Below are 60,948 nucleotides of genomic sequence, written 5' to 3'. Positions count from 1 at the left end.
AAGCAATAATATTCACAATTTTATTTTATTACCATCATTTGTGTTGAGTTTCATTTATTCATATATATATATATATGTATTGACCCCCTTCTTCAAATTAGATGTTTCGGAAGCGGGATGAACTCCTAGCACCAGATCGTATGCGAGGAATTCAAGACGAATTGGCGGCATTCTTCCTTGACCACGTGATCGATGAAAACGGAGAATACTATGTGGACCCTGTGTTCCTACAATTTAATTAGGAGATTGTATTGTAAGAGATAATTATTGTATATATGTAGCCGGTAGTGTCGGATAGATATACGAGAACTTGTTGTTCGACCAATCTCTTGGAGAAGGAGAGGTGGTCGATATCACTTCTCTCTGTATGCATATGTTCATGACGATCTTCTGTTTCCTTCATTTGATTACTAGCTAGCGTGTCTAGTCCTCTCCATACGTATATAGTACGTAGCGTCGACCAAGCACGAAGATAAGAAAAGACACTTCTCTCTATTAATTAGCTAGCTAACACAATATATGAAACACCTAAATTAACCCCCCAAAACCCCTAAACCACCCCCTTTAAAAAAACAAAAACCTCAGCTCCTGCCAGCTGCTGACGCGTGGATGCCTATTGGTCCCGGTTGGTGACACCAACCAGGACAAAAGGCCCTGCCTAGTGATCCCGGTTGGTGACACCAACCGGGACAAAAGGCCCTGCCTATTGATCCCGGTTGTTGGCACCAACCGGGACCAAAGGCCCCCCTGCCTGGGCTGGCAGCAGCGGCCACGTGGAGGACCTTCTGTCCCGGTTCGTGTAAGAACCGGGACTAAAGGGTTAGGGCTTTAGTAACGACCCTTTAGTCCCGGTTCGAAAACCGGGACAAAAGGCCCTTACAAACCGGGGTAAAAGCCCCTTTTCCTACTAGTGGTTCTTCGATTGAGCTGATCCAAAACTGTGGCTAACCACCTTGGCCCACGCTACCAAATCAGAGCAGTGGTACTACTAATGCCGAAGATAGCATAGTTGAAAGACAATTATTGGGACATAAATATATTTATCAATGTGATGCAGACTAATTATCATATTGTTCAATGGACACAAATAAGTTAATTCTCGAGTATATCTATCAAAATAATTATCATGTTGCTGAATGGACCAAACAAGTTTGAACCAACCACTGCAGATTGCAGAAACCTTGCTGATAATCAAACACTTTTTTTCTTTTTATGGGGAATCAAACACTAGTGAATTGTTAAACAGGTTGCTTGTGTCGATGGAATCAGAAGAAGGAAGATTCTGGCAGCACTTAATTTTGACATTGCCGGAGTTAAGAGAATTGGATATATTTTTATGGATGGGATGGAAGGAACCAGAATCAGAATCAGGGGCCGGTTCCGTCAGGCTTACCATCTTCAAGGCAAGTATCCCGTCATATGGCTGGTACGTGGCGAGCCCGCTGATGGTGAGGTCCCTCTCCTCGTGCACCTCCATCCATTCCCTCACCAAATTCAGGGATAGCTGCACAATCATCAGCACCAGCTACGTCAAGCTATTGATACTGATTTCCAGAACAAAACAGGAAAGGTTTCGAGAACAGAACAGAACAGGAATGGAGGGGGAGAGGCACTTACGTGTTCTCGGCGAGGCCTAGCTGGATGACGCCGGCGGGGTTGGGGGCAGGGTGGTAGGGGTCATCGGCGCAGCGGCGCAGGCCGGCGTAGTAGAGGGAGTCCTCGTCGCCGGCGCGGACGACGGCGTCGCGGGCGGAGAGGGCCGGGAGTGCGCGTGGGAAGAGGAGGCCCCGCGAGAGGGAGCAGTGGATCGGCGAGAGCGGGCGCCGCGGAGGAGGCGGCGGCAGCCATGGGGGACCCTTGGGGCGGGCGGTTGCGCTTGATGTAGAGCTGGAGGAAGTAGAGGAGGCGTGCAGGGGATGAGGGAGCCGAGGACGAGGCCGCCCCAGCCCTGCACCACCTCCTGCAGCGGCACATCCCCCTGTCTGCCCTCCGCTGCCGCCCCTCTCTGTTGCCAGGCACATCCGGTCGCCCTTCACGGCGGCAAAGGGCTAGCATGAGGGGAGGGCCGGTACGACCACGCGTGGAGGAGGGAGGCGCAGATGAGCGGTGGCGGCTCGGGCCGGAGAGAAGGAGAGGAGCGGCGGCGGCTCGGACCGGAGAGAAGGAGAGGAGCGAGAGCGACGGCTCCGCGCGCGAGAGACGCGAGAGGGGAAGACTGAACCCTAGCCGATTGAGGATGACACTACAGGAATCAACTACTTTGCCGTCTGCCACAGCAAACTTTGCCGTCTGCCGCGGACGGTAAAAAGCTCCGGCAAAGTAGGCATTGGTAAAGAGCTTCTTTGCTGTCTGCTTTTTGAAGCGGATGGCAAAGGGGCCTTTGCTATCTGCAGCTGACGGCAAAGAAAGCCGACGGCAAAGAAAGCCGACGGCAATAAATGCCCTGTTAGTCCGTTAGGCGGCTAACGGCAGCCTTTGCCGTCCGCCGTTGTAGGCAAACTGACCAAATGGGTCAGCTCCCAGGGAGCACAGGTGGCAGCCGCGTGGCTTCTTTGCCATCCACGGCAGACGGCAAAGGAGCCTTTGCCATCAGCGGCTGACAGCAAAGGTGCCTCTTCTTTTCTTTTTTTTAAATCCAGCAATTTTCACAGCAAATATATGACATATATATATATATATATATATATTTCACAGGGCTATTTAACAGCAAACATATGACATATCCAGCACATAAGTTTCATCGTGCATACATATATAGTTCCATCCATTCATACATAGCAAGTTGCACATACACATTGTTCCATCCATACATATTACAATGCAAAGTTTCATCAAGATAGCAAGTTCCATCATAGCAAGCTAGAAGAATACTAGAGGAGAATGAAAGAAAAAACAAGCACTCCATCATAGCAAGCTAGCTTCCGTGAAGTGAATGAAATCTACAAAATGGCAAATAAGAAAGTTAGAAAAAGGTGACTAGAAGAACAAGTATATGCCATTTATGAGCTAACTTAGGTGAAATGGATCATTTATGAGCTAACTTAGTTGAAATGGATGGTTTATGAGCTAACCTAGGTGAAATAGATCGTTTATGAGCAAACTTAGGTATAATGCATCATTTTAGAGCTAGCCTAGGTAAGATGGGTCATTTCGGAGCTAACCTATGTGAAATTGAACGTTTTTGAGCTAAGTTAGGTGAAATGGATCGTTTATGAGCTAACCTAGGTGAAATAGATAGTTTATGAGCTAACTTAGGTAGAATGCATCATTTTAGAGCTAACCTAGGTGTGATGGGTCATTTTGGAGCTAAACTAGGTAAAATGGATCGTTTGTGAGCTAGCCTAGGTGAAATGGATTGTTTATGAGCTAATCTAGGTAAAATGGGTCATTTTAGAGCTAACTTGGGTAAAATGCATCATTTTGGAGCTAACCTAGGTAAGATGGGTCATTTTGGAGCTAACCTAGGTAAAATGGGTCATTTTGGAGCTAGTCTAGGTAAATGGGTCATTTTAGAGCTAACTTGGGTAAAATGGATCATTTATGAGCTAACTAAGGTAGAATGGGTCATTTTAGAGCTAACTTAGGTAAAATGGATTATTTATGAGCTAATTATGCCAGTTTTGACATAAGAAAGCTAAGTGCATGTCATTATTGAGCAAACCTAGTTAACTAAGCATATTAGAGCTAACTTAGGTCATTTTGGAGGAAACAAAGCTAAGTATAGATCGTTTTAGAGCTAACTTAGGTAAAATGGATGGTTTTGGAGGTCAGTAAGCTTATTAAGTCATTTTGGAGAAAAAGAAGCTAACTCTAGGTCATTGTGGTAAGCATATTGGAGGAAATAAGGCTAAGTTTAGGTCTTTATGCATTTGTTAAGCAAAACACTAGAGAAACTTACCATGATCATGGAGGTGTAGGAGCGGGCTGGCTCGTGCCGGTAGCTCGAGAAGGATCGTGCGATGCTTGTCTGGAGTTACGCTGCACCAAAGATCATTTCCAGTGTCTCGTTAGCATGATGACACTCAAATGTTAAGACTAGCAAGTAATGTCCATTCAAATTAAACTCACCGTGGTCCCAGGAGCAATCACTGGCATCGGCGGAGCGGTCTGACCGGTCTTCTCGCACACAGACTGCACATTTGGTTTTGACGACTCAGTCATACTAGTTAGTAATGAGACAAACACTACATGAATGTTTTGGCTAATCTGCAGAAGAAACTTACCACAAGGAGCTCGTACATGGCCCTTGCCTACATGTCATTTCGTGCCCTCTCCTCCTCCAACATCGTTGTCGTCCTCTCCTCCAACTCCCGCTGCCTCTCCGCCGCCTCCGCCAGAAGTTTCTCCGTTCTATATCTCTCTCACTCTGTATAGCAGCCTGCAACACCACTCCTCGTTACCATTTGTAATCATTGATGGAAGCACAGACAATGTAATGGAGAAAGATAGCTGAGTACGTATAACTAACCTTGATGGCGAGTTGGACTGGCCGTTCACGAGGCCTTATCTCAGGAACGGAGCTCGACTGGCGCGCCTTGATCTCCGGGAGAGTGCTAGGACAACGGATAAGTCCATATCCAATGGCTATGGAGCCATGGGACCTCCGCCACCAGATATCATCACCAGCTCTGGATTAATGGGACCTTGGCTCGGGTTAAAGTCCTCCCCTTCCTCGCCTTCCCCTCATCTCTATATTTCACGAGCTTGTCGTGGGAGGAGATGTTGGTGAAGTTGTTTGCATCATCGAGGTCAGACGGAGAGAATGCCTTGACTTTCTTGAAAGAGGCAGTGTGGGCCATGGCATACAGGTCGTACACCTCTGGCACCTTATCCGCCTTATTGTAGCGTGCCTGAAAGAGAGAAACAAAGTAAATTAGTAATTAAAGGGCTCAAGCTAGCATGATGAATGAATTGCATGAATCATGAAGCAAACGACATACCCAGTTCCGCCCGAACTGATATAAGTTGGAGCTGCCTTGATGGTGTGGCACACCTTCCATTTGGGCACGTTTGTCCTTGGCCGCGTTGTGGACGGCTCACTACTGGAATTTGCTTATTTGCCGTCTGCCTATTCTTTGCCGTCTGCTGGCGGACGGCAAAGAAGGTCTTTGCCGTCAGTTTGAAAAAAACGGACGGCAAAGAACTGGCTGATGGCAAAGAATGTCTTTGCCATCAGCCAATTCTTTGCCGTCTGCTGGCGGACGGCAAAGAATCTTTGCCGTCAGCTGGCGGACGGCAAAGAGAGAGGTGGGCCCCACTAACGAGCTGCTTAGAAAAAAACCTAACGGCCCCCCTCTTTGCCGTCTGCTAGCGGACGGCAAAGAAAGTGGCCAACCTAACGTCCGTTACCTAGGCTCTTTGCCGTCTGCCGTGACCTAAATTAAAAGCGGCCAGCGCCCGCGCCCCACCCCTCTCTCTGTCCGCTCTCTCTCTCTCTCTCTCTCTCTCTCTCTCTCTCTCTCTCTCTCTCTCTCTCTCTCTCTCTCTCGTGCCCGAGCCGCCAGCAGACGGCAAAGGCCTTTGCCGTCCGCCATCTTTGCCTTTGCCGTCTGCCGTGGCAGACGGCAAAGTAGCTGATTCCTGTAGTGCCTAGCCATTATTTTGAGCACCACTCATTGACCAACACCTCCCAACAATCCATCCGATCTGCACACCATCTCGGAGGCGCCTAAGTTAGCAAATAGAAACTTGAGCGCTACGGCTATAAATTACTAAATGAAGGAAGTAAGTACAAGGCCTTAAGAATTACCTTCATGTACTGCTCCTTACTCAGGAATTTATCGCTGCACGCCGGCTTGGGCTTCTTGATACCACGCAAGGCGTAGTAGTCTCGAACAGCCTGCACCCGAGCCTCGTGCCGTAAGTTCTGTAGTAGGCGCTTGCAGACGTCTCGGTAACATTTGCCGCCTCCTCCGTGTAGGTGGCCCCACGAGCACCTTTAGTACCGGTTCATGCCATGAACCGGTACTAGAGTTTCTTACTAAGCTGTTTTTTAGTCCCACCTCACAAAGGGAGAGGCACTAGGAGCGGTTTATAAGCCCTGAGTGCAGAGACGATGAAGAAGAGGCGCAATGCTCACCTTCACGTTGCTTAGCTTCAAGCCTTGAGGAATAGGGTAGACAGCATGGAGCTATGTGCAGTGCAGTCTACACTATTCCGAAAGGCTTGAAGCTAATTAACGAGCATTGCGCCTCTTTTTTATTTTTAATAACTTATTACAACTCCGGACTTCTTGTGTTACGGCAAAAACTGGATGCACTTCGTGTACAAACTGGACAATACGGCAAAAACTGGATGCACTTCGTGTACAAACTGGACAATCTCTTTCGAAGTATCAGGGCCGGTTTCGGACGAAAACTCATCTGTTACACCGGCACTTCATTTTTTAAACTTATTACACCTCCAGACTATTTTTGCGTTCAGTACGCAGCATTCAAAGCGACGTCATCAATTTCCAACATGTTCTGACATCATTTGCTGTTTTTCAGTCATTTACCGATTTGTTTTGAGAGCTAAATGACCGTGAAATTGAAAATCGCTACAAAATGAACTCTGGAAATGTTGGAACTTGGCATGGTATCATCATTTCACCCGCATAGCATGTGCAAAAGAGTAGAGAGGGTCACGGCAAAAACTGGATGCACCTCGTGTACAAACTGGACAATCTCTTTCGGAGTATCAGGGTTTTCGGACGAGAACTCATCTGTTACACGGGCACTTCAATGTTTTTTAAACTTATTTGAACTCCAGCCTATTTTTGCGTTCAGTATGCATCATTCAAAGTGACGTCATCAATATCCAACACGTTCTGACATCATTTGCTATTTTTCAGTCATTTACCGATTTGTTTAGAGAGCTAAATAACGGTGAAATTGAAAACCACTACAAAATGAACTCTGAAAATGTTGGAACTTGGCATGATATCATCATTTCACCCGCATAGCATGTGCAAAAGAGTAGAGAGGGTCACGGCGAAAAATGGACGCACCTCGTGTACAAACTGGACAATCTCTTTCGGAGTATCAGGGTTTTCGGAAGAGAACTCATCTGTTACACGGGCACTTCAATGTTTTTTAAACTTATTTGAACTCCAGCCTATTTTTGCGTTCAGTATGCATCATTCAAAGCGACGTCATCAATTTCCAACACGTTTTGACATCATTTGCTGTTTTTCAGTCATTTACCGATTTGTTTAGAGAGTTAAATGACGGTGAAATTGAAAATCACTACAAAATGAACTCTGAAAATGTTGGAACTTGGCATGGTATCATCATTTCACCCGCATAGCATGTGCAAAAGAGTAGAGAGGGTCACAGCGAAAACTGGACGCACCTTGTGTACAAACTGGACAATCTCTTTCGGAGTATCAGGATTTCGGACGAGAACTCATCTGTTACACGGGCACTTCAATGTTTTTTAAATTTATTTGAACTCCAGCCTATTTTTGCGTTCAGTATGCATCATTCAAAGCGACGTCATCAATTTCCAACACGTTCTGACATCATTTGCTGTTTTTCAGTCATTTACCGATTTGTTTAGAGAGCTAAATGACGGTGAAATTGAAAATCACTACAAAATGAACTCTGAAAATGTTGGAACTTGGCATGGTATCATCAGGGTTTCGGACGAGAACTCATCTGTTACACGGGCACTTCAATGTTTTTTAAACTTATTTGAACTCCAGCCTATTTTTGCGTTCAGTATGCATCATAATAAAACAGAAAAGATAAATACTATATAAAAAAATTACTCAAAAATAAATAGCAGAAAAGAAATAATGAAGAAAAGAAAAAAACTATATAATTTTTTTAATATTCACAAACAAACTAAATACAGCAAAAAAACTACTCAGAAATAAATAGAAGAAAATTATATAAAAATTTGTTGGGGCGCTGTCCAGTGGGCCTGCCAGACCTAGGGTTTGCAAATACAGGCCCAGAAGGGCCAGCAGGCTCACAGGGCAGCGCGCCGAAGTTAGGCACAGAAGCCTGCTATATAGAGAAGTTCGAAGGAGCAGCCGCGGCTGAGTTTATAAACCAGGGCGGCTGCCCTTCGCTCGGCGAGGTGGGACTAAACATTGTGCACCGCCGGTGGCAGCGCACAACCATTAGTACCGGTTGTTGGCTCCAACCGGTACTAATAAGTGGGCCTTTAGTACCGGTTGGAGCCACGAACCGGTACTAAAGGGGCAGTTTCCCGCCCCTTGGCCTGGCGAAAATTGGCCTTTAGTACCGGTTGGAGCCACCAACCGGTACTGAAGGCCCCTCCTATATATATGGCACTTACAAAAAATTCAGTTTCATCGACCACCACTTCTTCTCCAACTACTTCGCACGACATCGCCGCCGCCGCCGCGCCGTCGCCCATCGCGCGCCGCCCTCGCAGGCCCCGCCGCCCTCGCCGACCCCGCCGCGCGCCGTCGCCCCCGCCGCCCGTCACCGCCGTCGCCCCCGCCAGCCGTCATCGCCGTCACCGCCGTCGCCCCCGCCGCCCGTCGCAGCCGCCCCGTACTACATCGCCGTCTGGATCGCGCCGTCGCCCCCGGCCCGCCGCTCATCGTCGCGTCGTCCCCGTCGCATGGCCGTCTCGCGCCGCCGCCCGTACGCCGCCGCCCCCCGCTCGTACACACACACACACATATTGTTTTTACTTATTTTATGTTTTCTGTTGTTTAGATTAATGTTATATAAATTACGTAGATAAGAATGTTAGAATGTTAATGTTAGATGAATTATATGGAAAAGATGTTAAATATTAATGTCAATTTTAGATGAATTAGCTAGATATTAATTAGGTATATATTTTTGAATTAATATAACTAGTTTATTTTTTGTAAATGCTTAGTTGAACTAGTTGAATTAATATAACTAGTTTATTTTTAGTATGAAAATTAATAGAACAAGTTTATTTTTAGTAAGAAAATTTAGGTATATGAGATTATTTGAACTAGTTGAATTAATATAACTAGTTTATTTTTAGTAAATGCTTAGTTGAACTAGTTGAATTAGTAGAACTAGTTTATTTTCAGTAAGAAAATTTAGGTATATGAGATTTGATGATCTAATTAAAATATTACTATATATAGCTACTTTATATATATTTTTTAGTAAGAAAATTAATAGAACTAGTTTATTTTTAGTAAATTTTTAGTTGAATTAGTTGAATTAATAGAACTAGTTTATTTTTAGTAAGAAAATTTAGATATCTGAGATTTGATGATCTAATTAAAATATTACTATATAGAACTAGCTACTTTATTTTAGTAAGAAAATTAATAGAACAAGTTTATTTTTATTAAATGCTTAATTGAATTAATAGAACTAGTTGAACTAATAGAAGTAATTAAATTAGTTGAATTAATAGAACTAGTAAGTGTTTAATGTTTCACCTATATGAACATAGGAAATGTCGTCTGACGACGAAAAAGATTTCATTAAGTGCGAATACTGTGAAAGACCAGCGCGGCCTGTGCGACAGTAATTTCCTTGTTGATGATAGGCGCTTCAGCATCAAGCTGGATGAGACCTTCGAAGTGGATACAGTAAGTCACAACGACAAGTCTTTTTTCGTAATTAAGCATGACTTATATATGCTTCATTTGCTTCAACTTATAATTTTAAATTTTCACTATATAATAGCGCATCCCCTGCCATGCAAGAATTTTTGTCTTGGATAAGATAGGTTTCAGTGCTATGGAAACTATGGAGGTAAAGAGAGTTTACCTGAAGACCGAGCATGGTTATACTTTCAATGTCAAATTATACAATGCAGACACGTACACCTATTTTGAATGCAAAACTTGGCAAGCACTATGCAAGGCTTATGCATTTGAGCCTGATATGGTTATCTCCTTTGATATTCGTCCAGAAGATGATATTGAAGGTAATAGAAACATCTGGGTCGATGTGCAGATGCCTCCAGTTCTACCATTATGTGAGTTTCTCAATCATATTTATGTCTTTGATATTGTTTATTCAAAAATAGTTGACAACTAATTTCTATTGACAGCTTATTTCCATTCAAGCAAACATGTCCGGCGCTTGGTAGACAGGACGTACTACTGTCCCGGAGCTGAACTAAACTGCGAGGAGATAAGCCATTATGTTTCATGGCTTGAGGATCTTCATACTGTTAAGACAAATTTTCTTCCTGCACTTAGAAATGTTAGTACTCAAAACGTGCGACCAATAGTGATCGTATTGAACTACGGTCACATCTATTTACGAAAGACGGTAAGATTTCTACTATTTGTCCTCAGTGGATCTTTTGCATACATTATTTTTTTGCTAAACTTTCATTGCTAAGTATATTAATTACTATACGATGTTCTTCAACAGGGACTCCCGATGACAGTTGTGCCTCATGGAAGGTCACATGTCAATGGTTAGCTTACGGCCAAGATATCCTACATTGCACATGAGTGCATTCAGGATTTCTAAAAGCGATGAATGCTTAATAGTGAAAGATTGGAGCAAAATTGTTAACGATCCCAGCAGAGAAGTACTAGGGGGCATCAATGAGAAGCGCAGCCCACGATTAGGAGACAGGTTCATCTGCATGCTCTAGTATGATGAATCAGGAGAGCTATACATGTTCTATGCTATTTTACCTAAGAGAGAGAGCAGCAGGAGTGATTTAGCTACTTCATGCTCTTAGTACTTTTGTCCTCTCATGTCCGTGTTCTTCGTCCTGAACTTAATCTCAAAGGGTGATTTGCTTTTGTGGTGTTATGAACGCTTATAATATGATGACCATGTTGAACTCGATGATATCTTTGCTTCTGGTACAAGTGAATGTTTTTTCTTTAAGCTAGTGTTGGTGCTGATTAGATAGCGGTAATGACTATGATGATTAAACAGTGGTAATGACGACTATGATGATTTTTAGCTAGCTAATTTACTGTTGTTCATGATATGATGCAAGAGTTTTTATATTAATATGATGATGATGATGATGAGTTATTATATCATTTATAAAAAATATCGCAGATTAGTTTCAGCTGGATGGATCCTACCTAAGTGATCAAGTATATGCCATATCCATATTATACTTGATCACTTAATTATAGGTGATCAAGTATAATATGGATATGGCATATACTTGATCACTTAGCTAGGATCCACATGCATCCAGTCGAAACTAATCTGCGGTACTTTCATCTAATGATTTAACAACTAAAATAATCACTAAATTAAATTCAAAGCACAAAATTAAAGGAAAAATAAAAAATAATACCAAAACACACCCAAACATTTAGTACTGGTTGGTGTTACCAACCGGTACTAATGTCCTGCACGCACCCGGGACTGGCTCGTGCCACGTGGTGGCACTTTAGCGCCGGTTCGTGATGAACCGGTACTAAAGGGGGGCGTTTAGTCTCCACTCTTTAGTGCCGGTTGCAGAACCGGCACTAAAGGCCCTTACGAACCGGCGCTAAAGCCCGGTTCTGCACTAGTGCGACAATGGATGTACGATGACCGATGCTCTCCCGAGTTCATTAATGACGTGCAAACTTTTCTACTTGCGGCTGAGGCAAACAAGCGGGCGGATGGTTTTATGCCTTGTCCATGTTTAGTCTGTAAGAATGATCACAATTACTCTACGTCAAGAACCATTCACGTCCACCTGTTTAAATCCGGTTTCATGCCCCACTATAATGTTTGGACCACGCACGGAGAAAGAGGGGTTATGATGGAAGACAATGAAGAAGAAGAGGACGACAACAGCTATCCTGGCCATGGGTTCCCTGAATACGATGATACAACAATGGGGGAAGAAGCTGAGCCGGCAATGCGGGAAGAAGCTGAAGAAGAGGCATCAGATGAGCCCGTTGATGATCTAGGTCGGGCCATTGCCGATGCAAAGAGAAACCGCGCAAGTGATTTGGAGAAGAAGAAGTTGCAGCGCATGTTAGAGGATCACAAGAAATTGTTGTTCCCGAATTGCGAAGCTGACAAGAAAAAGTTGGGCACCACACTGGAATTGCTGCAATGGAAGGCAGAGAATGGTGTATCTGACAAGGGATTTGGAAAGTTGCTGGTAATGATAAAGAATATGCTTCCAAAGGACAACGAATGGCCCAAGAGTACGTACAAGGCAAAGAAGGTTGTCTGCCCTCTAGGGTTAGAGGTGCAGAAGATACATGCATGCCCTAATGACTGCATCCTCTACCGCGGTGTGTACGAGGATTTCAACACTTGCCCGGTATGCGGTGCATTGCGCTATAAGATCAAGCGCGATGACCCTAGTGATGTCGAGGGCGAACGCCCCAAGAAGAAGATTCCTGCCAAGGTGATGTGGTATGCTCCTATAATACCACGGTTGCAACGTTTGTTCCAAAACAAAGAGCATGCCAAGGTGATGCGATGGCACAGAGAAGACCGTAAGAAAGACGGAAAGTTGAGAGTACCCGCTAACGGGTCGCAGTGGAGAAAAATCGATAGAAAGTACGGGAAGGAGTTTACAGATGACGCAAGGAACGTATGGTTTGCTCTAAGCGCAGATGGCATTAATCCTTTTAGGGAGCAGAGCAGCAACCATAGCACCTGGCCTGTGACTCTATGTTTGTATAACCTTCCTCCTTGGTTGTGCATGAAGCGGAAGTTCATTATGATGCCAGTGCTCATCCAAGGCCCTAAGCAACCCGGCAACGACATTGATGTGTACCTAAGGCCATTAGTTGAAGAACTCTCACAGCTGTGGAATGGAACAGGTGTACGTGCGTGGGATGAGCACATGGGGGAATAATTTGGCCTAAAGGCCTTGCTGTTCGTGACCATCAATGATTGGCCTGCTCTCAGTAACCTTTCAGGTCAGACAAACAAGGGATACCGCGCATGCACGCACTGTTTGGATGATACCGACAGTATATATTTGGACAATTGTAGGAAGAATGTGTACCTGGGACATCGTCGATTTCTTCCGAGCAGGCATCCCGTAAGAAAGAAAGGCAAGCATTTCAAAGGTGAGGCGGATCACCGGACGAAGCCTCGCCACCGTACTGGTGCTGATGTACATGATATGGTCAAGGATTTGAAGGTAGTCTTTGGAAAGGGTCCTGGTGGACAACCTGTTCCGAATGACGCTGACGGACGCGCACCCATGTGGAAGAAGAAATCTATATTTTGGGATCTGCCCTATTGGAAAGACCTAGAGGTCCGCTCTGCAATCGACGTGATGCACGTGACGAAGAATCTTTGCGTGACCCTGCTTGGCTTCTTGGGCGTGTATGGGAAGACAAAAGATACACCTGAGGCACGGGAGGACCAGCAACGTATGCATGGAAAATACGGCATACATCAGGGTCATGCCAGCTACGCTCTTACCAAAGAAGAGAAGGAAATCTTCTTTGAATGCCTGCTCAGTATTAAGGTACCGTCTGGCTTCTCGTCGAATATAAAGGGAATAATAAACATGGCAGAGAAAAAGTTCCAGAACCTGAAGTCTCATGACTGCCACGTGATTATGACGCAACTGCTTCCGGTTGCATTGAGGGGGCTTCTACCGGATAACGTTCGATTAGCCATTGTGAAGCTATGTGCATTCCTCAATGCAATCTCTCAGAAGGTAATCGATCCAGAAATCATACCAAGGTTAGAGAATGATTTGGTGCAATGTCTTGTCAGTTTCGAGTTGGTGTTCCCACCATCCTTCTTCAACATCATGACGCACGTCCTAGTTCACCTATGCGAAGAGATTAACGTTTTGGGTCCTGTATTTCTACACAATATGTTCCCCTTTGCGAGGTTCATGGGAGTCTTAAAGAAATATGTTCATAACCGTGCTAGGCCAGAAGGAAGCATCTCCAAGGGCCATGAAAATGAGGAGGTCATTGAGTTTTGTATTGACTTTATTCCTGACCTTAAGCCGATTGGTGTTCCTGAATCGCGGCATAAGGGCAGACTGGATGGAAAAGGCACGCTAGGAGGGAATCAAAAAATATGTATGGACGGACATTCTCTCACTGAAGCACACTACACAGTTCTACAGAATTCCGCCTTGGTGGCTCCGTATATGGACGAACACAAGAATTTTCTACGCTCCAAACACCCGGAGCGGTCTGATGACTGGATTACACGTGAACAAACCAGGAGTTTCGCCGGCTGGTTGCAGACACGTACCATGCATGACGCCTCCATTGAAGATGACCTGTACTCGCTGTCCCAGTTACCATCTTCGAATATAATGACTTTCAAATGGTACGAGATAAATGGTAATACATTTTACACGATCGCCCAAGATAAGAAGAGCACCAACCAAAACAGTGGTGTCCGCTTTGATGCAACAACCAAGACGGGAAAGGAAACATATTATGGTTACATAGAGGAGATATGGGAACTTGACTATGGACATGGCTTGAAGGTCCCTTTGTTTCGGTGCAAATGGGTCAATATGACACGAGGCGGGGTAACGGAAGACCCGCAGTATGGAATGACAACAATGGATCTCAGCAATCTTGCGTATGCAGACGAACCATTCGTCCTAGCTAATGATGTGGCACAGGTTTTCTATGTGAAGGATATGTCTACCAAGCCGAGAAAAAGAAAAGATAAGAAAGCGAATGCATCATACGATGAGCCAAAGCGCCACATAGTTCTTTCTGGGAAGAGAAATATCGTGGGAGTGGATGACAAGACAGACATGTCAGAAGATTATGAAAAGTTTGATGAAATTGCTCCATTCACAGTGAATATTGACCCGAGCATCCAGTTAAATGATGAAGATTTTCCATGGCTACGGCGCAAAGGGACACACGCGAAGAAAAAGTTTCACACCCAAAGATCTGGGATGTGATCGGCTTCACCATCATTATTTTCTTCTGTGTTTCACACCTAGGAGGTAATATCTATAATAGTTAGGGTAGTTATGTGTTTTGGCATTTGAAATGCGAAGAAATTTTATGTGCAAACAAATTCTTTCATGCATTTACTGATTTTTTCAGCTAAATGACCCTGAAATTGAAAAGCATTTCAAATGAACTCAGAAAAGGTTGAAAGTTGGCATGGTATCATAATTTCACCCACATAGCATGTGCAAAAAAGTAGAGAGGGTTACCGCAAAAACTGGATGCACTTCGTGTACAAAATGGACAATCTCTTTCGAAGTATCAGGGTTTCGGACGAAAACTCATCCGTTACAAAGGCATTTCATATTTTAAATAACCTAAACATTACCAAATTGAATATAATGATAAAACACACTAATATTAAACATAAGAAAAAAGAATCACTGCAAAATCTATTTTTAAAGTTAAGTTATTCACAAACTAGTGATTCACACAAATTTCAAATAATTCAAAATGTAAACTATTCAAATTTGTAAACTACCGGCACTAATAGAAAGTTTGTAATTTTTTGTACCTAAAGCAAAAATATTCACAAAGAAACTCTAAATACAGCAAAAAAACAACTCAAAAATAAATAAAGCAAAAAAAATAAAGCAAAAAAAAAAGCCCGCCTACTGCGCCACAGCGGCCTGCATACGACTAGAAACCCAACCTGTTGTTGGGCCAGGATGCAGGCCCGCAAAGGCCCAGTAGGCCCACAGGGCAGCACAGAACATTTAGGCCCAGTAGGCCTGCTTTGGAGAGGAGCTCGAGAGAGCTACCGCACTGGGCTTATAAACCAGTGCGGACGCCCCTCGGCTAGCAAGGTGGGACTAAACATGATGCACCGCACCTGTGCCAGTGCACCCCCTTTAGTACCGGGTGGTGGCTCAAACCGGTACTAAAGGGGGGGGTCTTTAGTACCGGTTGAAGCCACCACCTGGTACTAAAGGGTGTGCGCTTCCCGCAGCTTGGCCTGGCCAAAACAGACCTTTAGTACCGGTTGGTGGCTTCAACTGGTACTAAAGATTGTTCTATATAAGAAAACACTTCAAAAAATCAGTTTCTCATCTCTCCCTCTGCTTCTTTCTCCTCTGCCCCGTCGCCGCCACCCCTCGCCGCCGCCCCTCGTCGCCGCCCCCGTCGCCGTCCGTCGCCGTCCCTGTCGCCGTTCGTCGCCGTCCCCGTCCCCGTCCCCGTCATCCCCGTCGCCACGCCCCGCCCCGTCGCCGCACCCCGCCCAGTCCTCCCATCGTCCCCGCCCGGCCAGTCCCCGTCCCCGTCGTCGCCACCCCCCTCCCCACCCCCGTCGTCACCGCCCGTCTCCGTCCCCGTCGCCCCCCCCCCCCGCGTCGCCGCGCCTCGCCGGTGAGCTCCTGCCCCGGCCGCCATGTCCACACACACACACACACACACATTGTTATAGAAATGTTAGCAATTTTTCTGTTTTTTATTTATAGAAATATTAAAATGTTAGTTATATAGAAATGTTATAAATTTTTCTGTTTTTTAGTTATAGAAATATTAGAAATGTTAGTTATATATATAGAAATGTTAGAAATTTTAGAGTTAGTTTTAGCTAGATGAATTAGATTAATGTCAAATTGTTAGAATTTGCATATAGAATTTTAGTTATCACAATCCAATCATTTAGAAAATGTTACTTTTTGCGGGCATATAGTATTTGTTCTCGACGATGCCCGGCCCGCATCCTCGTCGTCGACCCGTTCGCCATGATGTCCGGCTGACCCATGTCCGGGACTGGGCTCCGCCGGGCTGGCACTGGGAGGTGCTACCTGGAGGGGCGCGCCGCTTGGTGAGGAACCCGGCCTCGCGGGTCCCGTCGTCGACCCTGATCTCCTTTGGTGGCGTTCGCGTGGGTCACATTCGGTGCAGACGGAGCCGGCCTCGCCGGAGGTGGTGCGTCGTCGTGTCAGGGAGGAGGACGAGCACGTCCATCACTACATGGCTGCTATGGACGTCAGGTTCTCCAATACCTGGCAGGTTCTTTGGGCAGATGACCGGAGATATGATCATGTGATGGTTCCTTGTCTTTGGGTGTCCACCGCCCGCGCCCCAGGAACCGCGAGTGGCCTAGATTCTTCTATAGTATTCGATCTTTATTAGCTACCTAGCCAGTGATGTATTCGAGATTATATATTATTCGAGACGATGTATTCGAGATTATATATTATTCGAGACGATGCATATTATGTACTATATGATTCAGTTTTTCCTTATTGATTGCATCCATGCATTGTAATTTGAATACTAAATTGTTTTATATTTCTTCTGTATTAGTTAAATAAAAGCTATGGTAGACAATACCGGCAGAGAGGGAGAAGAGGCCCTGTTCGAGATCATACGCAGCCCTAACAGGCCAGATGATCTGAATGAAGCAAATGACGGCTCCCAATATCTGAACAATACCGGGGAGGGTGATGATAAGATATGCGATCTCGACGACCGAGCTAATGAAGTCATGACCTATGATTATGATTATGATGACGCAGACAATGATTATGATGACAAATACAATGTTGATCTTGAAATAACAAAGACTACCGGCGAGGTATATTTATATAAGCAGGCATCTAGTGATCATCACATGTTTCTTTTATTTGAAGATATATTAACGAATCAATCTTTCTTGTTTCAGCCCTCCGGATCGAGCAAATCTGCTTCTACAGACAGCAGGACAAAGCGCGGCCTGGGCAAAAAGTTGAAGGAGGGTGTAAAGTACAACATCGATTCCATCAAAGCAAGTGGCGAACCCCTCACGCCTAAGAACATTGCGAACAAGTTCGTTCGTCAGTGCGGAGTTCTTGTGAAGGACCAACTCCCGATCTCCATTCAAGAATGGAAAGAGCCAAAAACTAAACGCCCAGATGTTACTTGGGTCGACGACAGAGCAAAACAAAAGCTTTGGGAATCTCTGATGGAACAATTCACCCTACTAGATTATCTCACTGATGCAGATGTGCAGAAAGTCAAGGACGCTCCTCTTAAGAAGATGGCAATTGCATTCAACACCCACAAGAAAACTGTATGGGCCAACTACCTCGCTGCAGAAAGGAAGACTCCATAATTCAAGGGGACACTGGAGAAGCAAAGAGAACACTGGCCCGCTTTCGTGAAATTCAAGGAATCAGAATTATCTAAGGAACAGTCGAGAAAAAACAAGGCCAATGCCGCAAAAAATACGCAGTTCCATAGGCTGGGTCCAGGTGGCTACGCGGTGCCAATGCCTAAGTGGGATAAGTCTGAGCAAGAGATGGAGGATGCAGGGGTCACTCCGGTTACTAGGAGCTGGCCCCCAGGTGCAGAACTTGGTTCTATGCGCATGGGGGCGTTGGACCCGAAGACAGGCCTGGTTTCGAAGAAGGCAAGTCTAAAAGGAGCAGAACAAAAGTTACTTGACGCAATAGAAGATGCTCGAAATGGGGTGTTCACGCCCAACAGAGAGAACGACGAGCTTACGCGCGCCCTGGGAAATCCTGAACACCCGGGAAGAACACGAGGCAAGGGCGTTATTCCCTGGTATGAGGGCTTTTCGGAATGGAACGACGACTACAGGACCCGTGCAAGAAAGAAGATGGAGGAGGAGAAGAAGAGGAAGCTGGAGGAGGAGCAGAGGAAGTAGGACACGGAACGCCTTCAAGGCCTAGAAGCAAGGCACGCGGACTTGGCACTCAAATTCCAGCAGCAGCAGCAGCAGCAGATCGACTCACTTAGCCAGGAAAGGGGGTCTCAGCAGCGGCAGCAGCAAGCAGATGATCATCCAGCATTGGATAGCACCGTCCCATCCATGCCGAGAAGCAGCGTTGGTTCCGCCCCGGGCGACGCACTGCAGGATACATACCCTGTGGATGACATCATAGAGAACACTAACTGTGAGCTACACTTCAAAATGAAGAACATATCCATGAAGGTGGCGGACGCCGTTGCTTTTACAATTACCCCCGAAGCAACCTTCCATTGGGCCCCGATTCCAGCGGGCTATGCTCGTGTCTTGGTTGATGAGGTGGTGGACCCATATTCGGGGCTACAGGTTGACATTCCTGGAGGTGACGACGAGCACACACTGGGAGAGGCCATACATCGTATCATCCTATGGAGAAAGGATTGCATCATCTTTCGAAGTCCACCGACACCGCGTCTGCCGACTCCTCCTCGAAGTCCGCCACCATGTCAGCAGACTCCCGCTCCTCCAAGTCCACGAACGTGTGAGCAGACTCCTGCTTCAAGTCCGGCATAGCGTCAGGCCACTCCTCCCGTTTCAAATCCGACACCGTGTCAGGCCACACCTCCTGCTTCAAGTCCGGCACAGCGTTAGGCCACACCTCCTGCTTCAAGTCCGACACCGTGTCAGGCCACACCTCCTGCTTCAAGTCCGGCACAGCGTCAGGCCACTCCTCCTGCTCCAACTAAGCCACGTCAGTCGTCTCCGCCGCCTAAGAAATCGCAGAAGAGACACGCCGCAGCTATGGTGCGTAGCGGTACGAGTCGAGGTAGTACAGGAAGTACAGGCGGAGACAAGCGATATAAATATGGTCCAAGCAGCCTCGCTCCTCTTCCTCAGAGGCCTTACGACATGACCGAGGAGCAAAACGATGCCATAGTGCGGGCCGAAGTGGACGCCCATTTTGGACCGAACCGGCACCCCCGCCGAGGGAGAAAGTGCCTAAGGAAAATATTGACCACTTCATTCGTATGGCTAGACCACCAGCTCCCAAGCCTGTTGACTCAGACTATGAGCGCCAAATCAGGAAGGCACATCGAGCACGACTACAGAAAGAAGTGAGCTCGAGCTCGAGCCAACAAGCAACTGTCAAAAAATGCGGGAAAACTGTTCCCCAGCTGGGAGAACAGGCGGCGCAATCGACCCCCCCGCTTGTTGTGCCAACAACACATGAGAGTACGCGCGCCCAATATTAGTGTGGGCAAACCGTTTACGTTCCCGAGCTGGGCGACGTGGTAATAACCGAGGAGCATATAATGCAGGCTGAAATGCTCAAGATCACTGTTGGGCAACTCCTCGATATCGAGCCCATGTCTCCGCTTAGAGAGGAGGAAATAAAACGGAAATATGTCCGGGGCCAACCTTTGGTCGAGCCCGAGGAGGTCAAGAACCTCCCAACGAGAATGTATGAATTGCATGATTGGTACATGAAAATTACCAAGATTTCCAATCGAGAGTCCCTCATGGTGCAAGTCGAGGAAGATCATTACTTCAATAAGAAAGCTCTGTCCGTTGAGTATTCAGAACTATTTCAGTTATTCAATCAAGATGCACTCGACAAATCTATCGTTAGTTGCTATTGTCTGTAAGTGATTTCTTTCTGTAATTTAAGTCTCAAGCTAGCTCTAGTGCTCATTGATTGATTATTAATTACCTGTAATTATATATCCTCACTATATATTCTTTTCTGTGGTATTATGCAGGATGAAGATGTATGAAATGAAAAAAGCTGGACGCTATGGCATTGGGTTCATTGACCCAAATACCATTAATGAATACACATGAAAATTGGAATGGTGTAGACAAGATGTAGAGAAAAACATGCTAGAGTTCTTGAAGCGCCTCAATAGCAATGAAGATATACTACTTCCTTACAACTTCGAGTGAGTCACACTGTCTTGTACTATAAATTCTGTTTTTGCTTACTAGCTAGATGTTAATAAGTGTATAGGGTTTAGGGTTATAGTTGATTAGTGTTATGCACATGTCCGCTTAATTTATACATGCAAACGTATGCGCATGCAGGTTCCACTAGATCTTGTTAGACATTAAAGTTGACGAAGGAAAAGTTGAAGTACTGGACTCACTACTTAAAAAAGATAGTGACTACAGCATCGTGAAGGGGGTAGTCAACAGGTAATTTCAATCATTATTAACTATATCTCGGCCTATTTAGTTCGTCATTTCCTGATATGAACTATTTTTAATAACCCCTTTATTAATTTTCTTTGCCGGCGGGCAGGGCTGGGGCAAAGTACATTAAGGTGACTCCAGAAAAATGGCGACAAAAGCTATTTTGGTATCGACCCAAGGTAAGTAATTAAGTAGTACTAGCTAGCTAGCTACCATCTCTTTAATTCTTGTTTCAATACGATTAATTAATTAACATGCTTGATTAATTATTATCTGATTAAATTCTATTCTCGTAAAGGCCCTGAAGCAGGCACCGGGGACTGAAGTGTGTCTACGTTTGCGAGAACATTCGCATGATGGCGTCCGAAAGGAGCAGATCTGATAGACAGCAATGGGTACGTTTGCCAGAACAGTATTCACAAATCTTACATGATTGTCGATATCTAGTCACACAACTAATACACATGCATATTGATCTCATTCTTAACAGTTCAAAGACGTGCGGGACCAGCTCCTACCAACAGAGCGCATACGAGCACTTCAAGAGGAAATAGCGGGATTTTTGCCCGACCAGGTCATAGATCCCAAAGGAGAATACTATTACCCGCTACCGCCCCCATGAACCACTTGTCATCGTGCTCCGAAGGCACCAAGGCAACATGTAGGAGAAATTGTATATATATACATGTGTATGTGTGAATAATAAATGGTGGTTGTGAGACATTCGATTATATATATGTATGATTGGTTCTACGAGAAAATCTATTTATATATATGCATAACGTGTACAATATGTAGTATCGTAAAATATCAGCAAACAAAAAAATTAAATGGAAAACACAAAATTAATGGAAAAATAAAAATTAAAACCAAAACCCCCCAAACATTTAGTACCAGTTGGTGCTACCAACCGGTACTAATGGTCTACCAGCACCCGGGCCTGGCTCGTGCCACGTGGTGGCACTTTAGCGCCGGTTCTGCAACCGGCACTAAAGGCCCTTACGAACCAGCGCTAAAGCCCCGTTCTGCACTAGTGATGGGACGCATTGGAAGCAACGTGGGATGTTAGTAAAGAATAATGTGTTCGACGAAGATTAGTATGATAAACTACTCCCACCTTGGTGACTAAACACATATGGCTTAACCAATGGTGCAACCTTAGGCCCTTATCTTCTTTTTAACTAACTAGCAAAGTGGCCCACGCAAATGCGCAGGCAACATCATGAAGCATGATTCTTTTATATGTAACAGAAATAACATGTTTCATGTTTCATACGAACTATTTTCTACACAGTTTAGAAAAAAACTCATAAAGGAATATATTTCATATTTAATTTCACCTAATATGGAATGCATGTATCGAAGTCAAAACATGTGCATTGAAAATAGTAACGTAGATTTTTTTTTGAAATAAATAGTTGTCTTTTTCCAATGACAGTACTACAATGTCAAATATCCCTACAAATTTGCAGAAAACCTTAAGCTCTACAATAAAAAATATCTGACTAAAAAATTGGGCTGTAGATATGCATAAAGCACCCCCGCAAAACCAATACGCATAAAGCAATGTTGTACACATTAAAATATCTATTTGTGATAATGTCCTTTCAAGTGAATTATTATGACTTTATTTTTTTCATAAAATATGTAAGGACAAACGAGAATAGAGTACATGTATTATAACCATTATTTGGAAAATTGATAAATTAGAAACGCAATGAAGGAAACCTATTGCATGAACTAATATTTGGTGAACTTTCGACTAGCTGGCTAGTGTAAATAAATGAATCAATATGCAACACATTTTGAATTATCCCTTGGTACATTTTGTTAATTTTAGCATGTAGTGGTATGAGGACTCAAAACATCAATGACATTTCAAGCACTGTAAGGGGGATCAAATAGACTTAGAGGCCTCATGTAATAAAAGGGGCGATGATGAATAATATTCTTCGCATCATGCAAGACGTAACATTATTTGTGACCATGTAAATGATAACAACAAAGGAAACTGAAATGTATGGTCAACTGCAAACAAATTTCAGTATGTCACCTTCACAATTTATATTAGAGCATGGAAGTGAACATGACAGTATGACTTTTAACTCGTTCACCTTTTCCATCACCGAGCTTTTTTCTAAAAAGAAAAAAGTGGAAGAACATGCTAGAGGATCTATATGTGTTCAACTAACAAAGAAGAAACATGTTTCCATGATTAATGTTCAATGAGGCCCGAAATTGCTAACGTGTCCTCGCCAACTAGGCTAAACATCCATCATTCATCACCAACAAGGCCGGAAACTATTCACGTCTCCTGGCCGAGTAGGATGGACATCCATTGTTCATGATCAACGGGGCCAAACTTTCACATTCACCTCACAGTTAATTTCATGATTAGAGAGGTGGGATATTCCGTGCCACAGATCGATGAGGATTTGGCATGATCAGAATTTAAAAAATAATCATGAGTTGTAGTTTTTCCCATGAATTTAGATAATACTTTGGGATTTGAAAAAATGATGGAATTTAAAAAATCACGACCTGTAGTTTTTTCATGAATTTAAGAAATGATCTGAAATTTGAAAAAAAAAGTTCATGAATTTGGAAAATGCTCGTGATTTAAAAAATGTTCGTTGATTTTTCTAAAATCACATATGTAATTTGTTTTCACTTATTTTAAAAAATGTTCACGAAATCGAGAATTATTTGTGGATTTGTAAAAATGTTGCTGAATTCAAAAGTTACTCATAAATTTGAAGAAGGTTCGCCAATTCCAAAAAAATCATGAACTTGAAAGATGTTTTCCAATTCAAAATATGTTCATGAATTAACCTTTTATAAATTTAGAAAATATACATAAATAAAAAGAAAAATAAAACCATAACAAATTGACAGAAAAACAAATTAAAAAAGTAAAAATAGAAAATACAACGAAAGAACGCATTAGAAAAGAATAAAAAACCTGGCCGGAAGCTTCCCAGAATTGGTTCGGAAGCTCGTGGGAAAGTTCCGGAAACCTGCTCAGGTAACAGGCTCCGCGTTGATTGGCAGGCCCATTTGGATCGCTACTGCTCACTATAAGCACTACACAGCAGTGGTGGTTTATGTTAATGGCCGTCCTGCCTAGTGTCTGTTTGTTTCTTACATGATGTTGGCCCATTCTTTCTCCATTTGTACGTGGAATGTTTCTGGGCTGGCCAACCCGACAAGTGCCAGATGATCCGAGCCGATCTATCCTCCTCCAAACCCCATTTTCTTGCTATGTAAGAAACCAAGCTCCCCATCTCTCTTCCGAAAAGCTAGCTCCTTTATCCCCCCTAACATGCACTATTTCCTCTCCACTGATGCCCTGGACTCGCGATGTGGTATTCTTTCTGCTTGGTGCGAGCACACCACCTTCGCTCTACCCGGTTTGGGTACGACCTTGGATGCACTCAATGTCAACCTTTGTACTTATTCATTTTCCCCTAAGATACAATTTTTAAGCAAAACAAGCTTAGTCATATGATGGTTCGCTGAAAACATGATCATCCAAAGTCATGAGCGCACTCCATTGGGTCATATCAAGCATGGATCCAGTGTGTTTGTTGCTCGAGGCCTTATTCTTCCCGGTAAAAAAAATCTCGAAGGGAAACTCAAGTTTTGCAAGGTACATCCTCATGTTTTTCCTTCATTGATAGATTACACGTGCTCCAACATGAATTTTCGCACAACCTTTCCACTCGTAGTGGAATTCAACTCCAACAACTCTCCCAAAAGCAAAAAGACACATGTGCCAAGTTTCCAACACATGCAACTCGAGAGTGGTGAACTCAGAAGCACCATCCAGTATCAAGGCTCCTTGTCACTGTAACATATTCTCAATTACAATTGGCCAACATGTTGGACCTACAAGGCCGCAATAGATTGAAGAAGCAGAAAATCAAGATAATATGTTTCATTTCAAGTGGATCGGCCTAAGGAGCACCGACCTTAATGAGCTTCCCATGGAGATTGACAATCTCAGCTACCTCGAGATATTTGTCATCAGGCAAGCCAAGATACAATCATTCCCTACAAAATACATGGTCTGCTCCGAGAGCCAGATCACTCCAGGGGATATGATTCACTTTTGGTTGTTCATCTCCCTCATGGAATAGTGACGATGAAAAAAAGTGTAGATACTATCGCATCTTCACTAGTAGAAAACAGGGCTTTCGTTCGGGCCTGGCCAGCCCATTAGTCTCGGTTCCGCATGAACCGGGACCCATGGGGTGCATTAGTCCCGGTTCGTGAGCCCAGGGGGCCGGCCGGGCCACGTGGGCCACTGGTCCCGGTTCGTCTGGACCTTTTGGTCCCGGTTCAAGGCACGAACCGGGACCAATGCGCCTCGCCCCTGGCCCATGACCATTAGTCCCGGTTTGTGCCACAAACCGGGACTAAAGGGTTGGTCCTCGTTGCGGCCAGAGTTTAGTCCCACCTCACCAACCGAAGGGCGCTCACACCGGTTTATAAGCCCGTCCCTCTCTGCCTTGTTGAGCTCCTCTCAAAATGAAAATAGATGCCCTTATAAAGGGAATTTGACCTAAATTCAGAGTGAGTTTCTCTGAAATTCATAGAAATTTATTATGAATTTAGGTTGAATTTTCTCTATAAGCGCATCTATGCTCATTTTTTAATGTTGGGGTTGGCGATCTTTACAGACTTTTTGTGTGTTGAATATGCACCATTCAAAATCAGTCTCTGCTTTGAATGGTGCATTTTGAACACACAAAAAGTCAGGAGTTCAAATAAGTTTTAAAAAATGAAATCCCTTTGTAACAGACGAGTTTCCGTATGAAATCCTGATACTTTGAAAGAGATTGTCCGTTTTGTACACGAAGTGCATCCAGTTTTTGCCGTAACCCTCTCAACTTTCTTGCACATGCTATGTGGATGAAATGATGATACCATGCCAACTTTCAACCTTTTCAGAGTTCATTTGAAATGCTTTTCAGTTTTAGGGTCTTATAGCTCAAAATAATTAGTAAATGCATGAAAAATAACAAATGAAGTCAGAAAGGATTGAAAAATGATGATGTGGCTTTGAATGGTGCATTTTGAACACACAAAAAGTCAGGAGTTCAAATAAGTTTTAAAAAATGAAATCCCTTTGTAACAGACGAGTTTCCGTATGAAATCCTGATACTTTGAAAGAGATTGTCCGTTTTGTACACGAAGTGCATCCAGTTTTTGCCGTAACCCTCTCAACTTTCTTGAACATGCTATGTGGATGAAATGATGATACCATGCAAACTTTCAACCTTTTCAGAGTTCATTTGAAATGCTTTTATAAACTCTAATAGCAAAAGGAATCAACTAAAAAGCTTTTATAAACCTCTAGTATTTTTGTAAAGAATTAAAATTTAAACTATTCAAATTTGGAAACTAATGGAGTAACAGAAAGTTTATAATTATTCTGAGCTAAAAGCAAAAAGAATAAAATAAATAAAGCAAAAAATCAAAAGAAAATAAATAATTCAAAAAACAAAAAAATACTGGAAAAAATAAAAAAATGTCGTCTAATGGGCCACACGGCCTGCATACGATTAGAAACCCATCTGCACATGGGCCAGGATCCAGGCCCGCAGGCCCAATAGGCCCAACATGGTAGTGACAAGGGTAGGCATGTAATGTCTGCATATTAGAGAGGAGCTCAGCACCTGAGCTGCAACGCAGCTTATAAACAGGTGCTGAGCTCTCTCAGCTAGCGAGGTGGGACTAAACTTCCCACCGCACCGCGCCAGCACATTAGTGCCGGTTGGTGGCTCCAACCGGAACCAATGCTCCCCTTTGGTTCCGGTTGGTGCCACCAACTGGGACCAAAGCCCTCTGCTTCCCGCTCTTTGGGCTGCTGAAAAGAGGCCTTTGGTCCCGGTTGGTGCCACCAACCCGGACTAAAGGTGGCATTGGTCCCGGTTTGTGCGTCGAACCGGGACCAAAGCCTTTGCTATATAAGCCAGCACTTAGGAAATTTTCAGATTTCCATCGTCAGTTTCCCCCTGCCCGACGACGCCGCGAGCTCGATCTACGCCGCCAGGCTGCCCCGCCGCCGTCGCCGTCGCCCATGCCCCCGAGCCCACGCCGTCGCCCGTCGCCGTCGTCCTCCGCCCCCCGCCGCCGTCGCCGTCGCCCTCCGCCCTCGGCCCGCCGCGGTCGCCGTCGCCCTCCGCCACCCACGGCGTCGCCCTCCGTCGCCCGATGTGAGCCGCCGCCACGCCACGACTCTGTTTATTTTTTTTCATATAATTTGTATTATTTTTTTGTTCATTGCATTTTTTCATATATATAATGTATATATATATATGTATGTGGTAGCTATATGATGAATGGATGTGGCTATGTATGTATGAATATAATGTTCATAGAATTTTTTTGTTTATATACGTTTTTTTCATATATGTATTAATTTTTTATTGAGGTTAATTATTAGTAGATATCGATTTTAGGTTAGTGCTTAGTAGTTGAACTAGTTGATTTCATAAAAATATTTTATTAAATTTTACTATATATAGAAGTAGTTTATTTTTAGTAAGAACTACTTTATTTTATATATTTATAGTAAGTGCTTAGTAGTTGAACTAGTTGATTAATTAATAAAACTATTTTATTAAATTTTACTATATATAGAAGTAGTTTATTTTTAGTAAGAACTACTTTATTTTATTTATTTATAGTAAGTGCTTAGTAGTTGAACTAGTTGATTAATTAATAAAACTACTTTATTTTATTTATAGTAAGTGCTTAATTAGTAATTGAACTAGTTGATTTAACAAAACTAGTTTATTTTACTATAGAAGTAGTTTATTTAGTAAGGAAATTAATAGAACTAGTTTGTTTTTTAGTTAAAGCAATTATTCCCGCATCGGCGTCGACGATGCCTATCCCGCATCCTCGTCGTCGACTCGGCGGAGGAGGCCGGCTTGATCAGAGGGGCCATGTCCGGGACTGGGCTCCGCCGGGCTGGTTTTGGGAGGTGCTACCTTCCGGTGGGCGTAGGTTGGTGAGGAGCCAGCCCATCGTTGACCCGATCCTTGTTTGGTGGCAGTCGCGTGGGCCAGTGACGGTGCCGAGGCTTCCGGAAACCGCGGAGGTGGTACGTCACCGTGTCAGCGAGGAGGACCAGCACGTCCGTCGCTACATGGTTGCGTTTGAGGGCAGGTTCGACAATACCTAGCAGGTTCTTCAGGGATCTCACTGGAGCTATGATCCTGTGATGGTTCCGTCCCTTTGGGTGTCCATCGCGCGCGCCGATACCCGTTGGGCGCTACTGTTCTAGCCGTACTAGCGATGCTATATGTATGATAGTATTCGAGGTGTATTAGTGATAATATTCGACGATGTACGGACACATGGAGATGATGTAGTTTTGCTTATAATTGAATGCATCCTAATTTGAATAGTACTTTATTTTATGATTTGATTTTGCTTATTGAATGCTCAAAGTGGAAAACTACTCCTACTTTGAATGCTAAAATTGGAGAGCACTATGATTAGTTGATAGCTTATAGGGTTTTTGTTTTCGTAGAAATCTAGGAGCCCCCGGCCCCTCCATCATCCCCGCTGTCGTCCCCGTCACCGCCCCCTCCGACATCGAGGTGAGACCAGCCAAATCCTCTTTTAGAAATATAATTAAACGATATTTCGGGTTGACTGTAAGTCTGTCGAGTCTCCACCATATATGAGAGGACGAAGAATCCCGACTGTTGTCGTGGGGGTAGCTTCTCCTTCGTTCCCGTGTGCTAGACAATTTGGTGTAATGCACTCGAGAACGAATGGAGGAGCTACCATCACCGACGGTCGCAAATGTCAGAGAGGAATCAGTGAGGGAGAGTTCCACCATATATATATGAGAGGACGAAGAATCCCGACTGTTGTCGTGGGGGTCGCTTCTCCTTTGTTCCCGTGTGCTAGAAATTTTGGTGTAATGCACTCGGGGACAAATGGAGGAGCGACCATCACCAACGGTCGAATGTATACACCACGTGAGCTGAGAGTTTTCAAGATAAGACCCGACAAACCGATAGTCAACCCGTGATGAATAATAATGATCTAACTTAGGTTTTTTAGTACATATATTTAATTGTAGACGTTTAATATTTGAATTATGAACATAGGAAATGTCGTACTCGGACGACGAAAGTCTCCCGGGGGAGTGCGACTGGTGCCACGACGACCGAGGTCAGTGCGACAGGCCTCACCTGGACGAAGATCGGCGCTTCAGTATTAAGCTGGAGGAGACCTTCGATGTTGAAACGGTACGCAACGACGACAAGTGTTATTTTTTCGTAATTAAGCACGACTTCAACTATTTCAACGTTTACTTTTCATCTTTTACAATTCGGCTAGCTTATCTCATGCCATGCAAGACGCTATGTCTTGGAGAGGATGGGTTTTGAAGACCATGAAAGTATGGAAACAAAGAAAATTCACCTAAGGACCCATCATGATATAGATTTTGAAGTAAATCTGTATAATTCTGAGAGCGTAACCCATTTTGGTTGCAAAAATTGGGAAGCATTTTGCAAGATGTATGGTTTTGATGAGGGTATGCTTGTCACCATGGATCTTGGTGATCCGGACATCGAGCAAGACAATATGGACATTTGGGTCCTTGTCGATACGCCTCCAATTCTACCGCTATGTGAGTTTCTCAAACATAGTTATTAGCTAATTTATATTGTTCATTTCAAAATAGTTGACAGCTTATTTTCATTGACAGCTTATTTTGATTGTTCGAACAATGTGCGGAACATGGTAGACAGAACCTACTACACCGATGGCTATGAGTTAACTTATAAGGAGAAAACTCATCTGGTCGGATTTTGTACTGATCTTGAGAATTACAATATCTATTATAAAACTCCTCCACATTATGGTCAATACGTGCCACTAGTGCACGTGTTGAACTACGGTAACTACTATGGAGATACCCTGGTAATATTTCTTACTATTACGACATCCGTGCATATTTTGCATACTTCTAAAACTAGTACATCATTGCTAACTATGAAGTTATTATTATGTTTTTCAACAGATAATCCCAGAGGATTGTGTGCCTCATTTGATGTATCAGAATGGTAGGCTTGATGTTTTGAACATACAACCAGGTCATCCTACGAATCTCAACTGTCCATACCGGATTTCTAAAAGAAGTGGAGACATGCAAATCAAACAATGGAAAAAATGTATGGACAGTCGCAAGAAGGTTCTTGGAAGCAAAAGGAAGCGAAGCGCAAAAATTGGAGGCAGGATGATCTCCATTCTCCATAATGGAGAGTCAGGGTCTATATTGTTTTATGCTATTTTACCTTAAAGAGGGTATTTCGGTCCTACCTAATACTGATGATCATGTGCTAAGAACAATTAAGTAGGGTTGGTTCGATGACTATGAGGATGATGATCGTATGACTTGTTATTAATAACGAGTAGAAGTTGTATGATGATGATTAGTAGGACTTGTTATTATATATGATGATGCATGATGCGCGCTGAAGAGTTATTATATATCAGCGGATGAAATGAACATGGATTGGATTGAAGTGAAGGCAACATGCATGTGTGGTGCATGTCGAAAGTAGTACAATTCAAACTTGATCAAGTTAGGATTAGTATTACTTTCGACATGCACCACATGTTGCCTTCACTTCAATCTAAGCCATGTTTAGGCATAGCAGTACGTAGCGTTGGTAAACAAGGCACGGAGATATAAGAGAGGACACTTCTCTCTAATAGCTACCTAACAACAACCTAAATTAACCCCCAAAACCCCTAAATCAGCCCCTTTCAAAAAAAACAAAAACCTCAGCCCCAGCCAGATGCTGACGCCTGAATGCCTATTGGTTCCGGACCAAAGCCCCCCGTGCTGGGCTGGCCGCAGCGACCACGTGGAGGACCTTCTGTCCTGGTTCATGTAAGAACCGGAACTAAAGGCCAAGGGCATTAGTAACGACCTTTTAGTCCCGGTTCACAAACCGGGACAGAAGGCCCTCACGAACCGAGACAATAGGCCCTTTTTCTACTAGTGCTTGAAGTTTCCTAGAAAGTTGATAAGCATGAACTAATTGAAGTTGGGCGGTCGCAGTACTTGAGGAAATAGGCATGGTTATCGTTGGCAATGAAGCTCATTTGCTACACATTTTTCTTCGAGTAACTGGAAAGCTACATGAATCTCTATGCTCTTTGTCATTTAGCATTGAACCAATAGAACTAATACTGTTGTGTTTCATCAAAAAGGAACATAGTGACGGTGATACTGATAACATGAGCACAAACGAGACATTTTCACCTCCCAAGTCTCTTGTAAGTATTAGAATCAATGGATGGATAAGTAGGTTACCAACCTGGATCGAAGTGCGACGTAAACTTTTCAAAATAAGTCTTTGTGATGCATACTTGACGGAAACGGATATACGGCTGCTAGGTGAACTTGTCATTTTGTGCCTCATCACGGTTCCGCACAAGTCATCTAATGACAAGAAGCTTACTTTGAGTAATAATAAATTTTTAAAACATAAATTTCTTTTCAGTGAGGGGCCAGACATTGCTGACATTCATTCTGAACAGAACTTTAGTTACTTTGAGGAATAATAAATATGAAAAACTTGAGTTTCCTTTGATTAAGGTTCCCGACATCACTAACATTCGTTTTGAATGTAACGCCGATTAATTTGAGGAATGACTAGCACATATGCCCGTACGTTGCAACGGGAGAGATTTTTTTTTGCGAGAAGCGATGCGTCATCCAAAAAATGGGTCTCCACAATGGTAGGTGACAGAGCAAGAAGTTATGGTCTTCTCGCTGGACATGTTTGACATGCGAAATCTTGATAGTGATGGGTTGGTCGGCGTGGTGGCGAGCACCCAACTCATGTTTTTTTTTCCTCCGGGTCCGCCTCCATCTCGGGGCGGTGCTTGCCTTCTCATTTGGTGGCTGCGCGGCGACCTTCGACCGTGTTGAAAGCTTTTCTCATAAGTGCGTTCTTGCAGTCACGATGTCCAGGTGGGGATTATAAGATTAGGAAATTGATTGTTAGGGCGGTCATTAAAACGGAATATGGGAAATGATGGGCTTAAACATTCCGTTGGGGAACGAACTGAACCTGTTGTGGGCTGGAAATGAACCGAACTTTGGTTTTTCTCCGCAAGCAGAGCAAGCTAGTTCACATCCGATTATCCTTACCGCACTAACCATTGCTGGCGAGGTAGCCTGTACTATCTGCTCTACGGGGTGACGTGGCCATATATAACTGTAGAGAGATCCAATAATGATGATGATGTGGTTTGCATCTTAAAGTACACATATGGTTTGATTTGATAGGGGTTCTCATGAAGTACACATATGGTTTGATGCGGCATCACTCTCTCTCTCTGTCTCTCTCTCTCTCTCTCTCTCTTTCTTCTGAAATTTAGCTGCAGTCTTGGAATCACTTACATGTACATTACGTTACATCTCACGGTTATCTGACTTGCTTATGCAATATATCTCATCATTCACATATATGTTTAATTCGTGGAGAAATATATTTGTTGCTATGTTGTTTGAGATTTACACCCTCAGTTCCATATGAGCCAAGAGGATATTTTAGAGGTTTCCGTCATGGATTAAATGTATTTATGCTTTTGCACAATTTTCAGTCTATAATTCGTTTTCCTGCCAACAAGCATCACAAGTAATATCGAGAGCGAGCAGTTGCAGAGGAGAGGGGAGACGAGGGTGGGTGGAGGTCAGGCTTTGGCAAGGGAGACGCTGGTCCGCGGCGGAGTGTGAAAGGTGACGTCGACTGGCCGTTACCGCACCACAAGCTTCTGTTTGGCAGCGGCTCTATGCACGGTCGTCGAAGAATATCGCTATGATGTGTATGGTTTCTCTATTTTCCTCCTATTGCTATGTTCCCAATTTTACAAATTGTTAAGTTGCTGCTTGATTTTGTTTCTGTCATATTTTTCTTTGGGTTTCTCCATTTGAATGCTTCTCCTGAACGACCATGTCAATCTGGCTCGCGTTTGCAACTGTGATTTTGGTTGAGGTGTGCAAGATCATCCCTCTCTAGACTGTAATTTTGTCTGTAGGTTTATGTAGATTTGATTTGTCGGTGGCTAACTGGTGATGGCACAGGCTAACAGATTCAGCCTTTTGCTTCGAATATTTGTACTTCTGCATTTTTTAATTGTTGAGACAAAAAGAATAACCTTAGGTGATATATGTTTCTCTGACTGCAGTTTACTAAATGTCCTGTTCGAAGTTCCTAATTTTCTGCTACGGCCGAAATGGTCTAGAGTAGGTATTCATAGTTTTAGCTAGACATGGCAATATGCATCTTCATTTATACAGCAGACCATGCATTTCATAATATTTGAAAACAACATCTCTTATAGTTTGTTTACCTTTTTAGGCTAAAATAGCAGAGTTTGGTTTCAGGTTCCTCTCACAAGTTATCAGGTCTCTCCCTCTCTCCAGTTAGCTAATGGTGGTCATGTGTATGTTTTGGTAGACAAGATGTAGATTCCAAGAGCCTATCATAGTTTGTTTGCCTTTTTAGGCTATAGAATGGCAGAGTTTGGTTTGACTAGATTGGATTGAGATATAATTGTTTGGTAAAACTGCTGTCTAAAAATAGTGCTTATTTCTTTTACGAAAGAAAATGTTGTGCCACATGCTCATCCATGAGAACCATCTATTCAGCTTTTATATAATTATGCATTGAACAATTTGATTATGAATCTGTTCTGGTGCAGCCTATCTACGCTTGCATCGCTAATATTGCTATAAGTAATCTATGGCATTCATGACAGTATAAATGAATGTTGAATGGGGATGTCAATGTCATAGGTTAATCCTATTGCTTTGTTTTTTCTCTTGAACTTTCATATGCGTGCCCAATTTAGACACTGCAAAATAATTTGGAGTTTGATTCTATACTTTTTATTTACTTTATTGTTTTGCTGATCTAGAGAAAGTCGAGGACAATTAGAGAGTTCCATACCATTTATCCGGATGAAGATGATAATGAGAAATTCCAACATTATGCCTTTCCCGTTGAAGGTAACCAAAGGTCATCTCTGATCTTCTTTCCAACATTATGGCTAAATGTTTGACATGACCCCATTATCTACATAAGCAAATTCTAGCAGAGAAGCCAATTTTGTAGATTGAAGAACTTCAGGTTGAGAAGGTAATATCTCAAGCGTATGTCTAGCATCTTTCATATTTATGGACTTCCTTGCTCCTATCTTCATGTATTGTGATCTTTTTTACTTCAGCCGGCCGGAGAAAAATGTTGCCTTCTCTTACATCGATTTGTGGTCCCATCCCATGGATGTACAAGTTGCAGTGGGAGGGGCGGCGCTGGCTGCCACTGCGAGGACTGCGAAGAGGTGAGGTGCTACTGCTACTGGAACCACGACCTCGGCGGCACCAAGCAGTTCCTCCTATTCGCATCCCATGACAAAGATTATCTAGTCACAACGCCTCTTCCCCCTTCGGTCTTTTTGTATGTGCTGCTCCCGTTGATCGATTCAGACTTCAGAGTTTCCTCTGTACATTTCTTCCTTCTGAGACCTCAAAGGAGGGTTCAATTTGAGGTTTTCTTTGGGGGCTGATTTTTTTTGCTTAATTTCATCTTTGCCTCAAAATGTTACTCTGAATGATACATGCTAAAATCTGCCTGGGAATGGATAGACCATAACATTTAGCCTTTTGGGAAATCTATTTTACAACATATGTATGTTATACACCAAGAGGTGGCAAGAAGAACACTCTGCACTGTACTGTACTGTGTATGTGCCTGTCAAACTGTGTATTGCACTAGTAGAAAACAAGGCTTTGGTCACAGGGCAATATTAACATTAGTCCCGGTTCAGTCACGAACCGGGACTAATGTGAGCATTGGTCCCGGTTCGTGCGGCTAAGGCATTAGTCCCGGTTCACCTGAGCCCTTTAGTCCCGGTTTGAGACACGAACCGGGACTAAAGGGCGCGATGCCCTTTAGTCCCGGTTCGTGTCTCAAACCGGGACTAAAGATTAGACCTTTAGTCCCGGTTCGTGTCTCAAACCGGTACTAAAGGTCCCATTTTCAAACTCTACCCCCCCCCCCCCCCCCGGTGGATCGCCTTTTCGGTTTTGTAAAAAGCAAAAGAAAATGATAAAAACTTCAAAAATTAAAAATCCTTCGAGATGTACTTATGTTACTACATCTACTAGTTAGGAAAATTTAAAAACTTAAATTTAGACATGTTTTGCAAAAAGTGTAGGGAAAATGTAAAATGGCTATAACTTTTGCATACGATGTCAGAAAAAACGTATAATATATCAAAATGTTCAGCACGAAAATCCGCAACCGATTTTGACTGCCTACGGCCTGTTTGCAAATTTTTAGAATCCTCAAATTCTAAAAGGAAAAAAAGTTATGCTCAAATTTCTGGTTTTTTTTTGAATTTTTGTTAAATCTGGTCAAACTATGGTCAAACTACTTATTTAAGAAGTATTAGTGTTACTAAATAATTATTCAAGAATATTAGTGTTACTAAATAATTATTTTATTTTTTTGAATTTTGGTCAAATCTGGTCAAACTGTGGTCAAACAATGGTCAAACTAATTATTCAAGAAATATTAGTGTTACTAAATAATTATTTCAGTTTTTTTGAATTTTGGTCAAATCTGGTCAAACTGTGGTCAAACTATGGTTAAACTACTTATTCAAGAAATATTAGTGTTACTAAATAATTATTGTTTTTTAGAACAATAGTTTCAAACTCAAACAATGAAATGTGTGACTTCATGCTCAAGCTAAATTCCTGAGGGTTAATAGGATTGACATCTTACTATTGTCAGGAAAACAACAAGTGCAGACTTGGAAACGAGGGAGAATAGAACCCGGAAGTTAAGCGTGCTTAGGCTGGAGTAGTGAGAGGATGGGTGACCGTCCGGAAAGTTTGATGATTTGGAATGATGAGGGATGATTAGAGATTAGAGGTTAAATTGAGCAGTGATGAGGGGTGATTAGAGATTAGAGGTTAAAATAATTCAGAAATTTGAAAATAAAAAAATTCAAAAAAAATCATAAAATTGCCTTTAGTACCAGTTGGTGTTACCAACCGGGACTAAAGGTGGACCTCCAGGCAGCGGCCACGTGGAGGGCCTTTAGTCCCGGTTCGTGTAAGAATCGGGATTAAAGGGGGAGGCTTTAGTAACGACCCTTTAGTCCCGGTTTCAGAACCGGGACTAAAGGCCCTTATGAACCGGGACTAAAGGCCATTTTTCTACTAGTGTTGAATACTTTTTGCAAGTGAAAAAAAATGCTTCAGATGCTGCTAATGCTGAACCACCGTTGCTGGTCTTAGAAATGGAGGGGTTTTCATGATTATTTTGGGGTGTTAAAATTTCACTGAAAAAATATGTTTAATACCATTCTTAGCTAGGTTTTGTGCATGGAATAAACTTGTTTTAGGGTATTTTACCTGGAAGAGCTGACTGACAACATATGAAGAGGTAGCAGCAAAACAAACACTCTGTACATGCGTTTCAAACTAATCGTTTATACTGCAACTGAAGCTAACTCTTATGGAGATAGAGAATTACTACACTGCTGTCTGCGTGCATGTGAAGCTCTTTTGGAGATAATTACTTACATACCAATACCATGAGTCTGCTGTTTATTAATGTTCACCAAAAATGATAATAAATTTGGTAATTAATTGGTGTCTATTAAGTGTAAACTTTATCGAAAAAATATTTTGTGTTCGGAGCCTATGAGTCTTTTGTTTTCTTTGTTTTCCAGAGCACTCAGTAAATAAAACAGAGCACAGAGAAGTAGCCTTTGGAGCAGGTTACGGTTTGTACTTTGGTATTAAAGGGTTTGGAGCAGGCTACATCTGTGATGACACAGATTGGTTATGCAGGATCTCTTGGTAATGAAACTCTTTCCTTGGCTGTACATAATGTATGTTCCATTCTTGTTCCTTTTGAGCGGATTGCTATAAGGAATACCATCTATTTCTAATGAATTTATATGTTGCTTGCTGCCTTTTTTAATTAGATAGATCCAATAACTATACCAATGAATAAATTTTTTTGTGACTGATATATGATTTAGTGATATAAATGCTATATATTTTGCATCCGATATGCAAAGTTACCAGAATCTCCTTGCATGCTTTTTTGCCTCATGCTTTTTTGCCTTTGTTGCTTTGTATGGAAAATAGCCTACTTAGTCAATTTTGGTTTAGCCCTGTATGTGGTTTGCTTACTCAATATTGACCTTAGTGTCACTATGCCTGCTTCTGAAACACTTTAGCACTGAAATATATGCTCTGTTACTCTTAGTCAAGATGCTTTTGTACTGAACTTTATGCCATGCTGCACTTACTCAGGCTAAATTCTTCTGCTTTATCATGAGGACAACAATAGTGGTTACTTCTCATCTGAGCTTGAGCCATGGTGAATTCGACCGATGTTTCGACCGCATACGAAGATGTAGTTCTTTTGATTTATCGACTAATATTATCGTATATAAACGTGATGCATGTACAGAGGCAAAGTGTGGTAGCAGACTACCCTATCTTTATTGTAAATTATGTGTGATCACCGCTATGAGGTAGTCCTTCGGATGGATTTACCACTCCTTGGTTGTTGTAAATTATGAACAAATTATGCTGTAGTTTTAGTATTGGTTCTCTAGTCCTATGCCTGTGTTATCCAGTGTTAATGCATATACAAAACCTGGATTCCTACTAACTTACAATTATCCGGTTGACCAAAACGTTGGGACCAGCACCCTCACACCAAGGCGCGAACCCGATCTAGCTCATCATGAAAGTACGCCCTCCTGCAGCACATACACATATCTGTTAACAGCGCAAGAACTAGGAAGCTCATACAGGAGCAACCAGGGACATCCAGGACCGACATTAAGTCGTTAATAACTCGACCAGCGGAGATGCATATCAAATGGAAAATCATCTGGGTGAATCAGAATCTTACGTCCAGCTAGATGAAGAAAAAAACTTGGAAATTCTTTTTTTGCAGGTAAAAAGAAAGAAAAAAACTTGGAAATTCAATTTTCCCAAATACTGTACAAACGTAGGCCATAAGCCCACAATGGAGTGTGTCTTGGACACAACTATCCACCACACTCTTGCTCTTTCCTTCACCTCTTTCGTAGCTAGTTCTAGCTACGCAGGTTTGGAACCGGTTCTTTTCCAACCCATAGGCTCGATCTACTACTCTGCAGCCTTGGCCATATAAGTATTCCTCCCGCAATGTGGATGCAGATAAACTTTTTTTTTCCTTTTGCTTTTGCACATCTGCCAAGATGCGTTGCTTTTGCTAAGGTGAATGACAAAGATAATCAAAGCACATATCATGTCTTGTGCTTTGAGTTTTTAAAGTGGACCCTCTTGATCATGGCCATTTCTGACTGGGGCAAAGGACGCAAGGTTACTTTTCTTGACCTGCATGGAGGAGCCCATATGAGATTCACAGTAATAAGTATGCACAATTTTCTTGCATGTAAACATATCGTGTAATGTACAACTATGTTTTCTTGGGGGCCAAAAACACAACATATAAACATAGCATTTTGACCGTAACACCAGAAAGTTTTAAGGTTGAAAAAGCTACCAAAAAGAAGATCGAATGACAAAAATAGACTTCCATTAATAATAAATAGAGTGTATGTTGTTATAGTACTCATGCTACATAAAGCGTACATCATAGGAAAGAGGTGACTGCGTGCCTTACATGCTAATAGACGAGATGGGCAATGTACTCTCTGCCCATGGTCGCAGAGCGCCTGATTGCCAACCTTACTTCAGAGAGACTCGCAAGTTTGGAACAGAATTTCGGCCCAGCCGGTCCCATGCATGGGCATACGTGCAGATGAAGGATGATGGTTTCCTTTTGCTTTGCTAGACTTGTCCCGTGAAGATGCCCATAGCCTCATCGCTTAGTTTGTCACTACCCCTTGGTCCAAATCCAACTATACTATTCCAAACAAGAGAGGAGGAGAATCGGACATCAAGATGGCCGGCAGCGCCCAGAGCGCCGTGGGTTCGCTGCTGGGCACCCTAGCCACGGTCATCAGCGACGAGGCCAAACTGCTGGGCGGTGTCCGTGGCGACGTGCAGTTCATCAAGGACGAGATGGAGAGCATGAATGGCTTCCTACTCGACATGGCCGATACGGGTTGCCAACCAAACAACCAGGTCCGGTCATGGATGAGGCAAGTCCGGGAGGTCGCCTACGACTCCCAGAACTGCATCGACCGTTACGTGCAGACCTTCGGTGCCAGCCGCCCAACGGCGGGCCTCCTTGGCACCGTACGGCATGTGCCGCAGATAATGCGGACCATGCCAGATCGCCACCGCATCGCCATGCAGATCCGAGAGCTCAAGTCCAGGGTGTGCGAGGTGGGGGAGCGGCGGCAGAGGTATGGCATCACGGTTGTCCCGGACAAGTCACCAGCGACTCGCACTTCCACCGGAGAAGATGGTGCCGAGGAGGAAGATAATCAGAGGCATACTGCTCTAGCTGATATTGCTGACCTATTGGACATTGACGCGAGAGCGCAGCAGGTGATTGCATGGCTGAAAGGACAAGGTGATCATTCAAAGTCCAGTAGCCTTGGTGACATATGGATAGCCAGGTCCAAGTATGATGAACTAGTGGTGCAGATGCTCAAGCTGGGAAAGGGACTAGTAAGAGAGAAAGATCTACTGAGCATGATAAGCAAAGCCAAAATAACCGAGCAGCATGCCTTAACCGCGACTATACCTGTAGTCGCAAGGATGCAGACAAATGAGGCCATAAAGGTGGTGGACAAGGACGAGATCATCGAAAAAACAATGCAGAAGCTCAAGGAAGAGAAGAGGCGGCCGTGGTACGACATGGCCATATGGCAGGAGTTCCGTCAGATGCCCATCGAGACGATCATGCCGGAGCTCAAGAATAAGAAGAGGCTACCGTGGTTCACGAAAGCCAAAGATAAGGAGCTGCTTTCCACAAATGCCAACGAGGAGCTGCTTCACCCAATGTATAGCATGGATCCTAGTGAGATGGAGGAGATAATCATGCGGCTGCCCAAGTATAAGAAGAGGGTGGAGCAGTTCGTGAAGGCCAAAGAGAAGAAGCAAGGGAACAAGTTTGAAGAGAATCTGCGAGAGGAGGCCATGAAGGTGGTGGAGGAGAACGAGATCAAAAAGACGTTACAGGAGATCAAGGATAAGAAGGTACTCGAATGGTATGAAAATGCCAAACAGAAGGTGATGGTACTACTTGAGGAGGCAACGAAGGTGCAGGAGGAGAATGAGAAGGTCAAAAAGAAGGTGTGGCTGCTGCTGCGTCATCTGGCCAAAGAGGGGGTAAGGGAGCTGGTTCACGATGGTGGCTGGCTGATGGGCATGATATTAGGAGACGACAATCCCGGAAAGTCAACAGCTAGGTCATCTAAAAAAGTGGGAGCAGGAAGCGGAGGAGAAGAGGAGGAGGATGGTGAGGGAGGAGGAACACAGAACAAGAGAGAAAAGGAAAAACAACCGCCCAGAAAGTCAACAGTAACTAGCTCATCTGAAAAAATGGAAGGAGGAACAGAAGTAGAAAATGGGGAGGAAGGAGAGGGAGGAGGGGGAACGCAGAACCAGAGAGAAAAGGAAAAACAACCGCCCGGAAAGTCAACAGTAGCTGGCTCCCCTAAAGTAGAGGGAGGAGGACGAAGAGAAGTAGAGCAGGGGGAGGAGGATGGAGAGGGGGGAGGAAGACATAACCAGACAGAAAAGGCAAAAGAACCGTCTGCGATGGAGGTGCAATACACTATGAAGTTGATCCGATGGCTGAAGGGAGTTTTCGGCAATGACCATATGCAGGCTAAACTCCTTGCCATTGTAACACCACCGGTTGATGCCAGTAATCCAGAGGCACACAAGCGGGCGACTGATCTTGCGAGGACAGTGTATGACCATCCTGATGCAGCGAGCCATTTCAACTTCAAGGTCTGGGTCGATGCCAAGCGCAATACGAAGCGGAAGGAGAGGCTTCAATGCATACTCAAACAAGTACAGCCCCACTCCATTGAAGACCATCAGATTAGCACATGGGATGAGATGAAATTGGAGCAAGAGATTCAACAGCACCTGAAAGGTCAAAAATTCTTGATCATTCTGGCTGATCATGAGGATCATTCACCATGGGCAGACATTACAAAGGCTTTGCCAACTGATCACACTTCTGACAGTGCTATCATAGTAACCCCAATGATACAGCAAACACCTCATTTGCATGGGTGGTACATAGCTAGCTTTTTTTTCTTGCTCAAAGATTACCGCTGCAACGTCCACTTCTTATCCTATCTTGATACTGCACTCAAAAAAGCCACTCAATTGCTGGACGGGAGCAACTACATGGAGGAATCAATGGGCATTGTTGAGCAAATTCTTAAGAGATGTCGTTGGGATTCCTTTTCTACCAAGATGGTCCTTCATGCTCTTCATGCTAATCCTCACAGAAGCAATGAAGATTGGAAGAAACTGCTACATAGGCTAAAAGATTTTAGCACACTGAGTAATGCAAACCAAATCGTAAGGTTCTGTTATGACGACCTGCCCAGCCATTATAAGATGTGCTTGTTGTACCTATCCATTTTCCCCCAAGATTCCAAAATCAGGAGAACAAGCTTAGTCAGAAGATGGGTTGCTGAAAACCTGATCATCAGAACACATGAGTTGAATGCATTGGATCACGCTGAGCATGCATTCAATGCGCTCGTTGCTCGAGGTCTTGTTCTTCCCTGTGAAATTGGCCCTGAAGGCAAAGTAAAGTTTTGTAAGGTACATCCTCATGTCTGCTCCTTCATTGCTAAGATGGCACGTGAGGAGAATGTTGGGAACACAGGCCTGCTGCCTGAGTTTGCACACTGCCTTTCCATTCGCAATGGAATTCAACTCCAACAGCTCCCCAAGAAGAGACAAGCCACATATCCCAACACATGCTGCTGGAGACCCCAGAAGCCCCCTGCCAGTACCAAGGATCCCTTGTATGTCATAGTAACATTTCTGAATTCGCTGCTCGCATCTTCTCAATTAGGATTGGTCAAAGTGCTGGACCTAGAAGGTTGCAATGGATTAAAGAAGCAGAACCTCAAGATAATATGCAACAAGCTATTTCAGCTCAAGTATCTCAGTCTAAGGAACACAGACCTTACTGACCTTCCCAAGGAGATTGACAAGCTCAGGTACCTGGAGACATTTGACATCAGGCAAACCAAGATACGATCATTCCCTACAAAAGCCATTGGTATGCTCCAAAAGCTAGTGCATCTCCTTGCAGGTCATACTGGGCTAGATGAGTCACTTTCCACTGTTCATATCCCTCATGGAGTAGGGACCATGACAAACATGCAGATACTATCCCATGTTGAAGTTTCCAAGAAAGGTGATGATCATGAGTTAACTGAAGTTGGTCGGCTGCAGCAGTTGAGGAAGCTGGGTGTGGTTATCCATGGCAATGAAGCCCATTTGCTCCACATTTTGCTTCGGGTAATTGGAAAGCTACATGAATCTCTGTGCTCTTTGTCAGTCCGTATTGAAATAAGAAAGACTGATACTGGTGTGTTTCGCTCAAAAAGTGAACATGATGGCGATGATACTGATGACATGAACACAAACGAGACATTTTCACCTCCCAAATCTCTTGTAAATCTTAGAATCAATGGATGGATAAGGGGGCTACCAAGCTGGATCAAAGAGCTACATAAACTTTCGAAGATAACTCTCTGTGGTACATACTTGACGGACACTGATATACAGCTGCTAGGTGAACTTGGCAATTTGCGCCTTCTCATGCTCCGGCCCAAGTCATATAAGGACAAGAAGCTTACTTTGAGGAGTAATAAATTCAAAAGACTTCAATTCCTTGTCATAGAGGACTCAGACATCTCCAACATTCATTTTGAACATAATGGAGCTTCTATTCTTGAGAAGATAGTTTGGACTTCCAATAGCATGGAAAACCTACATGGAATTGAACAACTTCTGAGCCTGAAAGATATTGAGCTGAACAGTAACTGTGACCTGAGTCGCATCATACATGCCACAAAAGCAAATCCAAATCACCCTATCCTTACGCAGAATCCAATACCCAAGGCCACCGAGGCTACTGATGCAAGCAACATTCCTCGTCGGCAGTAGAAACTATTTCTGCAGTGTGCTACCAGGCATTCATCATCGAATTGATATTCGTGTACACCAGTTATTTATCCTGGTCGTCTGTTACTTTATCATCAAGGTGTGTTTGAGTGTGCAGGTGTGCTACTATTTAATCTCCACTGCGTGTGTGCTAAAAGTTATTTTTATGTCCAGGAGTTGGCTGTGTGTGACTTTCCTTTAAACTGCTATATGGTTTCACATGATATAAGTGTGGTGTGCCAGTGTGAGCACCCTAGGTGTTGTAAGTATCTTATGGTATCCAAGTGTTGTGATGATTTTTAAATGTGATGTATCGGTACTAATTAAACGAATGGTGCATGATATGTGTTTTCAAAGTGTCTACTGAGTACTCTTCTTAGTTGCTGTACCTTTTACACCCACTCTGTTATTGCCTTGCAATCCATTCACCCAACTTGAATCAAAAGTTATCTGCGGTCCAGAAATGAAGTGTCAATGTTTAGCGTTAATTCCTTCAGGAAGCAAGTTGTTGATTTGTGTACCCAATGTATCCTCTGTTCTGACGACTAATGCAAAATATATACGTTTGTATGATCTGATCGAGTGGCGAGGAACAAATACGACAGTGGTTAATCAAGACAGACACACATGATGTTGGATGGCAACCGCTTGCTCAGGAGTATCTGCATCTGATGTGCCACTATACATCATCTCGTTAAGTCCTCTCGGCCACTCGCCCACTCTCCCCTGATCCTTGCTAATTACCCCAAGAAATCATATCCCCTGTTTGCCTAAAGCGTGTAGGTATTAACCCTGGATTCTTGTCACCCCTGACTAAATTGATTGATCAAATCTTCCTAGCAGAATCATGTCGCGGAGTCGAAAACCACGTGTTGTGAGATGGACTGCTCTGCTCTGACCCCCAATCCGCCGTTCATATCATAGCAATGGAACATGTAAAACAGGCCCAAATCCCCAGCTCACGCCAATCGATCAGAGAACTCACCTTGCAAGCTCAGGGCACGGTGGCGCGGCGTTCGGGAGTAGGACTCCGGTCGGGGGAAGGAACGGCGAGCGTGCTCTGCGGCACACAGACGGCGGAACCAGTTTAGTCTGCCCGCCGGTGGCTCGGGGTTCCGGGGAGGTCCGAATGGGCGCGGGGGGCAGGGACGACGGCAGAGGAGTATATTCCGCCGGCAGCCAGCGAGGTGTGGGTGGGGTGAGGCTGTTGGCTTGTTGCGCCGCCGAAATTACCTTATTCACCTATCTCATTACTGTTTGTGGGGCGAGGTATAAGGGGACGTACAATGGTTGATAAAGTGGTTTTATCTTAAATCTTACATGTAATTTAAAGATAACAAAAAAAAATTGTCTATAATGGATCATCTCTTAACCTTATCTTCAATAACTAGTCATTCCTAAAAATGTGGTGAGACATATTGTACTAAGATAACAAAAAAATTTGTCTACAATGGATCATCTCTTAACCTATCTTCAATAACTGGTCATTCCTAAAAATGTGGTGAGACATATTGTGCTAAGAGATCATCTCTTGTCTTCTCTTACATAAGAGAAGACAAGCCTTTTTCTTATGAGTTCTCTCTGCTCCACCTCATCATTTATCCTACATGGCATCCTAAGATAGCATCATTGTACATGCCCTTCATGTCCTTTTCCCCTTTTTTCCTCCTTTTTCAATTTTGTTTTTATGTTTTTTGCTTCTTCATTTCGTTTTTTCGTTTTACTTTCGTTTTTTTGTACATTTTTTCACCGAATTAAAAAATGTTCATCATATTCAAAATTTGTTCATCATAATTTTAAAAAATATTCATATTATTCAAAAAAAAATCATCCAGTTTTTAAAAAGTTCATCCGTTTTTTAGAAAAGTTGAGAATTTGTTCATCAAGTTCACAACATAAAAAATGTTCATCTAACCAAAAAAATATTCGTCGTATTCGAAATTTATTCACCATAATTTTTAAAATGTTCATCTATTTTTTGAAAAATATTCTTGAATTGAGAATTTGTTCATCAAGTTCCAAAAATCTACATCAAGTTCAAAGTTTGTTCATCTGATTAAAAAATGTTCATCAATATACAAATTCAAGAACATTTTTTGAAATCATGAACATATTTTAAAATTCAGGATCAATATTCGAATTCAAGGACAGTTTTTGGGTCCACAAATTTCTTTGAAATTCGCATTTTTTTATTTTGGAAAGTTTTTGAAATCCAGAATTATTTTGAAAAACAAAACAATAAAATAGGGGGCTCCCTGCTACCGCTCATGGGCCGGCCCAAAATGGGCATGCGCGGGAGCATGGGGTAAAACTATTAGAGCATCTACAGCCACGCGCCCCAAAGCCGCCTTAAATGCTCGGGCGGGCCAACCGGTCACGAAATTTCAACCAAGACGGGCTCCTTAAACGGGCCTCAAATGCCCTGGCTGACCAGCACCCCTCATATCCAGCCAAAAAATGGGGTGGGTATGGGGGCACCCGCGTGCATCCGCCACGTCCGACTCGACAGCCCGATCCCACCGCAAATTGCACCAAATCTACCAAACCCTTCCTCCTCCCGCCGCCCTTCAACCTTTCCCGCGCCCGAGCACTCGTCGTCCGCCACCCTTGCTCCCCATCCTCACCACCGATCCCAATCCATTGTTGTAGATGTTGTCCAGCCCGTCCCCAACCGCCACGACAGAGACGCAGTCCGCCTCGACCGTCGGAGTCCCTTCCTCGGCTCCGTCATTAAAGGTGGAGTACGTCACCGGGAAAATGCGGCAACGCCGGCAGCGAGAGAGGGAAGCGGCAGCGGCGGCGAAGGGAGGTGCACATGTAACTGCTGTTAAAGGATGAAGATTATCCATGGTTAAGGCGCAATAAGCAAAGAACACAAGCGAAGAAAAAGTGAAGAGTTTCTCTCCACAACTATTATGACGATGCCTTTGATCTAGAATATCACTGCAGTTACATGTGAAGAAATGAAATGCCTTTTGTAACAGATGAGTTTTCGTATTAAACCCTGATACTTCGAAACAGATTGTCCATTTTGTACACGAAGTGCATCCAGCTTTTGCCGTAACCCTCTCAACTTTTTAGAACATGCTATGTGGGTGAAATGATGATACCATGCCAACTTTCAACTTTTTCAGAGATCATTTGTAGTGCTTTTCAATTTCAGGGTCATTTAGCTTTAAAAAATTAGTAAATGCATTAAAAATACCAAATGAAGTCAGAAAGGGTTGAAAATTGATTATGTGGCTTTGAATGGTGCATTTTGAACACACAAAAAGTCTGGAATTCAAATAAGTTCAAAAAATGAAACCCATTTGTAACAGATGAGTTTTCGTCCGAAACCCTGATACTTCGAAAGAGATTGTCCATTTTGTACACGAAGTGCATCCAGTTTTTGCTGTAACCCTCTCAATTTTTTAGAACATGCTATGTGGGTGAAATGATGATACCATGCCAACTTTCGACCTTTTCAGAGTTCATTTGTAGTGCTTTTCAATTTCAGGGTCATTTAGCTCAAAGAATGAACTAATAGCAAAAATAATGAACTAATTTTTTTTATGAAACTCTAATAGCAAAAAGAATGAACTAAACATAATTAATTAAAATATTCTTCTATGATCAACTAAAACAAAACTATAATATTCTTCAATGGCAAAAAGAATCAACTAAAAAGCTTTTATAAAACTCTAATAGCAAAAGGAATCAACTAAAAAGATTTTATAAACCTCTAGTATTTTTGAAACTAAAATTATGTAAAATTTATGCAACTAAAATTATCAAAGTATTTTTTGTTCAAAAAATTAATAGCAAAAAGAATTTTCATAAAGAATTTTTTTGTTAGAAACTTTAATCGCAAACTAAAATAACAAAATTTGTTTTTGATTAAAACAGACATTTAAAATAACCTAAAAATTACCAAATTAAATATAATGATAAAACACAGTAATATTAAATAGCAGGAAAAAATCACTCAAAAATCTATTTTGATAGTAAAGTTATTCAGAAACTAGTACTTCACACAAATTTCAATGAATTCAAATTTAAACTATTCAAATTTGAAAAGTAATGGCACTAACAGAAAGTTTATAATTTTTGTGACCTATAAGCAAAAAGAATCACTGAAAAATAGTAAGTATTTAGGTGTAAGTAGACACAATAGAAAATAAATAAAGCAAAAAAAGAAAACAAAAAATGAAAAAAAATGCCGCCTACTAGGCCACCACGGCCTGAATACGACTAGAAACTCAATCAGCTAGTTGGGCTTGGATTCAGGCCCGCAGTAGCCCAGTGGGCCAACGGGGAGAGGAGTGTGCGATTAGGCCCATAAGCCTGCAGTTGAGAGGAGCTCGAGAGGGTTGGCTCAGCAGCGGTGGGACTAAACTTTTGGCACCGGGCAGCACCCCCCTTTTGTCCCGGTTGGTGACACCAACCGGGACCAATAATTGCCTTTGGTCCCGGTTGGTGGCACCAACCGGAACTAATACCCACCTTTGGTCCCGGTTCATGCCACCAACCGGGACCAAAGGTCTCTGCTTCCCGCCCTTTGGGCTGCTGAAAAGAGACCTTTGGTCCTGGTTGGTGGTACAAACCGGGACCAAAGGGGGGCATTAGTCCCGGTTCGTGCCACAAACCAGGACTAAAGATGTGGCTATATAAGCCAACACTTAGGATTTTCCCCGGTTTCTCCCATCGCCGCGCCTTGCCTCCTCGTCGCCGTCGCCGTCGACGCCCTCGCCCTGCCCTGCCCCGACGCGCCGCCCCCCTCTCGCCGTTTCGACCGGCCCGAAAGCCTCCCCGCGCTCGACCTCGTCTCCTCTGCCCGTTCGTTTGCCCGGGGAAGCACCACGCTGGCGCCCGCGACCCCTTCTTTACCGACGCCGTTCGTCACTGCCGCCACCGATTCCGGCGACCTCGAGCCCTGCCCGAGCCCGCTGCCGTTCCCTACGACCGTGCTGTGAGCCCCTGCTTCCTCCCCTTTCCTTCTCATCGCCGTCCCCGCACGCTACCCGTAAGCGCCGCCGCCAACAATCGTCGTCGTCCCCGACCTCGCCGTCGCCTCCAATGTAATGGAGATTATTGATGCTCTGTATATACTCTATATATGATCTATATATGCTTTGTATATTGGCGATTATGTAATGCTCTATATATGCTCTGTATATGATCTTTTTGCATTTTTAGAAAAATATATGTATGTATGTATGTATGTATGTATGTTCTCTGTATATGCTTTGTATTATGCTCTTTTGCATTTTTAGAAAAATATTGGAGATTATGTAATGCTCACAAAAAAGTCTATTTTTTGTTCAATTTTTTATGTATGTATGTTCATATAAGCAAAAGTTACATTCAAGAAAAAATAAAATGTATGTATGTTCATATGCAAAGAATATGCAAAAGTTAGAATTTTTTATGTTCATAGAATTTTTTTGGTAATATTGTAGAATACAAACATTTTGAATATGGATGGATGGATGGATGAACATTTTGAATATGGATGGATGGATGGATGAACATTATGTCCATGTATGTATGTATGGATGTCGTTGTCGATCTACCCCCTCCCCGATAACTTCGACATGAGGGGGGGGGGGGGGGACGTCGGACATGCATGATGGGGAGAGAGATGTTAATAGAAAGTTTTCTCTCAAAACGTTACTAAGTTAAAATGTTACTAAGTTACTAAGTTTTCTCTCGAAACGTTACTAAGTTACTAAGTTAAAATGATGTTAATAGAAAGTTTTCTCTCGAAACGTTAATAAGTTACTAAGTTAAAATGTTCATATATTTGAAACATATCAAGTGTTGTATTTTCTCTCGATACGTATCCCTGATAACTTCGACATGAGGGGGGACGTCGATCAACCCCCTCTCGCCCGACCAAACTCTCGAGTCCACCCAAACCGGGACTGAGATGTGATAGGTAGTATTTTTTTGTTCATAGAAAACTCCGGTAACTCTTCAACATGAGGGGGGACGTCGATCGATCAACCCCCTCTCGCCAAACTGGGACTGAAAAAGCGTTGTCGAGGCCACCCCAAACCCTAGAAGTGTTGTCGAGGCCACCCAAACCCTAGACGCGTTGTCGAGGCCACCCCAAACCTCAGAAGCGTCGAGGCCACCCAAATTTACCAAGTTAAAAGAGCATTTTCGAGGCTACCCCAAACCCTAGAAGCCTTGTCGAGGCCACCCCAAACCCTAGAAGCGTTGTCGAGGCCACCCAAACCGTAGAAGCGTCGAGGCCACTAATATGATCCCTTGTTGTGATATTAGCTAGGTCTATGCTTTCCACTAATATATCCATCTCTCATGTTTGTATATTGCTCTGTTGTAATAATTGCAGAAACTATGGACAGAGACTTGGAACAAGAAGAGTTGTTGGGGGATATAATCCGCGACGGAGGTGATGTCTTGTCGTTCTCAACAACACCGATGGTCAGGAAGGAGAGGATGACGGCTTCGGTGATCGAACAATGGAGGAGGAAGGACATGATCATGACGGCTCCGGTGACCGAATGGCAGAGGAAGAAGGAGACCATGATGACGGCGCCGGTGACCGAACGGAGGAGGGAGCTGTTGCAAAGTCCGGCAAGGTATATATATTAATTAAGCCTGTGCTGACTAATTGATGCATTAATTGTTTTGCTATGTACATATATTAATACTTCTTTCTTCTTTTATAGCCCTCCGGATCGAGCCAAACTTCCATAACGAGACGAGGCCCGAATAAAAGGTTGCGCCAGAATGAACGGTTCATGATCACAGAAATCGCGGACGATGGCCAACAGATTGAACCCAAGCGGACCAAGGACGCATTTGTTGCTCAGTGCGGAGCTATTGTTATGGACTGTTGGGGAACGTAGCAATAATACAAAATTTTCCTACGTGTCACCAAGATCAATCTAGGAGATGCTAGCAACGAGAGAGAGGGAGTGCATCTTCATACCCTTGAAGATCACTAAGCGTAAGCGTTACCAGAACGCGATTGATGGAGTCGTACTCGCGGCGATTCAAATCGCGGAAGATCCGCTCTAGCGCCGAACGAACGGCGGCTCCGCGTTCAACACACGTACAGCCCGGGGACGTCTCCTCCTTCTTGATCCAGCAAGGGGAGAGGAGAAGTTGAGGGAGAACTCCAGCAGCACGACGGCGTGGTGGCAATGGAGCTCGTGGTTCTCCGGCAGAGCTTCGCTAAGCACTACGGAGGAGGATGAGGAGGTGTATGAGGAGGGAGGGCTGCGCCAGGGAAGAGGTGCGGCTGCCCTCCCACCCCTCCACTATATATAGGGGCAAGGGGAGAGAGGAGGCGCCCTAGGGTTTCCCCTAGGGGGCGGCGGCCAAGCAGATTGGATCTCCCTAGGGAAAATCCTAGGGAGACTTGCCCCCCAAGCCAAGCAGGTGGAGGCTTGCCTCCCAAGCCAGGTGGAGGCGCCCCACCTCCCCAATTAACGTGGGAAAGGGTGTGGGGGCGCACCACCCCTTAGTGGGCTGGTTTGCCCCTTCCCCTTTGGCCCATGAGGCCCTCCAACACTTGCCGGGGCTCCCGAAACACCTTTCGGTCATGCTGGCCATAGCCTGGTACCCCCGGAACACTTCCGGACTCCAATACCCTTCGTCCAATATATCGATCTTCACCGCCGGACCATTCCGGAACTCCTCGTGATGTCCGGGATCTCATCCGGGACTCCGAACAACCTTCGGTAACCACATACTATTTCCCATAACAACTCTAGCGTCACCGAACCTTAAGTGTGTAGACCCTACGGGTTCGGGAACCATGCAGACATGACCGAGACACCTCTCCGGCCAATAACCAATAGCGGGATCTGGATACCCATATTGGCTCCCACATGTTCCACGATGATCTCATCGGATGAACCACGATGTCGGGGATTCAATCAATCCCGTATACAATTCCCTTTGTCTATCGGTATGTTACTTGCCCGAGATTCGATCGTCGGTATCCCAATACCTCGTTCAATCTCATTACCGGCAAGTCACTTTACTCATTCTGTAACGCATGATCCCGTGGCTAACTCATTAGTCACATTGAGCTCATTATGATGATGCATTACCGAGTGGGCCCAGAGATACCTCTCCGTCATACGGAGTGACAAATCCCAGTCTCGATTCGTGCCAACCCAACAGACACTTTCGGAGATACCTGTAGTGCACCTTTATAGCCACCCAGTTACGTTGTGACGTTTGGTACACCCAAAGCATTCCTACGGTATCCGGGAGTTGCACAATCTCTTGGTCTAAGGAAACGATACTTGACATTAGAAAAGCTCTTAGCAAACGAACTACACGATCTTGTGCTATGCTTAGGATTGGGTCTTGTCCATCACATCATTCTCCTAATGATGTGATCCCATTATCAATGACATCCAATGTCCATGGTCAGGAAACCATAACCATCTATTGATCAACGAGCTAGTCAACTAGAGGCTTACTAGGGACATGTTGTGGTCTATGTATTCACACATGTATTACGGTTTCCAGTTAATACAATTATAGCATGAACAATAGACAATTATCATGAACAAGGAAATACAATAATAACCATTTTATTATTGCCTCTAGGGCATATTTCCAATAGTCTCCCACTTGCACTAGAGTCAATAATCTAGTTCACATCACCATGTGATTAACACTCAAAGTTCACATCGCCATGTGACTAATACCCAAGAGTTTACTAGAGTCAATAATCTAGTTCACATCACCATGTGATTAACACTCAATGAGTTCTAGGGTTTGATCATGTTATGCTTACGAGAGAGGTTTTAGTCAACGAGTCTGCAACATTCAGATCTGTGTGTGCTTTACAAATCTCTATGTCATCTTGTAGATGCAGCTACCACGCGCTACTTGGAGCTGTTCCAAATAACTGCTCTACTATACGAATCCGGTTTACTACTCAGAGTCATCCGGATTAGTGTCAAAGTTTGCATCGTCGTAACCCTTTACGAAGAACTCTTTTACCACCTCCATAATCGAGAAAATTCCTTAGTCCACTAGTTACTAAGTATAAGTTCGACCACTGTCATGTGATCCATTTCTGGATCACTATTGTACCCCTTGACTAACTCATGGTAAGGCACACTTCAGGTGCGGTACACAACATAGCATATTGTAGAGCCTACGTCTAAAGCATAGGGGATGACCTTCGTCCTTTCTCTCTCTTCTGCCGTGGTCAGGTCTTGAGTCTTACTCAATACTCACACCTTGTAACACAGCCAAGAACTCCTTCTTTGCTGATCTATTTTGAACTCCTTCAAAATCTTGTCACGGTATGTATTCATTTGAAAGTACTATTAAGCGTTTTTTGATCTATCCTTATAGATCTTGATGCTCAATGTTCAAGTAGCTTAATCCAGGTTTTCCATTGAAAAACACTTTTCAAATAACCCTGTATGCTTTCCAGAAATTCTACATCATTTCTGATCAACAATATGTTAACAACATATACTCATCAAAAATTCTATAGTGCTCCCACTCACTTCTTTGGAAATACAAGTTTCTCATAAACTTTGTATAAACCCAAAATCTTTGATCATCTCATCAAAGTGTACATTCCAACTCCGAGATGCTTACTCCAGTCCTTAGAAGGATTGCCGGAGCTTTGCATACTTGTTAGCATCTTTCAGGATTGACAAAACCTTCTGGTTGTATCACATACAACCTTTCCTCAAGAAAATCGTCGAGGAAACAATGTTTTGACATCCTATCTGCAAGATTTCATAAATAATGCAGTAACTGCTAATATAATTCCAACAGACTCTTAGCATCGCTACGAGTGAGAAAGTCTCATCGCAGTCAGCTCCTTGAACTTGTCGGAAAACATCTTAACGACAAGTCGAGCTTTCTTAATGGTGACACTTACCATCATTGTCCGTCTTCCTTTTAAAATCCATCTGCACCCAACAGCCTTACGACCATCAAGTAGTTCTTCCAAAGTCTATACTTTGTTTTTTTATACATGGATCCTCTCTCGGATTTTATGGCCTCGAGCCATTCGTCGGAATCTGGGCCCACCATCGCTTCTCCATAGCTCGTAGGTTCATTGTTGTCTAGCAACATGACTTCCAAGACAGGATTACGTACCACTCTGAAGTAGTACGCATCCTTGTCGTCCTACGAGGTTTGGTAGTGACTTGATCCGAAGTTTCATGATCACTATCATAAGCTTCCACTTCAATTGGTGTAGGTGCCACACGAACAACTTCTTGTGCCCTGCTACACACTAGTTGAAGTGGCCGTTCAATAACCTCATCAAGTCTCCACCATCCTCCCACTCAATTCTTTCGAGAGAAACTTTTTCTCGAGAAAGGACCCGTTTCTAGAAACAATCACTTTTGCTTCCAGATCTGAAATAGGAGGTATACCCAACAGTTTTGGGTATTCTATGAAGATGCATTTATCCGCTTTGGGTTCGAGCTTATCAGCCTGAAACTTTTTCACATAAGCGTCGCAGCCCCAAACTTTTAAGAAACGACAGCTTAGGTTTCTCTAAACCATAGTTCATACGGCGTCGTCTCAACGGAATTGCGTGGTGCCCTATTTAAAGTGAATGCGGTTGTCTCTAATGCCTAACCCATAAACGATAGTGTAATTTGATAAGAGACATCATGGTATGCACCATATCCAATAGGGTGCAGTTATGATGTTCGGACACACCATCACACTATGGTGTTCCAGGCGGTATTAGTTGTGAAACAATTTCCACAATGTCTTAATTGTGTGCCAAACTCGTAACTCAGATATTCATCTCTATGATCATATCATAGACATTTTATCCTCTTGTCATGACGATCTTCAACTTCACTCTGAAATTACTTGAACCTTTCAATAATTCAGACTTGTGTTTCATCAAGTAAACATACTTAGCATCTACTCAAATCATCCGTGAAGTAAGAGCATAATGATATTCACTGCGTGCCTCAGCACTCATTGGATTGCACACATCAAAATGTATTACTTCCAACAAGTTTCTCTCTTGTTCCATCTCACTGAAAACGAGGCCTTTCAGTCATCTTGCCCATGTTGTATGATTTGCATGTCTCAAGTGATTCAAAATCAAGTGAGTCCAAATGATCCATCTGTATGGAGTTTCTTCATGCATATATACCAATAGACATGGTTCGCATGTCTCAGTCTTTTCAAAAATGAGTGAGTCCAAAGATCCATCAACATGGAGCTTCTTCATGCGTTTTATCCCAATATGACTCAAATAGCAGTGCCACAAGTATGTGGTACTATCATTACTATCTTATATCTTTTGGCATGAACATGTGTATCACTACGATCGAGATTCAATAAACCATTTATTTTAGGTGCAAGACCATTGAAGGTATTATTCAAATAAAAAGAGTAACCATTATTCTCCTTAAATGAATAACCGTATTGCGATAAACATAATCCAATCATGTCTGTGCTCAACGCAAACACCAAATAATTATTATTTAGGTTTAACACCAATCTCGATGGTAGAGGGAGCATGCGATGCTTGATCACATCAACCTTGGAAACACTTCCAACACATATCGTCATCTCACCTTTAGCTAGTCTCCGTTTATTCCGTAGCCTTTTATTTTGAGTTACCAACACTTAGCAACCGAACCGGTATCTAATACCCTGGTGCTACTAGGAGTACTAGTAAAGTACACATTAATATAATGTATATCCATTATACTTCTCTCGACCTTGCCTACCTTCTCATCTACCAAGTATCTAGGGTAGTTCTGCTTCAGTGACCGTTCCCCTCATTACAGAAGCATTTAGTCTCGGGTTTGGGTTCAACCTTGGGTTTCTTCAGTAGAGCAGCAACTGATTTGCCGTTTCATGAAGTATCCCTTCTTTCCCTTGCCCTTCTTGAAACTAGTGGTTTTACTAACCATCAACAATTGATGCTCCTACTTGATTTCTACTTTCGTGGTGTCAAACATCGCGAATAGCTCAAGGATCATCATATCTATCCCTGATTTGTTATAGTTCATCACGGAGCTCTAGTAGCTTGGTGACAGTGACTTTGGAGAACCATCACTATCTCATCTGGAAGATTAACTCCCACTCGATTCAAGCGATTGTAGTACTCAGACAATCCGAGCACATGCTCAACGGTTGAGCTTTTCTCCCTTAGTTTGCAGGCTTAAGAAACTTGTCAGAGGTCTCATACCTCTTGACGTGGGCACGAGCCTAAAATCCCAATTTCAGCTCTTGGAACATCTCATATGTTCCGCGACGTTTCAAAATGTCTTCGGTGCCTCAATTCTAAACCGTTCAACATTACGCACTGAACTATCACGTAGTCATCAAAACGTGTATGTCAGATGTTCGCAACATCCACAAACGACGCTCGAGGTTCAACACACCGAGCGGTGCATTAAGGACATAAGCCTTCTGTGCAGCAATGAGGACAATCCTCTGTTTACGGACCCAGTCCGCATAATTGCTACTATCAACTTTCAACTAAATTTTCTCTAGGAACATATCTTAAACAGTAGAACTAAAGCGTAAGCTACGACATAATTTGCAAAGACCTTTTGACTATGTTCATGATAATTAAGTTCATCTAATCAAATTTTTAATGAACTCCCACTCAGATAGACATCCCTCTAGTCATCTAAGTGATACATGATCCGAGTCAACTAGGCCGTGTCCGATCATCACGTGAGACGGACTAGTCATCATCGGTGAACATCTCCATGTTGATCGTATCTACTATACGACTCATGTTCGACCTTTCGGTCTCTTGTGTTCCGAGGCCATGTCTGTACATGCTAGGCTCGTCAAGTCAACCTAAGTGTTTCGCATGTGTAAATCTGGCTTACACCCGTTGTATGCCAACGTTAGAATCTATCACCCGATCATCACGTGGTGCTTCAAAACAACGAACCTTCGCAACGGTGCACAGTTAGGGGGAACACATCTCTTGAAATTTTAGTGAGGGATCATCTTATTTATGCTACCGTCGTTCTAAGCAAATAAGACGTAAACATGACAAAGATCACATGCAAATCATAAAGTGACATGATATGGCGAATATCATCTTGCACCTTTGATCTCCATCTTCGAGGCGCGGCATGATCACCTTCGTCACCGGCATGACACCATGATCTCCATCATCGTGTCTTCATGAAGTTGTCTCGCCAACTATTACTTCTACTACTATGGCTAACGGTTAGCAATAAAGTAAAGTAATTACATGGCGTTTTTCATTGACACGCAGGTCATACAATAAATTAAGACAACTCCTATGGCTCCTGCCGGTTGTCATACTCATCGACATGCAAGTCGTGATTGCTATTACAAGAACATGATCAATTTCATACATCACATATATCATTCATCACATCCTTTTGGCCATATCACATCACATAGCATACCCTGCAAAAACAAGTTAGACATCCTCTAATTGTTGTTGCATGTTTTACGTGGCTGCTATGGGTTTCTAGCAAGAACGTTTCTTACCTACGCAAAAGCCACAATGGTGATATGCAATTTCTATTTACCCTTCATAAGGACCCTCTTCATCGAATCCGATCCGACTAAAGTGGGAGAGACAGACACCCGCTAGCCACCTTATGCATCAAGTGCATGTCAGTCGGTGGAACCTGTCTCACGTAAGAGTACGTGTAAGGTCGGTCCGGGCCGCTTCATCCCACAATGCCGCCGAATCAAGATAAGACTAGTAACGGTAAGCAAATTGAACAAATCATCGCCCACAACTACTTTGTGTTCTACTCGTGCATAGAATCTACGCATAGACCTAGCTCATGATGCCACTGTTGGGGAACGTAGCAATAATTCAAAATTTTCATACGTGTCACCAAGATCAATATAGGAGATGCTAGCAATGAGAGAGAGGGAGTGCATCTTCATACCCTTGAAGATCGCTAAGCGGAAGCGTTACAAGAACGCGGTTGATGGAGTCGTACTCGCGGTGATTCAAATCGCGGAAGATCCGATCTAGCGCCGAACGGACGGCGCCTCCGCGTTCAACACACGTACAACCCGGGGACGTCTCCTCCTTCTTGATCCAACAAGGGGAGAGGAGAAGTTGAGGGAGAACTCCAGCAGCACGACGACGTGGTGGCAATGGAGCTCGTGGTTCTCCGGCAGAGCTTCGCTAAGCACTACGGAGGAGGATGAGGAGGTGTATGAGGAGGGAGGGCTGCGCCAGGGAAGAGGTGCGGCTGCCCTCCCACCCCTCCACTATATATAGGGGCAAGGGGAGAGGGGGAGGTGCCCTAGGGTTTCCCCTAGGGGGCGGCGGCCAAGCAGATTGGATCTCCCTAGGGAAAATCCTAGGGAGACTTGCCCCCAAAGCCAAGCAGGTGGAGGCTTGCCTCCCAAGCCAGGTGGAGGCGCCCCACCTCCCCAAGTAACGTGGGAAAGGGTGTGGGGGCGCACCACCCCTTAGTGGGCTGGTTTGCCCCTTCCCCTTTGGACCATGAGGCCCTCCAACACTTGCCGGGGCTCCCGAAACACCTTTTGGTCATGCTGGCCATAGCCTGGTACCCCCGGAACACTTCCGGACTCCAATACCCTTCGTCCAATATATCGATCTTCACCGCCGGACCATTCCAGAACTCCTCGTGGTGTCCGGGATCTCATCCGGGACTCCGAACAATCTTCGGTAACCACATACTATTTCCCATAACAACTCTAGCGTCACCGAACCTTAAGTGTGTAGACCCTACGGGTTCGGGAACCATGCAGACATGACCGAGACACCTCTCCGGCCAATAACCAATAGCGGGATCTGGATACCCATATTGGCTCCCACATGTTCCACGATGATCTCATCGGATGAACCACGATGTCGGGGATTCAATCAATCCCGTATACAATTCCCTTTGTCTATCGGTATGTTACTTGCCCGAGATTCGATCGTCGGTATCCCAATACCTCGTTCAATCTCGTTACCGGCAAGTCACTTTACTCGTTCTGTAACGCATGATCCCGTGGCTAACTCATTAGTCACACTGAGCTCATTATGATGATGCATTACCGAGTGGGCCCAGAGATACCTCTCCGTCATACGGAGTGACAAATCCCAGTCTCGATTCGTGCCAACCCAACAGACACTTTCGGAGATACCTGTAGTGCACCTTTATAGCCACCCAGTTACGTTGTGACGTTTGGTACACCCAAAGCATTCCTACGGTATCCGGGAGTTGCATAATCTCATGGTCTAAGGAAACGATACTTGACATTAGAAAAGCTCTTAGCAAACGAACTACGCGATCTTGTGCTATGCTTAGGATTGGGTCTTGTCCATCACATCATTCTCCTAATGATGTGATCCCGTTATCAATGACGTACAATGTCCATGGTCAGGAAACCATAACCATCTATTGATCAACGAGCTAGTCAACTAGAGGCTTACTAGGGACATGTTGTGGTCTATGTATTCACACATGTATTACAGTTTCCAGTTAATACAATTATAGCATGAATAATAGACAATTATCATGAACAAGGAAATACAATAATAACCATTTTATTATTGCCTCTAGGGCATATTTCCAATATGGACAACATCCCGATCAGCATCCAGCAATGGAATAAGCCTAAGGAGGACCCTGAAGTTTCTTATGTCCAGGATAGACAGAAAGATGATCTTTGGACCTCGCTGAAGGCAAATTTCACCCTACCGCCAGAGGAGGATCTGAGTAAGCCAGTTATAGAGCCAAAGGTCAAAGTCTGTGCTCTTAAGAAGATGGCAGATCTATTCAGGAGGTGGAAGAAAGAGTTGAACACAAAGTTTGTCGACAAAGGGAAGACTCCAGAATTCACCGGCTGATATGAGAAGATAAGACATCACTGGCCCGCATTTGTGACCTAAAAGGCATCAGAGAAGGGTAAGAAAAGGTCAGAGACAAACAAGAAAAATGCTGCAAAGAAGAAGTATCACCATCACACAGGGCCAGGTGGCTACTACAAAGTCCGGCCGTGTGGGACAAACCTGAGAAAGACCTGCTTGCTAAAGGGGTCCAACCAGCGGCATTGAACTGGCCAGACCGTTCAAGGATTCTTTGGGGTTGGGGGAACTTTGGACCCAGAAACAGGGGAGTGTCGTTGGATGGACGAGCAACTTGCAATACCCATCAAGAAGCTTGAGGATTATATCACCGCAGCGCAGGAAGGGACGTTCATTCCCGACAGAGAGAAGGATGAGCTGACTGAGGCCCTCGGGAATCCTGAGCACCCTGGACGAACACGAGGCACACCAGGCTCCGTTCGGTGGGTGGTTGGGTTTCTCGGCGCAGGCGGTTACAGAAGCCGAGAGAGAAAGAGGAAAGCGGAGCTGAGCGAAATGCAGAAGCTCAATGCAAGAATAGCGAAGCTAGAGGAACTTGCAGCTGCCAGCCAACCATCTCAGCGGCACGAAGCTACCCCACCATCTCAGCGGAGAAGCAGCGTGGCTTCCAAGGAGCTCGTTCAGCCTGATTTCACGGCTCCTCGCTACCCCGTGGATACAATCACGGAGGCTCAACATTGCGAGCTTATGACGGAATGGCAGAACCTGATTTTTAGGCGGCTGTCGGCTTTGTTGCACCTCTTCAAGCTGACGGAACTTTTCACTGCCGTCCGATTCCACATGGCTATGCTATTGTGACGGTAGATGAAATAATGGAGGGATTTGAAGAGCTGGAGCTTGACCACCCTACAGGTGAAGGGGAGAATCAGCTGATTTATGCTTTGAGGAGTACATGTCTATGGAGGAAGGAGTAGATCAAGCTTCCAAACTGGACGCCTCCTCCTCCTCCGGCGAGTCAGGGCACTCCGCCTCCTCCTCCTCCTTCGGTGAGTGATCAGGGCACTCCGCCTCCTTCTCCGCCTCCTCCGGCACGTGAGGGCACTCCGCCTCGTCCTTCGCCTCCTCCAGCGCGTCGGAGCACTCCGCCTCCTCCTCTACCTCGTCAGCAACAGCGGAAGACAAACGCCGCCGCTCCGGCTCCTCCGGCGCGTCGGAGCACTCCGCCTCCTTCTCCGCCTCGTCAGCAACGACGGAAGAGAGACACCGCCGCTCCGGCAGCTAGCAGTACAAGCAGAGGCGAGATGCAATTCAGATACGGTCCATCTCTCAAGGCTCCGGAAAAGTTACCATATGAGAGGACTGAGAAGGAAAACGAGGAAATCTGTGCTGCCCAAGTGAGGGACTTTTTTGCAAAGAAACCTCCACCTCCGAAGGAGACGCTAGATCCGGTGAAAGTGAAGCGCACTATCGATGCCCTGAAGCGACCACCACCGCCTTCGCCGAATTCCAACTATGTCCGCTGTCTTAAAAAGACATATCAAGATGCGCGGGACTCGGGAAGTACTTGCAGTGATGCAAGGTTAGCACAACGAAGAAGTGGAAAAAATTCCCCAGCTCGGCGAACAAGCGAACCAATCGTGCCCCCCTTTCAAGGTGTCTAGCGATATCGTCGCTAATCATCCGAGGATACTGCCCGGTACCAATCCTACTGATTACCTGAGCGATGATGTAGAGTTTGAAATAATGGAGGTGGACAAATTCAGATACCAGCACGGGCAGCCTCTCGTCAAAACCTGATCATCCTCCTCTAACAACGATGATGCGAAGATTGCATGAATGGTACATGAAAACCTGCAGCGAGTTTGGGAAGGATAGTTTGATGCTGAGAATTAAAGAGGAGCACAACCTCGTTGGAACTGAGCTGTTGCGTGTTGAATTTGTGGAGTTATTCCAGTTATACAATCAATTGTCCCTCGACAAACAACTCGTGACTTGCTACTATCTGTAAGTACTACTTCTGTAATTAAGTCTATCTATATAGCTCAACTCTTTCATTGAATGTATATATAGTTATCCTTACTATATTATGCAGATTGGAGATCGTCGAATGCAGAAAAGCACAAAATCTATGACATTGGGTTCATTAACCCAAATATCATACATGAATGGACGGTTAAAAACAGAGTCACAGATACCGAGGACAACTTGCTACAATCGTTGCCTAAAAATCAAAACAAAGACAAAATACTCTTTCCTTACAACTTCAAGTGAGTGTTACTGTCTTGTGCATA

General features: G+C 43.9%; 1 protein-coding gene and 1 pseudogene across 1 annotated transcript; one reads left to right on the top strand and one right to left on the bottom strand.

Moving 5' to 3' along the window:
- Positions 1-1,210: 1,210 nt before the first annotated feature.
- Positions 1,211-36,361, bottom strand: LOC109779877 (1-aminocyclopropane-1-carboxylate synthase 6-like; annotated as a pseudogene).
- Positions 36,362-37,818: 1,457 nt separating this feature from the next.
- Positions 37,819-43,023, top strand: LOC123494288 (disease resistance protein RGA5-like). Its single transcript, XM_045229468.1, has one exon. The coding sequence runs from the start codon at positions 38,740-38,742 to the stop codon at positions 42,895-42,897; it is 4,158 nt and encodes a 1,385-aa protein (XP_045085403.1). The 5' UTR covers positions 37,819-38,739; the 3' UTR covers positions 42,898-43,023.
- The last annotated feature ends 17,925 nt before the right edge of the window (positions 43,024-60,948 follow it).

The sequence above is a fragment of the Aegilops tauschii genome, chromosome 6 (genome assembly GCF_002575655.3).
Source record: "Aegilops tauschii subsp. strangulata cultivar AL8/78 chromosome 6, Aet v6.0, whole genome shotgun sequence".
Lineage (NCBI taxonomy): Eukaryota > Viridiplantae > Streptophyta > Magnoliopsida > Poales > Poaceae > Aegilops > Aegilops tauschii.
This window is presented reverse-complemented; position numbering and strand designations above follow the sequence as displayed.

Excerpts from the sequence above, each read along its gene's own strand:
- LOC123494288 (XM_045229468.1), top strand. The coding sequence starts at position 38,740 with ATGGCCGGCAGCGCCCAGAGCGCCGTGGGTTCGCTGCTGGGCACCCTA.